The sequence below is a fragment of the Arvicanthis niloticus genome, chromosome 1, assembly GCF_011762505.2.
Source record: "Arvicanthis niloticus isolate mArvNil1 chromosome 1, mArvNil1.pat.X, whole genome shotgun sequence".
Lineage (NCBI taxonomy): Eukaryota > Metazoa > Chordata > Mammalia > Rodentia > Muridae > Arvicanthis > Arvicanthis niloticus.
Genome location: NC_047658.1, coordinates 14452541 through 14523647, shown reverse-complemented (window position 1 = coordinate 14523647; position 71107 = coordinate 14452541). Strand labels below are relative to the sequence as shown.

Below are 71107 nucleotides of genomic sequence, written 5' to 3'. Positions count from 1 at the left end.
CTTAAAGTGCAGTTTCTTGGACCTTGAGAAGACCTCAAAGGGGAAAGGTTTGGAGGAACACCAGATGGTCCGTTACTCATTTGGACATATCTCTGTTCTTCTAAGGATGTTCTTGTATACTTTTTATCTTTCATGGTCAGTCAATTTCTTTGGATGATTTAATAGTCCTTTGTCTTGTAACTCTACATCTTCTGTAACTAATTAACTGGGCCCAAACCTGCTGACTGGCATTTTAAACTATTTAGGTTAGGGAAAAGGAATCACAGGGCCCTGTTATTTTATTAGTTTTTCATGGGACCCATAAAATTTTCTTTCACTGTGAGGTAGTCTGGTAACCAGCTTACTAAGTCCCAGTCTCCATCCCCTAAAGTGTGTTGAAGAAGAGAGTGCAGGCAAAACAGAAGGGTGAACATTTGGTGCTGGTAGTAGCAGCAATACTGGTGTCTAAGAATAAACACCGACCAAAAATAAACATGATTGTCCAGAGGTTCTTTGTGAACAGAGGACAAGATGGAACCACTTGAGGGAGTGGGACAGGGAAGAGAAACAGGACAGGAGCAAGGTTAGCTCGTTAGCGCCCCCTGGAGGAAGGGAAACTGCATCCTAGAGTGGAAGTCTGGGAGGCAAGTTAGTGCCCCATCTGCCTTTAGGTGGAAGCTAGAGAATAGGACCTCACTCAGGAGATAGGTGGTAACTCCCACCTGTCACTGCATCAGGTCACAGGTGAGAACAAGGTGGGTGGGGCCAACATCTTTTCCACTTGCTGTAATCTAAGAGGCTTAGTCAGTCTGGCACAGAATCTAGGTAAGGTGGGGCAGAACAATTGAGAAATTAATGGTGGTTTGCAGGGTGAGAGACAAGCTGGGATCTAACCATCCACTGCACTGATCACACCTTCTGCTGTCAGGTCAGCCAAAGGGGTTTGTCAGAATGAGGTGGGGCTGGGGCCCCTTAGAGCCAAAGAATGTTTCCAGGACCCGATACTGGGAAACCAGGAATTTCAGAGCAGAAGGGACCAGCAAAACAAAGTGCCCAGAGAGCAGTGTGTCTGAGGGAGGTGCACAGCAGGACAGGCTGTGGCTAAATGGAAGTTAGCCTTGGCAGGAGAGGACAGGAGTGTGTTGGGGCAGAGGACACAGGGGGCACTGAGAAGAATCCTGCTCCCTTGGTGCTTCAGAGCCAGCAGCTGCTGTGGTAGTGTGTAGTGGGGGGTGGAGAGGAGCCTTGGAGCACAGCATCTGGTCCCAAGGGAAAGCTGCTCCTTGATGGTCCAGGAACAGATAGCCCTGTACATGGTCACTGCTTCTTTGAGGACTCCTGGAAAATGCCCTCCTCTTCTCTGGTTTTAATACTGGGAACACCATGATTGGAATTATAGCACTCTGGAGGCTAAGGCATGAGGAACTCAGATTTGAGGTACAATTTGGCATATTATAGTTTCAGACCAGCCTGACATCCACAGAGATCATAGCTCAAACAGTAGGTGCGACTTTTGAGTTTGTTCAGTGGTTAAGAGCAGGGCACTGGCTGCACTTGCTGAGGGATAAAGTTTGATTCCCAGAACCCAAGGGGAAAGAGTTCCTGGCATTGGAGGAAAGGTGCCTTCAGGCTCTGAGAGATACAAACACCAAGGCCAAGAGAATCCTGCATTACACAGATGCTCAGAAGCTGTGGTTCTGACAGGACAAACCATAGAGACAGGACTGGGCCTGGTGAACTCTCTGCACAGGCCATGTGGTAGACACCATTCTTACCAGGTCATTCTTCCATGTGTTTCCAAAAACCTCAAGCATGCTGGAGGCCTAAAACATACTATGTAGCCCAGGCTAACCTTGAACTTCCAATGTTCCTGCCTCGCAGGGGCAGAGATGACAGGTCTGAGGCTTGACCTTTCATGATAGCCCCAGGCTGGTTGTACCTGTAAAATCAATCTCACTCACCAACAGCTATTCCTCCTGAGCCAAGAACCAAACCTCCAAAGAAAGCTATTGCCCCCACAACCACAGCACCAATTGCAGAGTGCTTGATGGCCGCCTTCATCTTCTTCTCCTTGCATATGAGGCATAGAAGCTCAATGATGCCCTTTACCAGGTTGGGCATCTCAGCAGATCCTAAAAGATGATTCAAAGAAATAGGTGGTTTTTTGTGTGTGTTTGCTCTTTTTCTATACTTAAAAAAAGAAAAGTGTGTGCATGTGTTCTGCTGTATGTATGTCTGTGCCCTCAGAAGACAGACATCTCCTAAACTGCAGTTACAGATCATTGTGAGATACCATGTGGCTGCTGGAAATTGAACCTAGGTCCTCTGGAATGATAGACAGTTCTCTTAACCTCTGAGTCACCTCTCCAGTCCATTTGTGTGTGTATGTGTGTGTGTGTGTGTGTGTGTGTGTGTGTGTGTGTGTGTGTGTTTATTTGTTGAGATAAAGTCTTGCTACATATTCCAGACCAGTCTCCAGTCTAGACTCATGATTGTTTTCCCTTGGACTTCTGAGTGCTGGGATAATAACACAGATAATACCATCATACCTCATGGCTGAAAGGGAGTTCTAATACACTTATGAATATGTTAACCCAGCGTAACACTTTATAGCATTTTAGGAAGAGCTCCCATCTTCTGGGAAGAGTTGCTTGGCCGTGTGTGCCTGACAGGCACACAGCCCTCTGTGCTTCTCTGAAGCCAAGAGGCTGGGCATGAGCTAACAAGCTACAGAAGCTGCCGAGTGGATGAAAGGTCTTTTCTGCCCTCTGATTAACTTCAGACTTCTGACAAATGAGGAAGCAGCCTCAACCACAGGCTTCACCAGCCCCTAGCAAGCTAAGCCTGACCTCTCTCACACCAACAGCCTTCAAAGTGGCTCACATAACCTCCAATGTATAAAGGCTCTGCCAGCTCTAGAGAGGCTTTCACAGGCCACCACCATCCCAGCTCGGCCCTCCTACCTTTTGGCTTTGCAGGATGTCTGGATGACATAGTTCTGGGTCCTGAAAGTCTGTGTCCTCAAGTTCGGTTCAGGTCCTTGAAAAACTGTCAACACCAGAGGATGAGTGAATTCTGTCCTGTATCAGATAGACTGACAAAGATACCCTGCTTAGGAACCAACACCCTTTTAAGTGGCTCATACAGTTCTAACTTATAAAGGCTGTAGGAAACAGGACACTCAAAACCAGATGGCCCCTTGATGTGACAAGGTATTTGAGCCAAGCCAGAAAGTGGGGAAAGGACAAGACTCTGAGGCCACACTGGCACTTGACTGCTGGGTGACCTGGAGACAAGAGCCAGACACTTAGCATTAAGATGGAGTGAAAATGGGGCTGCAAATACAATTCTATATGGGAGACCATATGTCTGACATGAACAGTGCTATAGAAAAGGAAAGAAAAGATGAAGAGAGACCACTTATAGTCAGGACCCTTGTAAAGGATGAGCAGGGGGATACAGAGTGACTGACTGACCCGACCCACGGGTCCTAGCAATTCGTGGGCACGAGGAGGACCACAAACTGAAAAAAGAACGGGCAAGAGAGGGAAAGGACTCAAGGAAGCAATTGCTTGTCAAGAGCCGAGTATTTAGGCACAAAGCGCTTTTTTATAATACATTTTACAAGGGGAGGGGGTAAGAGGAGCCAGGTGGCAGAAAAGTACAGAATCTTCTTGGCCTGTGCCCTGAAACATTTTGTAGTCTACCTGGTTTTCTCAGAAGATATGGCACACTGCTTTTCCCAGAAGACACGGTACACTGCTTTGAATCTATCTGCAGCTGCCAAGCAGGATCTTGTGGTTGCCAGGCAGGATGAAGCTGCAAGGGACACTGTGCAGGTGGGGAGAGGTAGGGGGTGAGGGTAAGGGACAAGGGTCCTGGCTTCTGACAACTGACTGATGTGACAGAGCTGGTGGTACTGCAGACCCTGCTGGGACATTACAGGCAGAGACAAGAGCAAGGTTTGGTACCACAAGGCAGTACTCTAGTACTTGAGAAGCTAAAGTGGGAGGATTATGAACCCTTGGCCAGCCTTGATAAAAAGAATAATGATTACTTAGTTAATTAATAATAAAGAAAATCAGGAACAGTATGAATTACCAAGATGAAACAATCTCAGAACAAAATAAAGCAAATTTCTCCAGAGGCTTGGCATGGTAGCTCATAGACACAATTTTGGCACTTGGTCATTAGAAGAAAGGTCAGATGACTCTGAGAACAGCCTGGGCTACACAGTGGGATCTGGATTGCCTGCCCTACAAAACAAGGCTCAGTCTCAAAATGATAGCCTTCCAGCGGCTTGCAAGATACAGGAAACAACAGACAGCCCTGAAGAACAATGATCTTGAGAGGAGTTTGCTAGGATCAGGAAGCACTGCCTTGCTAGCTGGGAAGTGACAGACACAAGCATAGCCATAAGTGAGGTGCCCCATGCCCCACAGAGGGGCTAGTGAGTAAGGAGAGCCCACAGACTGACAGGACGCCTCAAAAGGCTGCTGAAAAAAAGCAGCAGAGGTGATACTTCTAAGAGACACTTCCTGCTCCAAGGAGGCTGAGGCATTACTCAGCTGAGGGAACTTCCTGAGGGAGTCCTAGGCTACTGTCAGCAGCCTGACATTCTTCTGGGATTTGGTGGGTTTCTCTTGATACCCAAGAACTATGCAGAATCAGAATCTCTTAATGTAAAATTGTCCCTCAGACTCTGGGAGTTCTGGGCCCTTATAAGGAATCCATGGAGCCACCATACTGCCACAAAGGCTATTTATAAGAACTTCTGGACATTGCATGTTGTGTTCTAGCCCTGGAAATGTCTCGTTTTCTCACCTCCACCCCTTTGAGACTTCTTTACTTGCTATGTAGCCCAGGCTAACCTAGAATTCATGCTCAATCTGTATCAGGCTCCTAATCCCCAGGACCGTAGTTTTGTGCCGTCGTCTCTGGCTTCCTTATCCATTTTGTTAAACTTTAGATGAATACATTTCTTTCAAAAGATTAATACTCCACCTCCCATCTGTAAAGGAGCTAACCACTTCCTAGTTTAGCTTTGATGCACGGCCAGTTTTTGGGGCTTTTTGTTGTTTGTTTGGTTGGTTGGTTGGTTGTTTTTTTTTGTCAGGTGCAGCCCAGGTCTCAGAGGACTGGAGGACACAACAAATAGTCAGAAATGCGGGGCTTGTGTCATTCCTGTTCTGAGGGCCAACTTCACAACAGCACACAGATACCACTCCAAATCACAAAATAAGGATCTGCACTCTCAAAACAGTGTTTTCCTATGAGACAAGGCATGGGAAGGAGTTAGGACAGAGATGCATACAGCAGCCCCATCATCCATAAGGAATACATTCAGACACTCCAGCAGATGCCTGAAAACACGATTAATCAGTCCTTCCAGGTTTTATGCTCTGGTGTCTTTGCAGTGTAACTCCTAAGCTTTGCAGACATTATTAAATAAAATGAGGTTACTTGAGTTCATCTCAGGACTCAGAATGAAATTTCTAACCATATAGAACAGCCCATGATTTAAAACTTACATAGTACTTAAAACTCATGAATTGTTTATTTCTGAAATGTTTTCTCTTACTATCTGGCTGTGGGTATCCAGAACTACAGAATGTAAAACCGTGGACGGGGTGGGGCACTGTACTCACCCATTTCACCCTCAATTACCTACTCAGAGGATTATCTACCTCCAGACTTGCTCTGAATAACTTTAAGTCAAAACCCATGGAGCAGAAAAGGTAGCAACGTGCACATGCCATTCTCAACCTCTACCAAGCCCAGATAAGCCTTTGCCAGGAGACAAACCAGGCTCTTTAGCAGGTGTCAGGGCAAGAGAGCTGAGCAAGAAAGGTTCTACACCAGCTGGTCTTCTGCAGTCTCTGACTGCATGCAGGGCTGCTTAAATTTCCTGAAGAATAATTTCAGATGTTATGTGTTGTGGTAAATCTCCGACCCAAATAAGTCCAGCCAAGGAAAACACAACTCAATATTTATGGATATAAACTGGAGGCCTAGATTGAGCAGATTTACCATTGCACTACTCTATTCCCCAGCTATGAGATCCCTTACAACTTGCAATTTTTCCAGGCCACTTTCTTCTCCTCCATTGTCCTTCCTCCTCTGGTTCCTCCACTGCCTCTCTCTCTCTCTCCTGTGGACTTCCTCTTCCGACTCCTCCCCTAAGCCTTCTTCTCCACCTCCCCTTCTACTGCCCAATCACAGGCTCTAGCATTTATTTTACAAATACAATTGGACAAAAGGTTCACAAGATTCACTCCTCCTCTGCAGCCCCTCCCAGGAGTGGAACTACCATCAAAACATGAGGCTGGGGCTATCCACAACAGTTATGGCAGCAACAGGCTTGTGTTGTAAAAGAAATGTTTGGGACCCTGAGTCTGTGTGAAAGCATATCACTTCGTGTATTTTTCAGGATCAACTGATCAAAAGGGAACATGTCCCATGCTCCTTTTTCCAGGGCCACCTCTGTCTGTGAGGAAGAGATTGGGTTGCAGAAGACAGGACCTTCCCACAGAAGCACAAGTATTTCAATAATGCTGTCCTTGAAACAGGTCCTGGTCCCTGGAAGTCCACCTGCCAGCCACAGGGAAGACTAACTGGGAGCCCTGATGTCTTACAATCACCAAGACTGCTGGGAAGGTGACAGCAGGGCTCTGGGACATACACAGAGGAGGTGAAGACTCAAACCTTTGGACAGCAGCCTGACCTGAGTCCAATCGAGTTGTGACGGACAGAGGAGGCCTCAGAGTAACAGGGGGATCCATGTTGTTTATAGCAATCATGGACAAAGCTGGGCTTCAAATTCCCAGTGTAGAGGAAAGAAGTGTGTCAGAGCCGGGGTGATTGGGGGTGGGGTGGGGGGGAGGAGGTATGGAGCAGGGAGAAAGGAACCAGAAACTGAGTGGAAAACACGTTTTTGGCCAAAAATCACTATCCTGTTCCCCTCTCCGGGGTTCACAGACCTCAAGCTACACTCTGTCCCCTGTAAAGTTCACCACCCTCTTCTTCTACCCCAGAAAGTTATATAATTACTTGACTGCTGGAATTTAAAAATCAGAAGATGTCGAGGTGTGCTGGCTCCCTCCTGTAACCCTAGCATGGGGCAGGCTATGGTAGGACTCCCAGATCAAGACCAGGCAAGGTTATATAGTGAGATCCTGTCTCAAAATAAGAGCAATAATAAAATCTTATGTACATCTTAATCTTCCTGATTTCTCTTGAAAGATCAGAAGTGGTGAGTGGTAGGTTCACTACAGAGCTGGCAGACTGAGCTAACCTGGAGCAGACACCCAACACTCAGCAGCGCGGTGCCCTCTGCACCTAGCTATGCATGCACCGTTAGTCATAGCAGACCGCTTCTCAGCAACAGCTCCAACTAATCTGGCTTTTAGAGCCCCCGAAATCCTTTCCTGGCCTAGAGCCCAGGTTCCCTACTGCTCTGGGCCAAGCACTTTGGTCCCCTAGGAGCTAGGCATAGGCTGGTGCCACTACACTGCGCACATGCACTTCAGAGCACCCAGGCTGCAGCTGGAAGCGCATGGAGCTGCTCAGTTTTCCTACCTTGGCGCTGCAGCTTAGGCCTAGCAGTGTCTAGGCTCCTTTGCACTGAGATGAAAAGCTCCAGCAGTGTGCCTGACACCCTAGGGTCCCCTACCGGCTGCGCAGACCCAGGCTTCTCCTTGTGCAGCTTTACAGTGCTGGAGTCTGGGGCTACCCGGGCACTAAGGCCGGCTCATCTCTGCCAGCTCCAGAGAGACTTATTAAGCTACTGCCACCCTGACTCTGCCCTCTCACCTCCTGAATCCTCCGAATTTCTGCATTGCCTGTAGTAATGGTCCCTAGGGTCCTTCTCATATAGGTAAACAGTTTCATAGCATCGTGGCTACCTTCAAAGGAATCATTTGCAATGGCCCAGTGCTTCACAGGGGACCAACTGGGACAGTTCCTAGGAGGATAGGGAAGCAGGGCAGGGGACATAGATAGGCGAGCCTGCCATTCAGGAAGGCAGCACAACAGAGGTGCTAGAGGGGCCTGGGCAGAAAGGGGGAGTGGAAGGCAGCCAGAAAGCAGCCCTGGCTGAGGCAGACCACTCTTCACCACACCAGCCCCATCTTTTGCACTCTGTTCCTACTGAGCATGCGTGGACTGAGGCAGCGCCTATACAAGGAGGATGTGGGCTTTCACAAGTGGGGACCTCTGTAGACAGGGGCAAAGGCTGAGGCTTAAGCTTGGGGACTGTCAGAACCTGATGTTCTACCCTATGGAAAGGTCCACACCCAGCCATAGCTCTTCCCCTTCCCTAGCCCCTGCCTGGGGAGCCCACTTCCTAGAGGCCTCAGTCACCAGCAGGCCAAGGGGAAGTGGCTACCCTTGTTTGTACCTGTCCCAAGACTTCAGATTCTGACTGAGAACTGGGTCAGCCTTTGAGTCACTCTTTTGGGGTCCCAATCCCAGTGGGTGATCAGACTTCCTCCAGCAGACTTGTTGCTGCTGTGTTTAAAGGAAAGGCAGAGAGGCAGAAGTCCCCAGGTGGCCACCTAGATAACAGCTCCAAGCAAGTCCTTGAGCCTCCGCCTATCAGAGAAACAGATGCAATCTGTCCAGAAACTCCTGTCTGCTATGTGTATTTAGGACTATAATGGTCCCGGGGTGACAGAGAAAGGGAGAAAGGGTAGAGAGAGCTTCAACCCCAATACCTCAAAAATGATGAGGACTGCAGGAGTTGGCTACCTTGAAGTAAGCACCACTGACCGAGGGTCTTACAGCTTCACTCCTTGTTTTACCTTATGAGGTAGCCCTCACCCCTGCAGCCCCTGAGTATGTAGATGAAGCATCTTCCAACACCCCTGCCCTGGCCAGTGGTACTTGCCACACAAATCTTTTGCCAGAGAACCTGGCCAACCTCCCCAAGGGGATAAATACCACCATCACCACTACCACCACCACCACCACCACCACCATCCCCAGTAAACGAATCAGTTCTCCAAAGCTGTTGCCTGGCTATGTTCATTGACTGCAATAGCCCATCTGTGATCCCTACAAGTCCAGGACCCTGTAACACACCAGTAAACATAGAAACATGTACAGGAATGGAGTCTGTACATTTTGACACCAAAGGAACTTTTTTAAGGCAGTGTGGAAGACTTTCCATCAAGACCAATGGGGTGAACACTGACCAGGCTGTGTAGCACCCTGTTAGGTGAAGTCCCTGCCCTGAAGGAGAGAATGTCTGTATGTACACACACCATATTCCCTCTCAGCTCCAGCCCTGACCTCTAGACTCGCCTGTTTATCTGCCTTCCTGCTCCCAAACTGTTTCACAGTATCTGACCTTGGTTCATTCTGAAAGAAATATTATAGACGGCTCTAGGAGATCTTCAGTTGTGGGGTTTGAACTTAAGGCCTCATGCATGCTAGGCAAGTACCCTCTACTCCAGAAGAGTCTCTTACCTCCTAGACCATCACTGGAGGTTTCTAGGCAGGAGTTCTGCCACTGAACCACACCTCCAACCCCCTCACTAGTGGCTTTTAGGCAAGCATCCTACCACTGACCCATGGACCCTCCCTCTCATTCTATGCAAATGGTCTGCTTCTAAGCATACCTCAGCTCCTCACTGCTAGATTCTAGGCAAGGCCCTTCACCAAGTAGTGTCACTAGTCCCTTGTTGATGCAAGCTGTACTGCTGAGTCACACCCCCAAATTCTTCACTACTGAACACTAAGGCTTTTAAACTGACTGACACCCACAGTCACTCACTCACTGGTGGATTCTAGGCAGGTATCCTGTCACCTGAGTCCCCACCCACCCCTCTTCACCTGAGTTCCCCCACACCTCTCCAGGGAGGTTTTTCCTAGGAAAGGAAAGAATATACCAGTGCCTTTGAGGCCTCCCTTCACCCCTGCATCTTTAGGGTTAGGAAGCCCAGGCCTAGGGAGCAGACACTCAACCCCTTCCTGACACTTGGGATCAAAAGAGAATAAGCTGAGACCAGGACTGTCTTCTGTCCTACCAAGACTTTCCTGTCTACTGCTCTCTCCCACTTAAGCGTCCCAGACCAACCTGAGCCAAGTGTTCCAAGCTGAGAGGCAGCACTGGGTGGAGGTGGGGAATGGCAGGGGCAGGACCACAAACAGAGCCAGACAGTTATGTGCAAGAACAAGAGGGAATTTCAATCATTGGAGTTTCATGGAGAGTCTGGAAGATGTCTGATTCCAAGCAGCAAGCCTCCCAGAGTGTCCTGCCTTCACAGCGTGGCTCCCAAGCTGACAGAGAGCTGATCCTGGCATCTGAGCCAGTCAACACACACACACACACACACACACACACACACACACACACACACACACACACACAGAGAGAGAGAGAGAGAGAGAGAGAGAGAGAGAGAGAGAGAGAGAGAGTAACCCCTGGTGTGGAAACCTATGGAAACTTAAAGCAGCTTACAAATCACCAAAATCCTGAGCACAGTCAAATGGCTGCTTCTGGATTCCAAACAGCAGCAAAGACTTCTAGGGAGCTGGGGGAACCTCACTCCCACTCCCAAGAAGCAAAGCTTTTGATCTTCTCCAGCTATGAGCCAGTCACCTTCTTGCTGGCCTGGGGGAGTTCATGGATCTCTCCTGAGCCAGTCCAGTGAGGGAATGAGATTTAGATGAGGAGAGAGGCCAGTTCTCCAGAGTTCTCAGGGAAGGCAGCTGTGTAAGAGCCCTGTCCTCCATGGCACTTGGACTGCTGACAAGGTACTTTCCAGGAGATAAAGGGTACAGGTTGCACAGTCCTTTCCTGGAATCCACCTCCTTTCCTTGCCTTCATTTATGAGCAGCAAGTCCTTCCATGGAAATTTGCTCAGAAAATGCTTCCTGGACCCGTGTATTAGTTACTTTCTGTTGCTCTCAAAACTACCATGCCCAAGTCAACTTATAAAACAGTTTATCAGAGTTTATGGTTCCAGTGTTCTAAGAAGTTGTCATGGTGGGCAAGCAGCAGCCATGGCAGCTGAAATATCTGTGAGAACTCACATCCTGAACCACAAGTAAGAAGCAGGGAGAGGGGCTAGGTGTGGTGGCACATGACTTAAATCTCAGCACTAGGGAGGCAGAGATAAGTAGACCTCTGAGAGTTCAAGGACAGCCTGGTCTACATAGAAAGTTTCAGGACATCCAGGGCCACTAGACCCCATCTTAGTGGGAAAAAAGCAGAGGAAGTGTCCAGAAGCCAGGTAATTACAGCAGCATCAGTGTGCACCATGCTACCCACTGGGACAAGGAAGATGGAGTGGAGACCTAGCCCAGGTTTAGTAACATGGAGGCCAGAGATGGAAGTCTTCAGTAAGATGACTGCTGGAGGACAACAGAAACTCCATTTTAGGACCAGGCTTGACTTCACAAGGAAAGTCATCTGCTCCAGGAACTGACCATAAAACCCCCAAAGTCATCAGTCCCATCAACTAGGCCATAAGTCACCAGCTCTGGAACAGACCATGAATTCCAGAAACAGGGCCATAGAATCCCCCACCCAATGAACAGCCTGGAGGCAACCACAAGGAGGCAGAAATATCTCAGGATGGGCCATCTGTGCTGGGGCACCAAGGACACTGTATGTGGCCACCTGAAGGTCGTGGTTCAGGAAGGAACAAATGTAGTGTGGGCAACTCTGGCTTGGTTTGGCTGTGGATGGAAGGCATGGGCTCAAGGCTGGGCAGCCTTATATGGTTTGGGCATCTCATCCTGTGGTTAAACAATCACGACACAAGAATGCAGTCCACATTTTGTCCAGAATGCTTCTGGACAAAAGCCAATCACAAACTGACCCATGTGACATCTACAGTATCTACCAATGAAGTTTTAGATTACCTAACCCTAGTTCACTATAAAGGCCTGTGTGTCTTCGTCTGGGGTCGTTTCCATTTTTGTAAGTGGCTGACCCCTGCATACAGTCTTCTTGTTTCCTGGAATAAAACACTCTTGACAATTGCACATGTGAGTGGTGGTCTCCATGTGACACTTCCAGACTAAACAGTAGGACTATGGAATGGAGGAGACAGGCTGGGCACAGTGAGCCCTGGAAATCTCCCTGAGGAGTCCTCTCACAAAGGAAGAGAGATAAGCAGTGAGGGGCTGGAGAGCAGAGAGCCAGAGTGGGCTGTGCTGTGTTTTAACAGACTTATTTTTTCATTTAAACATGTTTATTTTTATTTTATGTCTTTGGGTGTTTGGCCTGCACTGTCTGTCTGCTCATTATATGTGTACCTTGTCCCCATGGAGTTCAGAAGAGGGTGCTGGATCCCTAGGAAGTAGAGTTACAGACACTTATGAGCCATCATGTGAGTGCTGAGAACCCAGTCCTCAGGAACAGCTGCCATCTCTCTGTCTCTTTTTAAGACTTATTTATTCATTATTTGTTTTTATGTGAGTACACTGTAGCTGTCCTCAGACACACCAGAAGAGGGCATCAGATCCCATTACAGATGGTTGTGAGCCACCATGTAGTTGCTGGGAATTGAACTCAAGACCTTTGGAAGACAGTCAGTGCTCTTAGCCACTGAGCCATCTCTCCAGCCCTTAACGCTCTCATTGAGATGTAAATCACATCTCTGAAAATACACCCACTTCCATACTGAGACAAAAGATGCAACTAACACTAGTTAGGGGCAAAGGAGTTTGGTTCCAGTTTCAGAGGAGCAGTCAGACATGATCCCAGTGGAGAACAGAGAAACAGGAGTGGCTCTGTGCAGCCTGCAGGGGTCCTTCCTCTGCTTGTCACATTAGCAAAGGAGGAAATCAAGAATACTGACTGGAATCAGAGGAGAGTGAAATCTTCAAGGCCAGTCCCTAGGGATCTACTTGTGCCAGCTCTGCCCACCTCAGCTCCTAAAGGTTCCATCACCTCCCACATGGCACCACCAGCTGAGGATCAAAGAGTTCCAAAGGCTTTAAAGAAGCATGCCACTTGGTGGCTTCTAGAAGAGTCCTAAGATGTGCAGACCAATTCCCAGGGAAGGGGACTCTGTTCTTAGAGAGCTGAGGGTACAGATTAAGTAGTGAGCATTCACTTCTGTTCACTTCCCTTTTTTTGCTGGAAAAAAAAAAAAGAAGAATCAGAGAGAGGAGATGACAGAAGTCAAGACAGAGCCAAAGTTGAGAAGAGGGTGGTTTAAGAATGGATGCTAGTGCCAGGCAGTGGTGGTGCACGCCTTTAATCCCAGTTAAAGACCCCAAAAGGGGACCCTCACCCAAGTTCGGACCTGCAGGAACCCAAGGACACACGAGAAAGCATCTTGATGCAATTGCAGAGGAGGTTTAATGACTAGGGCCCTCGGGCCGGAACATATCTCACTCAGGAGATAGAGATTCCGACCCTGGACCCAGGAAACTTGGGATTGGGGTTGGGGAGAGCAGAAAAATTTGGCGCGGTTTCATATGATTGGTTGCACTTTCGAGCGGCTACACATGATTGGATATTTCAAACATCAGCAACTTGCAGAACTGGCAGAACTTGCAGAACCTGGGACCTCCCAGAAAGGGAGGGAGAGAGAAGTAAACACCAGATAGCCCATTACTCACTTGGGCTTGTTTGGACTTGTCTGGGCACGCCCTTGCATGCCTTTATTTTTGGACACCCTGCCAAGAAAAACCAGAAAAAAAAAAAAAAGAATGGATGCTAGCCAGGCATTGTGGTGCACACCTTTAAGCCCAGCACTCTAGGCTGAGACAGGGGATTTCTGAATTTGAAGCCAGCCTGGTCTACAGTGTGAGTTCTAAGACAGCTAGAGCTATACAGAGAGAGGCCCTGTCTCAAAACAAACAAACTAAAAACAAAAACAAAAAACACAACAACAACAACAACAAAAAAAAAAAACCAAGAATGTGTTGCTAGAACCCAGCCTCTGCTCAGATATCTGGTTTTTCAAGACAGGGTTTCTCTGTGTAGCCCTGGCTGTCCTGGAGCTCACTCTGTAGACCAGGCCGGCCTCTAACTCAGAAATCCACCTGCCTCTGCCTCCCAAGTGCTGGTGTGAAAATAAAATTTGAAAGCAGCGTTGAAACAATAACAAAAAAATTCATGGTCAGCTCAAACCATTTGTAACTCCAGCTCCAGGAGATCTGATGCCCTCTCATCTGGCCTTCCTGAGGGTGCCTGCACTTATGTACAGACATAAATAAATAGACATAACTAAAAATGAAATAAAACCTTAAATATGTACATTTATATTATATTATATTATATTATATTATATTATATTATATTATGTCTGTTACAGGACATCATCATATATCCCTGGCTGGTCTGAAACTTGCTATGTAGACCAGGCTGGCCTCAAACTCAGAGATCATTTGCCACCACTCCCAACAAAACTAAATCTTTTTTTTTTTTTTTTTTAAGTAAAACTTAAGGGGGCTGGAGAGATGGCTCAGCAGTTAAAAGTACTTGTTTTTTTGTGAAAAACCTAGGTTCAATTCCTAGCATGAATACTTAGCCATGCATAACTCCAATTCCAGAATGCACAAGAACCAGACATCCATGTGAGCAAAATACTTATACACATAAAAAAAGTCTTAAAACTTAATAAAAAATCTAAACATCCAAAATAATAAAGTGAATGGCTATCACAACAATCATAGAAAAATACCCCTTTTCCCCATTCATCTGCTGAGACTGGGATAGCCAGAGCTAACCCCAAGGCTGTGATTCAGCTACCCAGGGCAGAACTCAGCCTTCTAAATCACCATTATCATAACGGCCTCAGAAGCCTTTTCCAGCTAATGAAGCCACTTATCTCCTCCCAACAAACTGTAGACACCAGACGGACCCAGGTATTTCTTAATTGCCATATGTTGATTGCTCAGAATGGAGAAACATCCAGTTTTCTATGGGGGGAAAAAAGGCTGCAGGAGATCCAGCCGATGTTTTACTCAAGGCATATTAAAACCTCAGGAAATGCTCAAGCCTAGCTCATAAACCAGACCCCGCTGTGGCGGCATCCAAGGTTTAGCATGGTGATCAGTAGAGGGCGCTGCGGCCCGAGCTGCAGAGCAGAACAGCGAGTACGCAGTTCGCCGCTAGATGGCGCATTATACGCGTCCCTGAATGGTCGTCGACAGCTCTAGCCTCCTGCATCCTTCCTTGGCCATGGGGGTCTTAATCTTGCATTCTTGGCCATGGGTACTCTGCCCTGCATCCTTAGCCATAATGCCTTCGCCCAGCAGCCCTCCTGCCCCCTTCCTTCCAGGCCCCGGCTCCATCTCCAAACACAGAGTCAAAGTCGAGTCTGGCTGAAAATACACCATCTGCCTGTGGGGGGAAAAAAAATCTCGCTGGCGCTGTCATGTCAGCACCCGATGCAGGTTAATAACCGGCTTCAGAGCAGATGGCTGCTTTTTATAATTACCGGGTCCCCGTCTTGCCTTACTCCCCTCTGCTTCCTCCCCAGCAGGAGCAGGTGTGTGTCACAGCACCGTGTGTGCCCTGCCACCTGCTGCCACAAGCCACTGGTGGGGACCCAGCTCTGTTAGGAGCTCCTTCTCAGGGAGGCCTGGACCTAGATTAAACAGGAGAGTTTACTGGAGAGGACAGAACGAGACCAGCATGCCAAAACTTGGAGGGTAAATTAATGAGAGATTTTGATTGAACAACACATACTTTTAAATCCAGCCATTTCGCTCCGGAGGAATCTGTCAAATCCAAAGACTATCAAAACCCAGATTACGAAGATACACAAGCAGGTTCACCACAGTGCTTTGATGACAAGAACTTGCCTATGTGCAATCCCAACCATGTGCAATCCCAAATGCTGTAGTATAAAGGATACTGTGTAACCATTGCCAGGGTTTCCACGGAGTTTGATAATACCTTTAAAAGTATGAAGACGGGCTGGAGAGATGGTTAAGAGCATTGGCTTTCTTCCAGAGGACTCAGGTTCGATTATAGAACCTGCGGGCATGGTGGTTCACAACTGGCTGTAAATCCAGTTCCAGGGAATCTGACGCCCTCTCCTGGCCTATATGGACATTAGTCACACCTGTGGTGCACAGACATACATGTAAGCCTAACTCCCATACACATACAAATAAATACATACATTTTTTTTAAAAAAATATGAAGTTGGTTGTGCTTGCTGCAGAGACAGACAGATTACACTTTTCTGGATTTTTCTGTTTTCAGCAAGAAAAATCAGTAACAAATAACAGGAAGTGAACAGTTTCTAAAAGTTGTTCTAAAATACAGAGTTAATGGTAGGCATGGTGGCACATGCCTGCGATCTCAGAATTTAGGTGGCTGAAGCAGAAGCATCATAGTGCTTGGAGACAAGCCTCTAACTACACAATGAGGCCTATCTCAGAAATCACTCCAACCTAAACAAATCAAACCAGTTAAGCCAAGACCAACCCTCCAGACCTAACCACAGATGGAGCTGTCAAGAGTTGCTGGCTCTGAGGGGATCCAGTCAAGTTCCCTTTACAGGTCACATCCTCTGGCTCCCGAGAAGGTTCCTACCAGGCCTAACAAAGAGGATTCTGTTTCAGCTCTTGACTTTTCTAAAGGCTCTGGTGTAAGCAACTGCAGAATTTGATTCTGTTCAAAATGGGACACACACCTCTACTCACAGCACTTGGGAGGTTGAGGCAGGAGGATCCTTGATTTCCACAGCCTACACTGTACAGTGATACAGTGAGGCCCAGACTCAAAATGACAAAACAAAATTAAAAAAAAAAAAAAAGAAAAGAAATATCCCCTAACTTGAAACACTGAGCTAAAAATCTTAATTGTGATCTCTTTGCCACCAATCTGCCAACCAGTATCTACACCTCTATACTAAAGGTGGACAACTTCAGAGCTATAGCAACTGGAGGTAGAGTCCTGATTTTAGACTTTTAGCTCAAAGGGCTGTGAACAAGGGGTTGTGAGGGTCACTTACTCTTTAGTTGAAAAAACAGAGAATGTCAGGTTGAACCAGAAGAGCCAGTTTACAAAGACAGCATCTGCTCCCAGCCCTGCCCCAACCCCTTCCACTGACATCATGAGTTCCTGGTGTCACCTAGGCTACCCAGGGAAGCCCACTGAGGCATACTCTGAAACACAGGCTCCACCCACTCCAGCCCTAACCCCATGGAGTAAGGTCCACAGGAGGCTTCCTTTACTCACAGAGATACCTGCCCTGCAAAGATGCTAGCTTTCTCAGCTGGCCCTTAGACCAGCACCTCCCTCTGACTGCAGAAAGTCTGGGCTGCTGCCATGCACAGAACCCAGGTCCCAGCACTGCCTACACAGGACTTGGGCACAGAGGGCTGCAGGAGGCTAAGCATGGCATACAGCAACATGGTCGAAGCTAGCCAGAAATGGCCGTAGGGAACCGGGCCAGGGAGCTTTCACCTGTCCTGTCAAGCCACAGATGGAGTAATCTTCCTTTTTATGGTAGGGCTTCAGAAGTGGTTTCCACAAAATACACAGAAAGTGACAATTCAGGGAAAAGTAATTTATTAGTAATTTGATTATAGTCAGGTTGTAGTTTTGAAAGGATACAGCATCAGGGGAGACCTTGGGGTAAAAATGTCTGAGGTTGGGATACCCCACTTCAGAGATAACATACATTTGACTAAAACTATTTCACGTGAAAACATGTCTCAAATTTGTGTGTGAAAACTTGGGACTATCACACAGTGCTCCAGCAAAAGCTCTGGGTTAGAGAAACACCAGGCTAAACTCAGCTTCTGTGGCTAGCAGCTTAGTGGCTTCAAAAAGCTTGAAGTTGGATCCTAGGTCTCTTTTGTCACAAGTTCCTTCCTGGAGGAATTCCATCAGAAATGATTTCAAAACAATAACTTTAAAAAGAATTTACTGAAGCCTGACATAAAGGTATATCTCTGTAATCCCAACACTTGGCAGTGATGGAGGCTGGAGAATCAAGAGTTCAAGGTCTTCTTTGGCTACATAGAGTTGGAGGCCAGCCTGGGCTACATGAAATACTGTCTCAAAACAAAAACAAACAAATAAAAAAAAAACCCAAAAAACTAAACAAACAAAAAACAGAAACAATAAAAATTTAAAGACTTCTAACAACAACAACAAAAAAATGCATTTGGCTTGGCTTGGTAATACCTGCCTGTAATCTCAGAGTTCAAGGGGCTCAGGCAGGAAGGCCATGAGTTCGAAGCCAACCAGAATCACATAGCGAAACCCAGGTTTAAAGACATAAACCTAGAGGAGGGAAGTTTGTTTAGCCATTGATGCTCTTGCAGAGGGCTTGGGTTCAGTTCCCAGAACCCACGTGGGGGCTCACAACTGTCAGTTCATCAGTTCTAGGAGGCCCAATGCCCCGTTACAGTCTCTGTGGGAACCAGACACATACACCATATATATTTTCACGCACATATATATATTTATTAAGTGTCTACCACATAAAAGCCATGGTGCCAGGCAGGAGCATGCTGGTGATAGGAGAGGTAACCAAAATACACAGTTCCTGCCTTCCATAAGTGAGCTTCTCCAATAAGGGATAAAAAGAAGTATCAAATACTTAATCAAATGAATACGATGTTACTGGTTGAACCACAGCACTAGGACCAACCAATCAAACCAAAGTTGAGTCACTACGGCTGGAACCAGGCTCGGTGGTAATCAGAGATTCCCAGATTACTCAGAGAACTTGCCAAGGATCTACCAAGAGAGGAGGACTAGGAACAGAGCACAGTGGTAGCACTTAGCTTAGGCAAGACCCTGGGTTTCATCCACAACACCACAAGGAAAACAAACAAACAAACAAACAAACCAGGTACTTGTCCAATTTGAGCCATTGTCACTAGGGAAATGGAGAGGGCTAGCCCCATCTGTCAACAGCCAGTTTCACGGGAGGTTCACTAGTGCTCTCGTTTCTGCTTTCCCTTGGTCTCTCCTGTCTACCTTCTCTTTCCACCTCATCAGAACACTCACTGCCTCTTGATTCTGTGACTGCAAATAAAAACCAACTAAGAAGGTGGGTAGTGTCCCCCACCTATCTCCCTGCTTTTGCAATGTGCAGGTTGGTCTTGAATTCCTGGGCCCAAGGATGCCCCCCCACCCCCCCCCCACCCCCACCCCCGTGGCCTTTCAATTATCTGGGGCTGTGGGTATGCATCACAGCACCTAGCTCAGTTAGGATCTTTGAACTCGAGCCACTGTTAGGTTTGTCTTTTCACACAAGTGAACTGTAGATTGCAGCCAGCAGAGAGGAGAGCATGGGAGAACTTAAGAAAAGTGGAGTGGAGGAGAACAGTCTTTGAGGTAAAGCGAGGTATGGCGGCACAAGCCTACGGTCCCAGCTATGTAGCAAGATCACTTGAGCCCAGGACTTAGCCCAGGAAACATAGTAAGAAGAAAAAGAAAATGGAACTAAATTAACTTAGGCTATGTAAGTGTAGAGAACAAAAGGGGTCCAGAATTGACATTAAAAATAAAAGATATAAAGTGCCATGATTTTGCATAAGGAAGTAGAAGATCCCAGAAGCTTAACTAAAGTTACTCAAGAGAGCCTGGAGCATAGCCTGCAGCAGAGCACACAGCCTGCCTGGCACCTGTGGCTTCACTCAAAGCAGGGACTGTTGTCATCATGAGATACTGGGCAGTCCCTGGCCAAGGAAGGGAAACACTCAGCAGGTAAGCACAATCCTGACAAGAGCTGGCTCTGAACCCCAAGATCCCAGAGCTTAAGGGGATCTAATCCTGTAACAGGTAACCTGGAGGTACACTCTTCACAGAAAGAGGAGCACCTGGTACAGTCGGACAGGCAACAACAGGAGAACTTCTTTCAGACCCACGTGGTCGGGAGGACTCCAGGCTGTTTGTGAATTCCTACACTTTCCACAGCACACACAGCCCAAGATGCATGGCCGAGGCCTCTCCAGCAGGACAGTCCAACAGGATGGACTAGCACAGCAGCTTACAGTCAATGCTGGTAATATACAAGTTTCTCAGAAGTACCTGTCAGGCTTCCCCCCTTCCCTGGTCACCTTCTGAGAGCCATAGAATCATCTAAAATGAAAGCCCCATTCCCCAAGGGGAGTGACTTAGTCGTCATAGCGGATCTCAGCCTGTAGCTCCTTGGTGACATAGGTTGTTAGCATAGCCAAGAGCTTCTGCTGCATGGCCTGGTTGCTCATGACCAGGGCAGTCAGCTGCACAGCGTCTGTCCAGTCCAAGTTCCTGATGATGGCAGCGGCTTCATTAACAAGTTTCTGCTGTTCAGCAGGGGGCAGCTCCATTAAGATCTGAGGAACGGGCTTAAACTGTCCACTCGTCATCCAGGCACCTAGCAGGCCCCCAACGGTCCCCCCTGGAAAACAAGAAAGGGCTCAATTAGTCAGTCTTATTCTCTAACAATGGCCTTTGTTTCATGCCAAGAATGGAGCCACTGTCATGACAAGTGGGCACATTCAGGAGCAGGTCACAGCAAGCTCAGCTTCTGCCAGGCACTCAGCAGGGCAAAGGTTGATGTGGTCTCTGGTCCATTTGGTCCAGATAATTGATACTCAAATTTGTTTCTCCCAATGCCCCCCACTTACACCCTCCCTACCTCTGAACTATGCCAAATAAGATCCCCTTCATGGCTGAAGAACACCCCCACTCCTGTGACTCCCAGAACAATCTGTCTCCACAAAGGAGAAGCCAAGAGAGAAATGCATCTTCTAGGGAAACCCCTTTTCCTGGAAAGGCTGGGAGGCCGGGATGTTCCCATAGTGTGGCTGTCTTAGGGGTTCCATCACTGTGATAAAACACCATGACAATAAACAACTTGGGGAAGGAATGGGTTGACTTCATCTTAGAACTCAGATCCCACTCCATAACTGAGGGAAGTCCGGGTAGGAACCTGGAGGCAGCAGCTGGTGCAGAGGCCACGGAGGAGCGCTGCTCACTGGCTTGCTCAGCCTGCTTTCCTATAGCACCCAGAACCACCAGCTTAGGAATAGCAGAGCCCACAGTGAGCCAAGCGCTTCCACATCAATCATCAATCCAGAAAATGTACCACAGGCTTGCCCACAGGCTCATCTAGTGGGGCCATTTTCTCAGTTGAGATTTCCCCTTCCAAAATAACTCAAGCTTGTGTCAAGTTGATCAGTTCAGTGGGTGACAGGAAACATGGCCTTGAGTTTAGGAAATTCCCAGAGAACTCACAAGGGAAATGACCACAGAAGCTAGTCAAGTTTTTCTCTTGGAGATTCTGTCATTCATTTCCTCCAAACAAGCCTAACAGAATTTACCAGTTCTCTTTCCAAAAGGGGCTTTGCTGTACTTTTTCTTACTTCTGTTTTTTTTTTAATTATGGAGCCAGAGGCAGTCTAGAACTCTTGATCCCCCTGCCTCAGCATCTCAGCTGTGTATCATAAGTGTATGCCAGTGACCTATCCCAGTCAGAAAACATTATTTTTAGATTCTGCTTTCATTGTTTTTCCAGGTGCTTGGTATTGTGGGGTAAGGGTGGGAGAGCAGCTCGAGTGCCAGCCAAGCTCTTAACAGACATGCATCCTGTCTGTCTGTCTGTCTGCCTTTCCTTATTTATATTTTAAACTCCCTCCTGATTCCCCTCAACAGAGCCCCTTCCTCCGTGAAACATTGTTTTTATTTTTTAATTTTTTTTTTTTGTTGTTGTTTGTTTACCAAGACAGGGTTTCTCTGTGTGCCAGACAACTGCTGCCAGTGGGCACATTAGATCTGTATCTTTAAAGCCTCCCATGAATTGTACATTATCAGCAATCAGACAGTGACAGATGCAGCCTGGATAGACCTAGTGAGTCATTCTCAAGGGACAGAATATGGGATGAGAAATTGAAAGCTTAAGAGTGGAAAAACCCAGCACACATGACCTTGACCAACTTACCAAGGTCAGCATCACTGGAGATGCCACAGGATGTCATGTACCCCTGGACTGATGCAGAAGATACTTCACTCAGGACTTGTGAGAAGCTCATCATACAACTGAGAATTTTATAAAACACCTGCCAGCACCCGCCTCCCTCATTACCAGGAAAACAAGGAAAGGCTAAGAAACTGTCATGAGCAAGAAGAGACTAAGGAAAATAAGGTTATAAAAACAAAGTGTTGGGTTGGAGAGATGGCTCAGCGGTTAAGAGCACTGACTGCTCTTCCAGAGGTCCTGAGTTCAATTCCCAGCAACCACATGGTGGCTCACAGCCATCTGTAAAGGGATCTGATGCCCTCTTCTGGTGTGTCTGAGGACAGCTACAGTGTACTCATATAAATAAAATAACCAAGTCTCATCGAAGGGTGGTGGTTACCCACACCTTTAATCCCAGCACTCAGGAGGCACTTGGAAACAGAAACAGGCAGATCTCTGAGTTTGGTACCAGCCTGGTATACAGAGAGAGTTCCAGGACAGCCATGGCTACACAGAGAAACCTTGTCTCAAAAAAACAAACAAACAAGCTGGGCGTTGGTGGCGCACGCCTTTAATCCTAGCACTTGGGAGGCAGAGGTAGGTGGAATTCTGAGTTCGAGGCCAGCCTGGTCTACAGAGTGAGTTCCAGGACAGCCAGGGCTACACAGAGAAACCCTGTCTCCAGAAACAAACAAAGTGTTAGCTGGGCATAGTGGTCCACACTATGTGTGTGCAAGGTTATCTATCTCTGTGAGTTCAAAGCCAGCCTAGTCTACATAGTCAAGTCCAGGACAGCCAGAGCTACATAGTAAGACCCTGTCTGCCCCACCCCCCACCCAAAAGTGGCAAAAAAAAAAAAAAAAAAAAAAAAAAAAAGGCCACTGTGCACTGGTTAGTCAGAGATCTCACAGCACTGCATTAGTGCTGGCTGCTCAGTCCCCTCAGCCTATGGGGAACACATTCCCACTAAAACTAAACCTGGGTGATGGAAACACAGGGGTTTTCTGTACAATATACAACTTCTACATCTAGCTAATATTACTCCAAAGTGAAATGGGAAAAGGCTTTTTTAAAAAAATCAAGTAACTGCAAACAGAAACATGGAGAGTGCTAGGCTGAATCAATACTGGCTACTCCTTCCCTAAAGAACAAGGGAAAAAGGTGTCCCTGCACACTTTTCCCATCAAAGTGGGCACCCCTCCTTACTCTGCTACAGCATCCAAGGGCCCCATCTTCCCTGGTGTGAGGTAGTCTGATAACCAGCTTACTAAGTCCCAGACTCCATCTCCCTAAAGTGGGTTGAAGAAGAGAGTGCAGGCAAAACAGAAGGGTGAACATTTGGTGCAGAGCCTTGAGGGAGTGGGGCAGGGAGGAGAAACAGAACAGGAGCAAGGCTAGCTCGTTAGCGCCCCCTGGAGGAAGAGAAACGGCCTAGAGTGGAAGTCTGGGAGGCAAGTTAGTGCCCCATCTGCCTTTAGGTGGAAGCCAGAGAATAGGACCTCACTCAGGAGATAGGTGGTAACTCCCACCTGTCACTGCATCAGGTCACAGGTGAGAACAAGGTGGTCGGGGCCAACATCTTCCTACTTGCTGTAATTCAAGAGGTCTAACCAACCTAACACAGGATCCAGATAAGGTGGGGCAGAACGACTAAGAAACACATCTACTGATGGTTTGCAGGGTGAGAGACAACCTGGGATCTAAGCATCCACTGCACTGATCACACCTTCTGCTGTCAGGTCAGCCAATGGGGTTTATCAGAATGAGGTGGGGCTGGGCCCCTTAGGGTCAAAGAATGTTCCCAGGACCCTCTAAGAAGCCAGGAAGAGCAGAGCAGAAGGGACCAGCAAAACAAAGTGCCCAGAGAGCAGTGTGTCTGAGGGAGAGGCACAGCAGGACAGGCTGTGGCTAAATGGAAGTTAGCCTTGACAGGAGAGGACAGGAGTGTGTTGGGGCAGAGGACACAGGGGGCACTGAGAAGAGCCCTGCTCCCTTAGTGCTTCAGAGCCAGCAGCTGGTGTGGTAGTGTGTAGTGGGGGGTGGGGAGGAGCCTCGGAGCACAGCTTCTGGTCCCAAGGGAAAGCTGCTCCCTGATGGTCCAGGAACAGATAGCCCTGCTCATGGTCACTGCTTCTTTGAGGACTCCTGGTTGTTTTAATACAGGTGACACTATGATTGGAATTCTAGCACTCTGGAGGCTGAGGCATGAGGAACTCAGATTTGTCCTCCTGACACCAGTGAACCTCTTGATCTTACTACACTGCAAGCATCTGTACTACCTTGCTACAGAACGTCAATCTGGGATACATAGTTTCAGACCAGCCTGAAATACATAGAGATCATAGTTCAAAAAAGTAGCTGGGACTGGAGAGTTGGCTCAGTGGTTAAGAGCAGGGCACTGGCTGCTCTTGCTGAGGGCTAACATTTGATTCCCAGCACCCACATGGTGGCTCATGACCATCCTTAACTCCAGTTCCAAATAAACTGACGCCCCCTTCTGGCCTTTGTGGATATTGCATGCATATAGTTCATGGACATTCAGGTAAAACACCCATACACATAAAATAAAAATAATCACTTTATAAATGTTTAATTAACTAAACAGACCACCCAGCTTATGACAGGGAAAACCCACTTGTAGGCTGGACCCAGAAGACAGAGACTGACACCCATGATCTCTGAATCCAAGCAGTGTGGCTAAGGAAGCAGACAGATTCTCTGGCTCCCAACATAAGGGGGCAGCCAGATTTAGTCTCTAAAGAGGCATCCACAGAAAGGAAAGCAGTTCATACACAAGTTTGACTGAACTTGTTCTCCTGACACCAGTGAACCTCTTGATCTGACTGTCCCGTAAGTATTTGCAATACCTCATTAGAGAACATCAATGTTTGATTTATAAGAGCACTTAATGCAGTGGGGATATCAGGACATCAATACACAAATTGCTACTAGGTTTTGGAGAAAAGAGAATCCCTGTGTTTTTCGAAGATAATGAAGCATCCACCATGACCAGGGGCCAGAAGCAGCAAGTCCAGATAGACTCTGCTCTTGCCAGCTTTATTCAATCTGAATAAAATATAGGCTGCCACAACAGAGACAGGACACAGCTATATGATAAAATAGCCCCAGCCAAGCGTCCCCAGGACACTTAGGTAGGAGTGGAGGGTGAGGGCACCTCTAGGGAAATAAGAAGTGGGCTGTCTTTTCCTGTCGTGGGAAGAAGTTGATGTCTGGACTCCCGAATTCACAGAATTTGAAAACACAAAACAAGAAGGTCTGGGCCACCCGTGTGTGTGCTTCTGTTTCAATGAAATGTAGCTTTTTTTAATACAATGTTCTCAGATGTCAACCCTGTCACTGAAGGGAAGAACAGAGCATGCTGGGAAACCAAAACCAGCCTCAGCACAAAAGAGCTCCCCTCTGCCCAGCCTACTAGGATGCAAAGACTGTAAACCATCTAGCAAGAGCTTCTGGAAGACTGGGGTCAAGGAAGGAACCCCCGACCTAGGCTCTCAGCACACAGCAGTAGTCGGTAGAGAGCCACCCAGCTGCACATGGCAGGTGTCCAGCCTGTGTGGGGATGCTAGTCACACCTCACTGAATGGTCCATCACAGGTGAAAGCAAGCAGAGTGAGGCAAGAGAAACAGGAAGCAGCATTACATGGCTTCTGCTTCAGCTCCTGCCTTGAGTTCCTGCCCTGGCTTTCCTTCATGCTGAAATGAAGCCTTCCGACCCCAAGTTGCTTTTGGTCATGGTGTTTTCTCACAGCAGGAGAAACCACACAAAGACACAGCCACACTCAAGGAAGGAACTTGGCGAGCTTAGTTTCTTCTCTGGCTTCAGACACCCCAGTACTTTTAGACTCAAGGATACATATCTAGAGAAAGGGCAGAGGAATACCAGAAAACAGTTCCTGGCATTGGAGGAAAGGTGCCTTCAGGCTCTGAGAGATACAAACACCAAGGCCAAGAGAATCCTGCATTACACAGATGCTCAGAAGCTGTGGTTCTGACAGGAGAAACCATAGAGACAGGACTGGGCCTCGTGAACTCTCTGCACAGGCCATGTGGTAGACACCATTCTTTTTTTTTTTTTTTTTTTTTTTTTGGTTTTTCGAGACAGGGTTTCTCTGTGTAGTCCTGGCTGTCCTGGAACTCACTCTGTAGACCAGGCTGGCCTCGAACTCAGAAATCCGCCTGCCTCTGCCTCCCAAGTGCTGGGATCAAAGGCGTGCGCCACCACGACGGGCCCGGTAGACACCATTCTTACCAGGTCATTCTTCCATGTGGTTCTAAAAACCTCAAGCATGCTAGAGGCCTGAAACATACTATGTAGCCCAGGCTATCTGTGAACTTCCCATGTTCCTGCCTCCCAAGGGCAGGGATGACAGGCCTGAGGCTTGACCTTTTATGATAGCCCCAAGGCTGGCTGTACCTGTAAAATCAATGTCACTCACCAACAGCTATTCCTGGTGGGCCACCAACCAAGCCACCGACGAAGGCCATAGTCCCAGCAACCACAGCACCCCTTCCAGAGTGCTTGAAGGCCGCCTTCATCTTCCTCTCCTGGGAAATGGAGCATAGAAGCTTCATGATGTCATCTACCATGATGGGCATCTCAGCAGATCCTAAAAGATAATTCAAAGAGATACGTGTTTTTTTTTTTATTTTGCTCATTTTGTGTACTTAAAAAAACAAGTGTATACATGAGTTCTGCTCTACGTATGTCTGTGCCCTCAAAAGGCAGAGATCCCCTGAACTGGAGTTACAGATCATTGTAAGATACCATGTGGGTGCTGGGAATTGAACCTAGGTTATCTGGAAGGATAGCCAGTTCTCTCAACCTCTCAGTCATCTCTCCGGTCCCTGTTTTTGTGTTTATTTGTTTGATTTTGAGATAAAATCTTGCTACATATTCCAGACCAGTCTAGACTCATGATTGTTTTCCCTTGGACTTCTGAGTACTGGGATAATAGCAGAGATAATACCATCATACCTCATGGCTGAAAGGGAGTTTTAATACACTTATGCGTATTTTAACCCAGTGTGACACTTTGTAGCATCTTAGGATCTTCTGGGAAGAGTTGCTTGGCCATGTGCGTGCCTGACAGGGACACAGCCCTCTGTGTTTCTCTGAAGCCAAGAGGCTGGGCATGAGCTAACAAGCTACAGAAGCTGCCTAGTAGATGAAAGGTCTTTTCTGCCCTCTGATTAACTTCAGACTTCTGACAAATGAGGAAGCGGCCTCAGCCACAGGCTTCACCAGCCCCTAGCAAGCTAAGCCTGACCTCTCACACCAACAGCCTTCAAAGTGGCTCACACAACCTCCAACATATAAAGGCTGTTAGGAACAGGGCATTCTGATCCAAGCCAGAAAATGAAAAAAGGACAAGATTCTGAGGCCACACTGGCACTTGCCTGCTGGGTAACCTGGAGACAAGAGTCAGATACTTAGCTTTAAGATAGAGTGAAAATGGGGCGGAAAATACAATTCTATATGGGAGACCATATGTCTGACATGAACAATGCTAAAGAAAATGAAAGAAAAGAAGGGAAAAAAAAGAAAAAGATGAAGAGAGACCACTTATAGGCTGGGACCATGTAAAGGATGAGGAAGGACTGATGAGACAGAGCTGGTGACACTACAGACCCTGTTGGGACATTACAGGCAGAAACAAGAGCAAGGTTTGGTACCACAAGGCAGTACTCTCAGTACATGGGAAGATAAAGCAGGAGGATTATGAACCCTTGGCCAGCCTTGATTAGATAGCTAGACTGTCTATCAAGATAAAAAGAATAATGATTACTTAGTTAATTAATAAGAAAGAAAATAAGGAACAGTATGAATGATGAAACAATCACAGAACAAAATATATTTCCAAAGGCTTGGCATGGTGGCTCATAGATGTAATTTTGGCACTTGGGAAGTAGAAGAAGAAAGGTCAGATGAGTCTGAGACCAGCCTGGGCTACACAGTGGGATCTGGATTGCCTGTCCCACAGAGCAATGTCCCGTCTCAAAATGAGAGCCTTCCAGGGGCTTGCAAGATACAAGAAACAACAGACAGCCCTGAAGAACAATGATCCTGAGAGCAGTTTGCTAGGATCAGGATGCACTGCCTTGCTAGCTGGGAAGTGACAGACACAAGCATAGCCATAAGTGAGGTGCCCCATGCCTCACAGAGGGGCTGGTGGGTAAGGAGAGCCCACAGACTGACAGGCCGCCTCAAAATGCTGCTGAGAAAAAGCAGCAGAGGTGATACTTCTAAGAGACACTTCCTGCTCCAAGGAGGCTGAGGCATTACTCAGCTGAGGGAACCTCCTAAGGGAGTCCTAGGCTACTGTCAGCAGCTTGACATTCTTCTGGGCTTTGGTGGGTTTCTCTTGATACCCAAGAACTATGCAGAATCAGAATCTCTTAATGTAAAATTGTCCCTCAGACTCTGGGAGTTTTGGGCCCTTATAAGAAACCCATGGAGCCACCATACTGCCACAAAGGCTATTTATAAGAACTTCTGGACATTGTATGTTGTGCTCTGGCCCTGGAAATGTCCAGTTTCTTTCACCCCCACCCCTTTTTTGAGACTACTTCTATGTAGCCCAGGCTAACCTAGAATTCAGGCTCCATCTGTATCAGGCTCCTAATCCCCAGTACTGTAGGTTTGTGCTGTAGTCTCTGGCTTCCTTATCCATTTTGATAAACTTTAGATGAATTCATTCCTTTCAAAAGACTAATACTCCAACCACAATCTGTAAAGTAGCTAACCACTTCCTAGTTTAGCTGGTGCACAGCCAGCCTTTTGGGCTTTTTTTTTTTTTTTTTTTTTTTTTTTTTTTAATGTGTGTCAGGTGCAGCTCAGGTCTCAGAGGACTGGAGGACACCACCCATAGTCAGAAGCACAAGGTTTGTGGAGATCTGGTTCTGAGGGCCAGCTTCACACCAGCACACAGGTATCACTCCAAAAACGAAGAATAAGGATCTTCACTGTCAAAACAGTGTTTTCCTATGAGACAAGGCGTGGGAAGGAGTTAGGACAGACATGCATACAGCAGCCCCATCATCCATAAGGAATACATTCGGAGACTCCAGCAGGTGCCTGAAATCATGGTTAATCAGTCCTTCCAGACTTTATTCTGGTGTCTTTGCATTGTAACTCCTAAGCTCTGGGGCCATTATTAAATAAAACCAGGTTACCTGAGCTCATCACAGGACTCAGAATGAAATTCTAACCATATAGAACAGCCCGTGATTTAAAACTTATATAGTATTTAAAAGTCATGAATTGTTTATTTCTGAAATGTTTTCTCTTACTATCTGGCTGTGGGTATCCAGAACTACAGAATGTAAAACCGTGGACGGGGGTGTGGTACCGTACTCACCCATTTCACCCTCGATTACCTACTCAGAAGATTATCTAACTCCAGACTTGCTCTGACTAACTTTAAGTCAAAACCCATAGAGCAGACAATGAGGCAACGTGCACATGCCATTCTCAACCTCTACCAAGCCCAGACAAGCTTTGCCAGGAGACAAACCAGGCTCTTTAGCAGGTGTCAGGGCAGGAGAGCTGAGCAAGAAAGGTTCCACTCCAGCTGGACTTCTGCAGTCTCTGACTGCATGCAAGGCTGCTTAGATTTCTTGAAGAATATTTCAGAAGTTATGGCAGCAACAGGCTTTTGTTGTGAAAGAAAGGTTTGGGACCCTGAGTCTGTGTGAAAGCATTTCACTTCCTGTATTCTTCAGGCTCAAGAGACTGCAAGGTAACATGTCCCATTCTCCTCTTCCCAGGGCCACCTCTGTCTGTGAAGAAGAGATTGGGGTGCAGAAGACAGGACCTTCCCACAGAAGCACAACTATTTCAATAATGCTGTCCTTGAAACAGGTCCTGGTCCCTGGAAGTCCACCTGCCAGCCACAGGGAAGACAAATGCTAACTGGGAGCCCTGATGTCTTACAATCACCAAGACTGCTGGGAAGATGACAGCAGGGCTCTGGGACATACACAGAGGAGGTGAAGACTCAAACCTTTGGACAGCAGCCTGATCTGAGTCCAATTGAGTTGTGAGGGACAGAGGAGGCCTCAGAGTAACATGGGGCTCCATGTTCTTTATAGCAATCATAGACAAAGCTGGGATTCAAATTCCCAGTGTAGAGGAAGGAAGTTGGGGAGGAGGAGTGGGGGAGGGCTTGGGGTTGGAGGGAGCCGGGGAAATGAAACAGAAACTGAATGGAAAACAGGTCTTTGGTCAAAAATCACTATCCTGCTCCCCTCTCCGGGGTGTACACACTCCAAGCTGCACTCTGTCCCCTGTAAAGTTCACCATCTTCTTCTCCCACCCCACAAAGTTGTATAATTACTTGACTTGGTATTTAAAAATAAGAAGATATTGAGGTGTGCTGGCTCCCTCCTGTAACCCCAGCATGGGGCAGGCTAAGGTAGGACTCCCAGATCAAGACCAGGCAAAGTTACATAATGAGATTCTGGCTCAAAATAACAGCAATAATAAAAGCTTGCATCATACATCTTAATCTTCCTGATTTCTATTGACAGATCAGAAGTGGTCAGTGGTGGGTTCACCTGGCATACTGAGCTAACACCCAAGACTCAGCAGCGCCGGGCCCTCTGCACCGGGCTATGCATGCACCTTATCTACGTAGTCATAGAAGACCGCTTCTCAGCAACAGCTCCAACTAATCTGGCCTTTTAAGCCCCTGACGTCCCTTCCAGATCATCCCTAAGCTAGAGCCCAGATTCCCTCCTGCTCCGGGCCAAGCACTGCAGTCCGCTAGGCGCTAGGTGTAGGCTGTGGGGGAGTCACCGCACCGCGCACGCACACGCGCACTCCGGAGCACCCAGACTGCAGCTGGAAACACTAGGAGCTGCTCACTGCTCCAACCTCCGCGCTGCAGCGTGGGCCTGGCAGCGTCTCGGCTCGTTTGCACTGAGATGAACAGCGCCAGCAGTGTGCCTGACACCCTAGGGTCCCCGACCTGCTCCAAAGATCCCGGCTTCCCCGTGCGCACCTTTACCGTGCTGGAGTCTGGGACCGCCCGGGCTATGAGGCCGGCTCTGCTCTGCCGGCTCCGCTCTGTCAGCTCCAGCGAAGCGTTCGCTGCCCACCGCCGCCCTGGCTCCGCCCTCCCACCTTCCGGCTCCGCCGGCCTTCCGGGTCGCGCGCTCTGGGTCCCCTGGGTCCGAGTCCTCTTGTTGGGCCAGGCCTGGGGGAAGATCTTCGCGGCGGGGCCCTTCCGCGCCCTAGCGTCTGATTGACGGACACCAAGACCCCGCCTAGGAAGCATATCCCTGCGGGAATGGGGAGCATCTGGAGGGGACTTTGTGTCGCCAGGACCCGCTGCTCCCCCCTCGACCCCGCCTGACCACCCCACTCAATGCCCAACCTCACAGGGTCCTGGGCGTAGGGGATGCTACAGGAGGCTGAGCTGTCAGGAGCTGTGTGGGGCTCTCAGGGGCTGATGTAGCTTTCAGACCTCCTAGGGTCAGAAAGGAGCCCACTCCACTTGCAGGGCAAAGGAAGCCACTCGGGAGGAAAACAAAGAAAAAATTCAGAGAGCCCCAGGGAGCAGTCCTCGACCCCTGGCCCCAAGGACTCTAAGGCTGGCCTGGAACTATGCCAAACCCGAAAAAGGCTTCTGGAAACTCTCCCAGTGTTGTGAACTTTAACCCTGAGCAAAGTCTTGCTGAGTAGGCACGGCTGTCCTTGACAAACTAGATGCAGAGGGGCTGGACTAGCCAATGCCACCCAAATAAAAAGTGTAGCGAGTGAACTCCAGCCTAGGTCCAAGTGGTCCCTAGCGCGATCTGCCGGGTGGGGGAGGTGAAGACCGGCTGCGAACATACAGATGATTTCCTATGCAAAGTCCTATTATTTGTTTTCTGTCATCTTAGAAAGCTTCGAAACCCTTTTAATATCAAGATTCTTCTGGCTGGAGTGGAAAATTCAGTGCGTTTTCGAGTAGGAGCTTCTGCCCGAGTTTGAGTGACTTTCAAGAGCCAAAGTTAACTGAAGCTAAGAATAGATTAGGTCTCTGCTCTTAGTCTAAGTGAGGTGCTTCAGTGTCCTCCGCGAGCAGCGCCCTCTGGTGGCACGTTCGAGAACTGGACTTGCCTGTTGTCTCCTTTGCTTAAGTACAGTAAGAAGTGTAAAGAGATGATGGAAATGAGAAAGTGCAGTGGAAAATAGAGGCTAGGCTATAAGACATTCAGACATTCACAACGACCGTGAATAAAGTCATAGAATGATCACCCTGACAGCTATAAATGCCCTAGACAGTCCACTAGCGGCTGAGGCAGTCTGTGAAAGAGGTGCATGGTACGCGCGCGCGCGCGCGCGCGCGCGCGCGTGTGTGTGTGTGTGTGTGTGTGTGTGTGTGTGTGTGTACATTAACAATCCCATTACTCAGAAGGAGATCCTTCTGAGGCAGAAGTCTCAACAGTTTGAGGCTAGCTACCAGGTGCGGTGGTGTCTACCTTTAATAGAAGCACTTGGGAAACAAAAGCAAGCAAATCTCTTGAGTTTGGGGCCAGCCTGGTCTACAAAGACAGTTCTTGATGGCCCGGGCTACATAGTGAAACTCTGTCTCAAACAAACAAACAAAAAACCCATAAGAGTTTAAGGCCAACCTAGGCTGCATATGGAGACCCTCCCTCAACTTTCTTCCTTCCTAACCCCAAGTTCACACATTAAACACTTTTGGTAGTGGACCTTTGGGAGGTGACTAGTGGCCTCATATAAAAAGCCTAAGGGAGCTTGCTGTCCCCTTCCTCCATCTATGAGGTGCTTGGCCACACTAGACAAGAAACCTATCTTAATCTTAGACGTCCTTGTCTCCAAAGAAATCAGTTCAGCTGCTCAAATTCCATATCCTTGCTATTTTGTTACAGCAGCTTGAAGGGACTAAGACACTCCCATGAGCCTGTAGGAAAGATTCCTTTCTGTCTCTCTTAGCTTCTGGTAAAGTTACCAGTCGTCCATGCCCCTTGGCTTGCAGTGTTAATCTTTTCTATTGCTGTGTGGCATTCTCCTTTATGTGTGGGATGGGTGGGGGTGGGGGAGACAGTCTTCTAGCTACAGTGAAACCCTAACTAAGACATTTATATACACAGTGACAGAGTTGGGACTCCATGTCTTTTCCAGACAATAACATTTCAACCTGGTGGTTGAATGAGATTGGCCCACATAGACTCATATGTTTGAATATCTGGTCCCCAGTTGGTAGAGCTGTTTTGAGAAGTGACCTTGTTGATGGAGGTGTGTCACTGGGGGTAGGTAGGCTTTAAGGTTTCAAAAGACTGATGACATACCCAGTGTGCTCTCTGCTTCCTGTTTGTGGACCAAAATATAAGCTCTCTGAGGCTGGAGAAAGGGCTCAGTGGTTAGGAGTACTTCCTTCTTTCCCAGAGGACCTGAGTTCAGTTTCCAGGACCCACGTTCCATTCACTACCACGTTTATCTCCTGCTTCAAGGGGGCTCTGAAGTCTCTGACCTCCACTGACAAACACATTTGTGTGCACAAACACACTTAAAAATTAAAAAAAAATAAGTGTCTTAGTTAGGGTTTTACTGCTGTGAGCAGACACCATGACCAAGGCAAGTCTTATAAAGGATAACATTTAATTGGGGCTGGCTTACAGGTTCAGAGGTTCATTCCATTATCATCAAGGCAGGAACATGGCAGCATCCAGGCAGACATGGTGCAGGAGGAGCTGAGAGTTCAACATCTTCATCTGAAGGCTGCTAGCAGAATACCAACTTCCAGGTAGCTAGGACTAGGGTGCAAAAGCCCACATCCACAGTAACACACCTACTCTGACAAGGCTACCCCTCCAAATTGTGCCACTCCCTGGGCCAAGCATATTCAAACTATGACAATAAGTAAATTAAAAAAAAAAAAAACAAAAAACCCACAAACGTGAGCCTGTAGCTGCTGCTCCAGTCACCCACCCACCCCCGACTCCCATTCTGCCATCATAAACTTTAACCTCAGGACTGTAAGCCCAATTAAACCCTCTCTTTTATTAGTCATGCATGATGTTTTATCAAAGCATCAGAAAAAGCAGCTAGGACAAACCTATAACATCAGGCACTCGCTAAACGCCAGCTGTGCACTACCTCTGAGCACCCGCCTGAGAGATGCATGTCCACTCCATGGTATAACACACACAGAATCCTCAGGCCAGGCCCAAGTTAAGCTTGATGTGAGCGTGAGGACCACCAACTCTTCAGTCTTGAGAGATCTCTACTCTGAAAGTGCTGTCAGAGCCAAGATGTTTGGAGACTGACGACAACCTTGGAGACTGATGACAACCTCACGTTGGGCTCTGTCACTCTGCCGAAGGGTTAGTTCATTCTTCGGATTTCCATAGACAGTTACCACATCTTCCAGTCTGTGTGTTTGCTGTGACATTCCATACACCGTCATCACTGCGAGGATTATTGTCATTCCTGCCCTGTAGAGCCCCGACTCCCTCAGGCTTCCTCACTGCTGAATCCCCTACAGGTCCCCAGCCTTTTAAGTGCCAACTCACTCAAGGTGGGACATTAAAAATCACTGGTGGAGACAGGAGATGTCTTGAAAGCTCTATAATGCCTTATCCCTCTCTAGTTCATATCGCCTTCCCTAAGGTCACATTTAAAAAGAATCGGCAAAGCTCAACACAAATGCAAATAAATACAGCTTCCAGACAAAGCCCTTGGCTGGCTCCCAACCCTCCCTGACTGTCCTCATACAAAATGAAGACAATAACCCAGGCTCTCAACAACCTGGGCATAGTATTGTAAAGATTAAAGAAGAAAGAGACAAAAGATGTGCTGTCCACTAAGAACAGGACACGGGCTGAACTAGCGCTCTGGCGGTGACCAGTGTCTACAGGGCATCCAGAGGATCCCAAGGGAGAATTTACAAATGAACTGGACAGAGCTCTGTTGCACCCTAAATCTACCTGCTGAAGGAATATGCACTGCCAGGCAGTGGTGGCATTTGAGAGGCTGAGGCAAGAGGATCATTACAACTTTGAGGCCATTGTGAGCTACGTAGCAAGATCCTGTCCTGGCTCACGGAGATGACACACACAGGCATGAAGAGATGGCTCAGCAGCTAAGAGCACTAGTTGCTCTTCCAAAGGACCTGGCTTAGGCTTCCAGCACCCACACAGCAACTTCCCACACAGCAACTTCCCACACAGCAACTCACTATAACTCTAGCTCCAGGGAAATCCGATGCCCTCTTCTGATCTCTGTGGACACCAGGAGCACATTCAGGCAAAATGCCCATTTACATAAAATTAAATTTAAATTTAAAATAAGAACCATATTCTGTGAAAGTAGAACGGACACTCACTATTTGGGACAAGGAACCAGAACACCAAGGGCATCGGAGAGGATATCGTGGTGAATACGGTCCAAGTATATGATATATTTACACAAAATATCATGAAACCTAGCTCGCCATACAATACATATATGCTAGTAAGTTTGTTTTGGTTTGGTGGGGTTGTGAAAGGGTCTCACTATGTAGCCTTGGCTGGTCTAGAACTCACTACATAGACCACAGTGGCTTTGAATTTGTGGCAATCCTTCTGCCTCTTCCTCCCAAGTAGTGGGATTAAAATTATGTAAATTTTTTTTTTAAAGAATGGAAAAAGAATTAGACCCTACTTCAAACCCCACTGATGAACTTCAGATTTCCAAATATGGTGTAGAGCTGACTTCTGAATGAGCCCTGGGGAACGTGTCACAGATGGCCCTGAGGGGCCGTTGGAAGATTATAATGCCATAAAAGATTGAAAAATAAATCCACGTTGCCTTCCTCTCAGGGTGGGGAGAGTCTCACACTGGAAGACTTATCTAGTGTGAAAACAATGGGTTTCAGTGGTTCTGTTGACCATGCAATTCCCACTCAGGTACTTCTATAATCCTCCTGTTTCAGTTCTGACACAGTCTCTGGAACAATGGGACTTTTACTGTGTTGCTATACCTGTTATAATTGATGTTTATTACAGAAAATTAAGGTAGAGTCACTCTTACGATTCTTTAGTTTTTATTTCAAATTTCTCATAGAATGGAAATCCTTTTTTTCCAAGTAGTTTTACTTTACTGCTGCATTGGATGAATTCTTTAAAAAACCCTGGTTGGCTTGCAAGTTTCTTCAACAGCAGAACGTGTTGTTTTGCTTCACACACACACCGTGAGGTCACTGCATTTACTTGTGAGTTGTCCCGGCCAATGTGCTTGGAACCTTTTTTTACCTAGTGGATGCTGGACAGTTAGATTAGCAATCAAGAACACTTACTGCGTTCATACAGTACCTGGGCTCAGTTCCTGGTACCCAGATGGCAGCTCACAGTCACCTGTCGCCCCAGTTTCCAGGGATCTGATTCTGTTCTCACATCCCGGGGCACCAGGCGTGAAGGTGATGTACACACATACATGCAGATGAAACATACACACACATGAGATAAATAATGTAAGCTTTTGAATTCACACGGACAGGTGTATAATCTGCACTGTGTGAGGAGGGGGTGATCTGAACATGCTTGGCTCATGGGAAGTGGCACTATTAGGAGCCATGGCCTCATTGGAGGAAGTGTGTCACTGTGTGGGCAGGCTTTGAGCTCTCCTAGTGTTCAAGCTCTGCCCAGTGCAGAAGAGAGCCTCCCCCTGGCTGCTTTTGGAATGAGTTGTGGAAATCTCAGCTCCTCCTGCACCATGTCTGCCTAGATGCTGCCATGCTTCCCACCATGATGATAGTGGTCAGAACCTCTGAAACTGTAATCCAGCCCCAATTAAATGTTTGCCTTTATAAGAGTTGCCTTGGTCATTGGATCTCTTTGCAGCAATGAAACCCTACCTAAGATGGGAGCAGGAGGGTGTGTGTGTGTGTGTGTGTGTGTGTGTGTGTGTGTGCTTTTATATTAAGATTTATCTTTGTTATTTTAAAATTATATGTAGGCATGTCTGTCTGCATGTGAATATGTACACATGACTGAAGGTTCCTGAGCCAAGAAGAAGGTGTCATATCACATAGAACTAGAGTTACAAATCATTGTAAGCTGGCATGTAAGTACTAGAAATTGAACCTGGGTCCTCTGGAAGAGCAGTCAGTGCTATTAGCCAGTGAGCCATCTCTCCCTGTGTATGGTATTCTTTGAGACATAAACTCTATATGTAACCCAAGCTGGCCTTGAACTTATGATCTTTCTGTCTCTACCTCCCAAATGCTAGAATCATACCCAACACTCTGCATACTTTCAAAAGTATTGCTATATCTCCACCACCCTGGTAATAAATGAAGGCAAACCACTATATTTGAGAAAGAGAACGTAATTCTAGTGACGGCAGATCAACTGAAACATCAAAGGTGCTTTCAGACTAGGGAGTGTCCTTTTCAGAGGGTGGCCTAGCTTGGAGAGGAGTTGGGGCTGGGGATTTAAGCTGGGATCTGGAGGTATCTCCTTGCCTGGATGAACATGCCAGTCCATCTTTCTGGTCATTGTGAAAAGAACATAAAGAAAGACCTGTTCATGTTCACAGTTTCAGAGGGTTCAGTCTATGTCACTTGGCCTCCTGTCCTTGGACAACACACCATGGTGGAGAGTAGAGAGAGCAGATCTTCAGGGCAGAGGGAATGGTGATAGAGCCCCCAGGATAGAATACCCTCAGGACACTTCCTCCATCTGTGCTGTGCTTTTCCCATATCTTACTGATGCCACTGTGGGACTGGTCCACTGATTATGTCAGTGCTGAGTCCTGCATGGTCACACAGAAGGGACAGTGTGACGCAGTTTCGGCCCCTGGAGTAGAGCTAGCAGGTGTGGGCCTCCTCGAGGGCTGACAGCAGTGAGGCATAAGGTGTAGTGAGCCGCTGTTAGCAGTGGCTATACATTTGCATTTCCAAGATGGCACTGGCCGCGTGTCTTCTCCAGATGTAAACATTTATCTGCGCAGTTGCTAGGCAGATAGGCGTGCTTAGTCACTGCCAATCCCGAGGCATGTGGTGAGCGAACAGCCAACCAGAAGTGAATACGTCACTCTAGACTGTACTTAAGCCGGACCCTTTCCTCAGCCCTTCCCTTCCGCGTCTCTCCGCGTTTCTCCACGTGGGTGATAAAGATTAAAAAGCCTCGTTTTGCAGTAACTACCTGATCTCTGCATCTCGTGATTTCTCCGCGGATGCAAAGCTCAAAGGGGGGCGCGTTAGATCTGGTGCCGAAACCCGGGTTAAATTCCAGGCGCGGGAAGTTCCAGGTACGCGGAACTCCCACGTGCGCAAAACCCACGCGCGGTTTTCCCAGGCGGCAGAAATCTCTACGCATTAGCGGAAGGACCCTGAGCTTCGAGGATGGTTAAAAGATTGTGGCGGTATGGGGTCACCTTTGGAAGGTATGCTTGGGGTAGAAACCTTCGTTGCGGGTGGATATTCACCCATTGACACCGCAACAATAGCTAGCCTCCTGTTTGCGTTGCTTTCAGCTATTAGGGCAAGTCAAGAGGTTTCAAGAGAGGTCCACTCCAGGCTATCAGAACCAGAGTGTGTTAGTGTTAGCCAGCGGCGTCAGGCCAAGGAGCCTGGAGGTCAGGCCAAGGAGCCTGGAGAGATAGAGTACTCAAAAGGAACAAGGGCTACTGCAGAGTCCATGGAACCACCGACAGGTGGGAGAAAGTGGGTGGAAAAGGGAATCCGCCTTGGTAAAAGGATCCGGCGGACAGAGGAAGCCGGGCGGTGGCGGCGCACGCCCTTAATCCCAGCACTTGGGAGGCACAACTTAGAGCAGAAAATGCCAGTGATGGAACAAGGGATTTTTGCAAAACTGCGCGCGGCGGCAGCCGCCTCTCGTGGGAACGGGAGGCTACGAAATTGCCTAGGAATATGCTGCGGGCCGGGAGAGGGGCTTTTTTGTGTTTCCTTCACAGGTGAAAACAATTTAATTTGGGCCCGTGGCACATGGCAGCGCGAGCGTGGTCGCGATGGCAGAGCGCGGCCTGGAGTCGCTGGCCCCCCGTGGTGCAGGCGCGGCTGCAGGAGCGGGAGCCGTCGGAAGATTGTAAAAGAAGGAAGCTGGATTACAAGATTTCGGCTCTGACTCTCCTGCCATTTTTGGCTGAGTATATCGATGTGGGATTTGGTAAAATCTTAAACTGTTCCAGAGGTTTTTAGTTCAAATTTAAGGTTTTAAATAAAGGCAAAATCTCTCAGTTCGAGACTGCACTTGAACTGGCAGGCAGGCAGGCAGGCAGGCAGAGGGAGGTTAAGTGCATTTACATTCGAATTAAGACACGCAGGCTGCGGCCAAAAGCAGTTTTTGTTCTGAGTCTAAAGACCAGATCCTAAAAATGTGCTTATATTCAAAGTTGTTAAAAATAAGATGCCTTAGATTCCTTTATTATGTGTAACAATTATTAGAAAATAAAATTGGCTTTTATCCGATATTCTCATGAGACAAAAAAGATTGGTTATTAAATTAATCCAAAATAAAGTTCAAATTTAAGTTTTATACAGCCTAACTTGTCTTCTCCAGCTACCATTTCAATAAATGTTTACATAAAAAATATTTTTATACCATTCCTTTACATTTTTGGTAGAGGTAAAAGGTTTATAGGTAATAAATTTATTCATAATGTTTAAGAGCCCATGGAGCGATATTTGTTAAAAAATAATTGCTTCAGACAATGGGTAATGTTTTATATTTTACATATATATACAAATTTTGTTGCCTTAATACAAAAAGGGTAAGAGGTTAAATCTTTTGGTGTGTATTATTCATTGTGTGATATTTGATTAGTGGATTTCTCTAAAGAAAATTTTTCTACAAGCTATTGCTTCAAATAGCAAGCTCTTAAAATTTTTAAAATACTTGTTACTCCAAAAAAGTATTCAAAGACAGTGTCTTTCTATGTTTGAGTCAATTTGGCTCTAGAAATAGCTCAGCCATTAAAGGCTGGACTTAATTTAAAATATAAAGGCTAAACTCCCAGCGGCCACGTGGTGTCTCACAACCATTTGTGGTGAGGATCTAACGCCATCTTCTGGCTTGTGAGTGTACATACAAAGGAAAATAGTTTACTTTTAATCTTGATTTACTCTTAGTAATTTTAAGAGTTGTTAAGAGATATTATTTGACTAAAACCTCATATTAAGCCTAACATAGGAGGATTTTAAAACCTCTGTTTAATGTTTTCAAAGGGATGTAAGTCCTAAATTAAATCATATGTATATTTTCTTGAGTTTATCTTGCTTCAACACAATTAAATTATGTGTTGTAGCCACTGTTAAAATGTTTAAAAGGGGTATATCTGCCTTTGTCTTGTTAAATATGTTTCATAAAGTGCAGAATGTTTTGGCTACAAGATTTAATATCTCTAGCCATTTAAATAACATTAAAAATTAATAAGGTGTTTAAAAATACATCTGCACAACCGGTGTTGGTGTGTGTAGACCCTTCATTTTTCTTTGTTATCCAACTTTCAGAATAATTCTGATATCTTGGATCGTAAAAAGGTTATATGCCTTTTAACACAAGGCTAGAATGGATCACTAGACCTAGCCTTGGTTATACATGTGCCTACCTTTGTGCCCATCTCAGTACATCGTTATGGAGACTTAAAATAGACTTTGGTCAATCAGAGAGTTGATTGGCTCTAGCCCATGTGAAGCGGCTCACAGATGTGGCTCAAATAAGCTGTGTGTCTCAGCGACCCCACATCCAGGTATTTCACCTCTAAGATTTGTGAATGATGCATTTACTTAAAGCCATAATCTTTCTGCTTATTTAAAAGGAAAGTGGAATGAGAAGTTGGACCAGGTACAACAGCCATTGCAAATCCGGATTTCCAGCCTTGATGGAGTGCAGATGGAACCTGTTCCCCGTGGAGATTTTACTTCTTAAATGTCTTCTGCCTTTTCTTTCTTTCTTTCTTTCTAAAGAGCGGGAATAGGCTTGATTGGTACAGCTCTATGAAGTGAATTAGTATTCATAGATGGTTGGTTTGTAAGCTCAGAGCCCAACAAAATAAGTGACAAGGTAGCTTAAAGCCTAAGCACTCGCAAGCCTTGGAGCAAGCATCCCTCCCTGAAATTTGACGATCTAGGCTAGAAAATAGCCTATGACAGAGACCCTCTCAGTCTATGCACCCCAGGAGCTCAGCTCATTGCACTGGGATAGATGAGAGGTCTAGTCCAGTCAGCTCTTGCCTAAATAATTGTGGTACCTAATAATAGGTTGACAGCCTTTGCACTCCTGGGAGCTATATATACTTCATTGCACAGGGATGGGTGTCAATCCTCTTTATATTTCCTTAGCCCGTGCACCCAGAGGACTGGTCTCCATTGCACCTGGAAGGGTAAGGAAAAATTCTTCGGGCTATAAGCTCTTGATCGCTTATTCCCCCAAGAAGGAGTTTGCTTGATCGGGTTTGAGTTCGAATCTTATTTGGTACTACATTTAATCGGCAAAAGGCTGTTTCATATTAATAATTTAAACAGGGGGAGATGTAGTGAGCCGCTGTTAGCAGTGGCTATACATTTGCATTTCCAAGATGGCACTGGCCGCGTGTCTTCTCCAGATGTAAACATTTATTTGCGCAGTTGCTAGGCAGATAGGCGTGCTTAGTCACTGCCAATCCCGAGGCATGTGGTGAGCGAACAGCCAACCAGAAGTGAATACGTCACTCTAGACTGTACTTAAGCCGGACCCTTTCCTCAGCCCTTCCCTTCCGCGTCTCTCCGTGTTTCTCCATGTGGGTGATAAAGATTAAAAAGCCTCGTTTTGCAGTAACTACCTGATCTCTGCGTCTCGTGATTTCTCCGCGGATGCAAAGCTCAAATAAGGCTTGTTTGTACATTTTACTTTATGTTCCTCCTTCGGAGGAATGTCCCGTCTGCCAAGGTTAATGACTCCATGATAATCAGAGACAGCACAAGTCTAGGAGGTAAGGGTGTATCTAATGTCCTTAGCAAAATGGAAAATGCTGTGACCTTTAGGACAGCCCTTAAGGCTGTGGCAAAGAACTCTGAAAACATGAGTTCAAGAAGGTATAATTTCTCAACTATGCAAAATATGAGGATGCAATATGAATGACATGAGGGGCTTCATAGACCTAAAAGAAGAGAGGCCCTGCACTAAAGAGCCAGCTCATGAGAAAGAAACTAAGGAGGGAGATAAAGAGATTTAGGAAGTGCTGATCACAGAGCAGGATCCCACTCAGCTAAGCTTACTGTTTGAGCTTACAAAGGCAGGCAGATATCTGAATTCATTTGCCATGTTTAAAAAAATGTACTTACTGTCCCTTCCTAGAAGTCACGGGCCTAAAGTCATAAAATGCTAATTTGTGACATAATTAAAAGGGAACCTGGAGTAAATGATTTATATATAAAATTATATATGTACTATTTATTTATAAATATATTTTTTATATAAGATATGAAAGACTGGGCTTTGGTGTGTGAGAGAGAGCCACCCACGGAGAACTGCTTGGAGAGCAAACAGCTCTTTTAGAATTTTTCTAGCAGGATGTCTGACTTTGGTTGGAAAACCGTGAGCTATCCAGAGAGCTTTTAGGATTTTTTTTTTTTTTCTAGCAAGAGTCTGGAGAGCTATCTCGAGCAGAACACAAGGCTGTCAGCTTCTAACCACTGCTGACTTCAAATTGCTCTTCTGCTCTGCCAGCTGCTACCACACACCCCTTCCTCAGAACCCCTCTTCAAGCTGAGGCTGGACCTTGGGAGGTCTGAGCCCTCAGAATACAGTTATTTCTGAGAAGATCATCACAGCCGCTCCCAGAAGTGTTTCTCATTAACACTAATCCCACAAGTCCTCAGCCTGCCTGCCCCTCCCTCTCTCCTCTCCCCTTCTCCTTCTCCTTTTCTTCTTCCTCTCCCTCTTCAGAGTCTCACTATGAAGCCCAGGCCTAGAACTCACTATGTAAACTAAACCATCCTCAAACTCACAGCCATCCTCCTGCCTCTGCCTTCCTAGTATGGGGACTAAAGGTGTGTGCCATGGCAGAGCCTAAACTGTCTTTGAGCTCATTATCTCCTTCCTCCGCCTCTCCGGGGCTAAGAATACCAGTATGAACCACCAGGCCCTGCTTGGTAGGATAGTCTGAATAAATAATAAAAGTCTGGTTGTGTTAAGATTGAGGTGCTGGCCGGGCAGTGGTGGTGCACGCCTTTAATCCCAGCACTTGGGAAGCAGAGGCAGGCGGATTTCTGAGTTCGAGGCCAGCCTGGTCTACTGAGTGAGTTCCAGAACAGCCAAGGCTATACAGAGAAACCCTGTCTCGAAAAACCAAAAAAAAAAAAAAAAAAAAAAAAAAAAAAAAAAAAAGATTGAGGTGTTGTATACTGCCACATATGAGCCTCTCATGTCATTAATAACAGAGAAACCAGAGGCTTAAATTATACTATGGATAGGCACCATGTCCACCTCACTAGATGCTTCTTAGTCCAGTCAAACTGACAGGTAAATAAGCCATCACAGATGGCAATGGCTTCGGATCATCATTGAGAATGAAAAACAAAATGTCTTGGACTGCACACCCAGCTTTTAGGCCATTCATCCTTCCCACAAGAGAATGAAGTCTATGGAAAGTCCCAGAAGATACACCCACACCAGTACTACACTCTGGGAAGATGGCTCTTACCTCATGCCATTCAAGCCCTGTCCCCTGCAGAACCCACTGCAGGCTAAGTCAACAGATGCTGATGGAGGGCCAGGTCCCAGGTCCTGAGAAGCATGGAGGCCCCCACTGCAAATAACATTACTGTGTGTTGTCTGTGTATGTTGGTGGGTGGGGAGGGTACAGGTATGGGATGTGTGTGCACATGAATGCATGTGCCCCTGAGGCCAGAGACTTCCAACACCACAGGAACTGAAATTAAGGTGATTGTGAACTACCCTGTGTGAGTGCTAGAAATCAGGCTGAGGTCACCTGATTTCTGTGTTCTTGACTTTTACAAACAATGTATTCAGGCCCGGGCAGGTGAATTTTTAGGCTGTTCAAGGAATAGAAGAAAGGGCACTCCATGTCAGGCTGCTGAGAACAGAGTCAAAGCAGAGGCTGGGTCTCCTGGACCTCTGAGCTTCTCACCACACCAACTGTGGAAGCTGAGACACACTGGGCACAGAAGTGCTGAAAACACACACACACACACACACACACACACACACACACATTATCCAGCATTGAAGATCTGCTGTTTGAACCTTCCAAATGAAAGCACTTTGGAATTTGCAAGTGGATCTTCTGAGTCTGCCTCTGGAGCTGGGTCTCTGGGGATGGATGCATAAGTGAACCCACACCTGTTAAGGTCATCTTGATGTAACTGACAGGGACATTTTCTCCCCACCTTACTCCATCTCTCCCTCGCCTATAGCCTCCTGACTGTAACATGTCAGCTACCTTACAGTGGGCAGGCTTCCAGTGCCATTCCTTCCCCAATCCCATGCTGGAAGTCCTCTCATGGCAAAGCCCAGAGTTCTGTCCCGTGATCCCACCCCTCTGGAACAGGGTGAGTTTAGTGTGGAAGATCATCTTTGGGTCTGGAATTCAGGGACATACTGAGATCTTTTTTGCGGGGGACGGGTACCTCCTTGTTGTGTGCCAGGCCTAAACCCACTGACTTCTCTGAGGCCTAAATCCTCTCCTCAGGCTCACATTGTTCCGAAGACCAGAGGAACACACTTTGCATTTGCACTGCTGGTGCAGGGTTTGTGGAGACAGATCTCGGCAAGCCAAGTGATGTCTGTAAAGCAGCTCTGCGGAATAGTTGCAGAAACCTACCATTTGCAAAGCGACTTGCCACTAGGCAGTAGACAATGGGGCCCGCAGGAAGGAGGGGGGACTGTGCCCAGGGAAGCCCGACACACGTGCGCCCGGCTCTCTGTGTCTCGGCCTCTAAAACAAAAGCAGGGCGGCATCTGTGCGGGGGTGGGGTGGGGGGGGTGCTACACGCAAGGCACCCGCTCCACCCGGCGGAGCCAGGGAAACAAAGGGCCCAGCCTCGCTGTCGGGGGGCGGGGGGACAATTATACACCCAGGAAATCATGTCTGTGGATTTGAAACGAATGAGGACCAGGCTCCCAAACAATGTCTGTTGTTTGCACCAAACTGCTTTCTGCTAAGTTCCATCCAGTCATTTGCATGCCGTTTCAATCACATTAATGAATCACGGTCGGGTTTTTGTTTTGTTTACACGAAATAAAAATTTTCCTGTTCTTTATTATTGAGATAATCACCCCACCAGGATGCACAGGAGAGCCAGACACCAGCTTCCTTTCTGCTGGGCTGGATGGAGAGAGTCCATTGCCCCCACCAGCCACGCTGACTTCAGCCCTGTCACATTCTTAGGGCCCCATTGTTTGCTGTGGGGATGGACAGTCAACAAAACAATTAAAGGGCCAGGGAGGAGGATGAGGCGACCAGGAAAGCAGCAGGACAGGGGTCTTTCTTAAAGTTATAGTTGTAAAACAGTTACAACAGATTCACCTTGTAAGTTTCTTAAAAGTCAGGATTTTCAGAGGAAAATGCCCAAACTCTAAAATATTCCCTAGCCTCTCAAAATTTTTAGGGGGGCCAGCTAAAGAACTGGACTGAAATTACCGGGAGACCAAGGCCTTACCTTGGCCCAGGAACAGAGCAGACCAGCTTGTCCTGACAACCTTCCCCTCTCCCTCCTCAGCTCTGATATTCTCCCTCTGCTCAGTGTCTGACTTGAAGGATCAGGTACCCTGGATCTACCTGGTAGGTTGGTGCATTCCCAAGGGAGTTCTTATAAAAGTGCTTACTGAGACAGACCTTCAAAAAACCTTTACCTGGAGTAGGTTAGAGGGCAGAAGCTCACAGTAGACCCAGGAACTGCCGGATAGGAAATGTCAAGGCTGCTTCTGCTACTGCCTCCTCCTCCCTCCTTTTCTTTCCTTCTCCTCCCTCCCCCTCCTCCTCCCTTTTCCCCCTCCTCCTTCTTCCTCCTCCCCCCTCTTTCCCCTTCCTTCTCCCTCCTTTTCCTCCCTTCTCCCCTCTTCCCCCTCCTCCCTCCTTTCTCCCTCCTCCTTCCTCCTCCTTCTTCTTCCTCCTTCCTCTCTTCCTTCTCTTCTTTTTTCTCCTCCTTCTCTTCTTCTTCTACAAATTTTTTTTTTCGGTTTTTCGAGACAGGGTTTTTCTGTGTAGCCCTGGCTGTCCTGGAACTCACTCTGTAGACCAGGCTGGCCTCGAACTCAGAAATCCGCCTGCCTCTGCCTCCTAAGTGCTGGGATTAAAGGCATGCGCCACCACCGCCCAGCCTTCTACAAGTTTTATATTAGTTTGTTTTATGTGTATATGTTTGTGAAAGAGTGTGTAAGTTTATGCACACCATGTGCATGCCTGCCCGGTATCCTTGAAGGCTAAAAGAGGCCATTGAATTCCTTGGAACTGGAAAGACAGGTGGTAGTGAGTCACCTGATGTGGGTCCTGGAATGTTCTGCAAGAACAGCAAGTGCTCTCACTCTGAGTCCCTCTTTTCAGCTCCCAGGTCTTATTAAAAGCCACTTGGTCCTATTGGGGCTAGAGCTTAGTGATAGACGCCCACACATTATTCATAAGCTTTAGGGTAACCCCTGGGGGGGAAGGGGGGACAAAAAAGCAAAGGAAGGTCACTTGGTGAACCAGACTCTCTACCTCACTAGACCTCCAACTAAGCTCTGCTGAATGGTCCAAACTCCAGCTCAGCTCCACTGTCACCCAGGGTTCCCATTTCCCATAGCCAGTATCAGCAAGATGGTTATCTACTATTGGCCTCCAGTGGGGCTTGATGGCTAGAACTGTGTCCTATATTCTACAAGGATGAGTCAGCGGGAACAAAGGTTTGCTCTACCCAAGCAAGTCATGCCTTCCTCTCTACAAGTCAAGTCTCTCTGGTCAAAGTGGAAATTTTTATATAGCAAGTACTCTACCCTAGAAAAACTCCCAGCCTCACACTGTGGGGTTCTTGGTAGTGTTGTACCACTAAACTCTAAGTGGTAGGCAAGGCTCTACCACTGAGTCATGCTCCCAGACTCCCGCTGATGGGTTTTAAGCAAGCACTCTGCCGTGAAGCTACATCCCCAGACTTCTTTGCACCTTTCGTTCTGAGACGAGGTCTAAGCTACCCAGGCTAACCTTGAGTCCATCATATTATCTAGACATTCCTTGAACCCCGAATCCTGCCTTCTGAGTAGCTGGACAACCAAGCTCGCAAACTGTCTAACTTTGACAATCTCTTTCACCCCAGCTACACATAGGCATTTGCTCATCTCTTCATGGCTGGTAGATGAAACAAAAACATGATCTTGAAAATGTAAACCATTCTTGTTTTGAGACAGTGTATTTGGACTCTCCAGAGAACACAACTGATTGAATCTAAACATACAGAAGGAAAATTCTGAAAGAATGGCTTAGAGGCTGTAGTTCAGCTTGTACAACAATGGCTGTCTTCCATAGGAAAGTCCAAGCATCTAATAGATGTTCAGTCCGTGAGGCTGGACGTCTCGGCAGGTTTACAGTATACATTGGAATCCCAAAGAAGTAGGCTCCAACGCCATTGAATCAAGAGTAAGGACAAACAGGCAAAGAGCAAGTGCTTCCTTCCATGTCCTTTGTAGAGGCCGCCATGAGAATGTGTGGTCTAGATTTAAGGTGGGTCTTCCCACCTCAAATATCCGTATCTAAGTTGAGTCTTCCGTGTGGTTTGAATACGCTTGGCCAGGGGAGTGGAACTATTAGAAGGTGTGGCCATGTTGGAGTAGATGTGACCTTGTTGGAGGAAGTGTGTCACTGTGGGGGTGGGCTTTGAGACCCTCCTCCTAGCCATGTGAGAGCAATCTTCTCCTGTCTGCCTTTGGATCAAGATGTAGAACTTTTGGCTCCTCCAGCCTGGATACTACCATGATACTACCATGCTCCATGCTCCTGCCTTGATGATAATGAACTGAACCTCTGAATCTATAAGCCAGTCCCAATTAAATGTTGTCTTTTATAAGAGTTGCCTTGGCTATGGTGTTTCTCCACAGCAATGGAAACCCTAACTAAGATGTCTTCCTACTTCAAATGTTCCAATTACCTAAAAATCTCTCACAAGTGTGGGGTTTTAGTTAATTCCAGATGCAGTCAAGTTGATAACCAAGAAGAGCAATCACAGACAGGGTCTCAATGAGTCACACAGGCTGGCCTCAAATGAAGATTCTTCTACCTTAGTCTCAGGACCACAGCTGTGAGCTACCATGCCCAGCTGGAAAAGAGATCTCTTTTTTTGTTATGTTTATTTGTCTTATTTTCTGTATATGAGTGCTTACCTGTGTCTTTGGTTCCTATGGCTGTGATGAGTACCATGACCAAACACAAGTTGGGGAAAGAAGGGCTTAACTCATCTTAGAGCTTATAGTCCACAGTACATGAAGTCAGGGGAGGAACTCAAGGCAGGAACCTGGAGGCAGGAACTGAAGCTGAGACCATGGAGGGGTGCTGCTTACTGACTTGCTCCTCATGGCTTGCTCAGTCTGTTTTCTTTCTTTTTTTAATTTAAGTTTTAATGAAATTTTTTTTTTTGTATTTATTTACATGACTGGGCAGTAGCTGTCTTCAGACACTCCAGAAGAGGGCATCCGATCCCATTACAGATGATTGCGAGGCACCATGTGGTTGCTGGGAATTGAACTCAGGACCTCTGGAAGAGAGGTCAGTGCTCTTAACCTCTGAGCCATTTCTCCAGCCATCAATCTGCTTTCTTATACAACACAAGACCACCTGTCCAGGGGTGACACTGCCCACAGTGCTCTGGGTCCTCCTACATTAATCAATCATTAATCAAGAATATGCCTAATGGGAGGAAGAAGCAGATGGGTCTCTGTGAGTTCAGGGTCCATCCAGCATGGTCTATAGGCCAGCCAGGGTTACATAGTGAAACTATATCTAAAAAAAAAAAAAAAAAAAAGAAAAGAAAAGAAAAGAAAAGAAAAGAAAAGAAAAAGAAAAGAAGGAAATGTCCCCACATATTTGCCTACAGGCCAATCTGATGCAGGCAAGTCCTCAGTTGAGTGGTCCTCTTCCCAGGTATATTGAAATTTGCATCAAGTTGATAAAAAAAAAAAAATAGTGAAGTGTGCAAGCACATGTGTGCATATCCAGAGCCCAGGGAGGTCAAAAGAGGGTGTTTGATCCCATGGAACTGGAATTTCAGATGATTGTGAGCTACCATATGGACACTGTAAGCTACCAATTCTGGGCACTGAACCTGTGTCCTCTGCAAGAGTAAGGGGAGGTATTGATTTCCAAATTGGTTCTTGATTGTGTCAATAAATGAAGCAGAAGTCAAATGCTGGGTGGAGGGGAAAAGGTGGGATTTCTGGGTCCCAGGGGGAAGAGAGGGGAATGAGAGAGAGGAGTTAGAGCAGGTGGAGGAGCGGAGGAAGCAGCAGACACTAGTTCTTGGAACACCAATAGTTAGTAGCCTCTGCAGAGGGTAGAGGCCAAGGAGGATGGGGAAGGATATTCTTCACCCAGCCATTGAGTTGTCTGACTAGTTTTAAAATATTAAGGATGTCTGGTATTTTCTATCTGTGGCAACTAAGGTGGGCAGGAGAAAGGGCACAGCCAGGCTGGTCGTTGGCAGCTTGGCCAAAGGTTGAGGGAGCTGGGGCAGAGCTCTTGAGAAAGAGTAAGCATGTTTTAAAAGTTACACACTACAGAAACAAGGGTTTTTATGTTGTTGCTGGGGTTTTTTGTTTTGTTTTGGTTTGGTTTTTTTTGACTCTATATAGCCTTCTCTGAGTGTCCTGAAATTCACTATGTAAATCAGTCCAGCCATAAACTCATAGAGATCCTCCCGCCTCTGCCTCCTGAATGCTGGGATTAAAGGGATATACAGCCACTCCTGGCTAGCAACAAGTACTGTTCATTGCTAAGAAATCTCTCCAGCCTCAGGAGAATTTGTTTTCTTTAAGATAGTTTGAAGGGCAAGGCAGTGGTAGCACACACCATAAATCCCAGCACTCCGGAGGCAGAGGCAGGTGGATCTCTGTGAGTTTGAGGACATCCTGGTCTACAGGGTGAGTTCCAGGACAGCCAGGGCTACACAGAGAAACCCTGTCTCAAATAAATAAATAAATAAATAAATAAATAAATAGCCGGGCGGTGGTGGCACACGCCTTTAATCCCAGCACTTGGGAGGCAGAGGCAGGCGGATTTCTGAGTTTGAGGCCAGCCTGGTCTACAGAGTGAGTTCCAGGACAGCCAGGGCTACACAGAGAAACCCTGTCTCGAAAAACCAATAAATAAATAAATAAATAAATAAATAAATAAATAAATACACAACAACAAAACCATGGAACAAATATGTGTGTGTGTGTGTTTTGTTTTTTTTGTTTTGTTTTGTTTTATGGAGCTAGAGAAATGGCTCAGCAGTTGAGAACATATATTGTTCTTACAAAGGATCAGGATCTGGTCCCCTAAGTGGTCATCCCATAGCTCACGACTGTCTGTAACTCCAGTTCCAGGGCATCTGATGCCCTCTTCTAGCCTTTGAGGAGTCCTGTACACACATAGTGCACATAAACAAACACAAGCACACACCACACACATGTAAAAATAACAAATAAATAAAATCAACCTCTAGGGTGGTTTGGTGTACCCCAACAATTTGCACCATTTTTTATCCACACGGGGGCCTGACCGAATTTCTGAGATTTTTTTTTTTTTTGTCCTCAGGAGTCTGATCATACTGGAGGAGTTATTGCCATTTTGTGAACAGGTGGGCATGGCAAGATGTTTGTGGGCCATCCTAGACTGGTTTGCAATGTCTCAGACGGGAATATAACATCTTCTTTCCTCTTGTCTAGAGTCTGGAACTAAATTCACACCTTTTTTTTTTTCTTTCCCGTCAGTTAAAATCATATTCTTGCCCTTAATACTTCCTTTGAAAAACTACCCAAAATGATGCAGCCATCACATGCATACAAATTACCCAAAGTATAGAAGAGCAGGCCTCATGCTGGAGTGTGCCTTTAAACCACATCAGTGTAGAATTTCTGAGCTCCAACTGTGGCAAAGGTGTCTTTATTTTGGAAAATGATTAAGGCAGCGTTTGCCACCCTACACAGATGCACTGAAGTAGATTGTGGGGCAAACTATCCGGAGAGCAGATGCTCTCTGGATCTGCTTCCAAACCAGGTGGAATGACGGGATCCAGATGGAACATGTGTATCCCTCACACACTGGGAGACGACTTCTCCATTAGACTTTGTCTAGCCGCCTCCTGCTGTGAAAACGTGGGCGATTTCATTTGGAACCACATGCAAAGCCTTCTCTATTTTAAACATAAGGGTGACGCAGGTTTAGTTTCCAAAGACTCAAACAGCGGAAGTTTTCTTGGAGAACAAGCAATTGAAAGGAGCTGTGAGCCATAGTTTTTGCTGGGATTGAATTCCAGACTTCACTCAGAACCGGCGGTTATGAGTCAAAGGCAACACTAGGGGGCGCAATAGATCAGGAAATCCATGAATCATTGCTACTGCACCGGGCACAAGATCCTGCTTCTGGTCTTTGCCACATGGTGAAAAAGACAGCAAAAGACTTGTGTTTTTCCTAAATTTTGTGTGATGGAACTATTCTAGATAGGTCAAATTTGAAATTTTCACATCATACAGGATGCCCAGACTGTCCTAGGGCCATGTGTTATATATATTCTTTGTGTTGTTGTCTCAGCCAGTCCATAGTCATATGACTGGGGCCACCCCAGTCAGCTATGTCTCCAGCGCAGGTGGAGCTGGGAGGCAATCTCTGGAGATAAGCAGGATTAACAAGGCTGCTCACTGCTGTGTGTAGCCAGGGCCTCTGCTGCAGGCATCTAAGGAGTCCATAGAAAGTCTCTCGGAATTTCCTGCATGCTCCCGACTCCCAGGGCACATTGACTGCCTGTCTGTATGTGTGCTCAGCCATGCCATGCCATGCCACAGCATTAGGAAAACCACAGGGCCAAAGCAAACATGTTCCCCTGGCAAAGTGCAGCAGGGTTCAGTGAGCTGACTTTGCACAAACCATCCACAGCCAGCTGCCGCCTGGTGATAGACAAACAGTGTTTATCTTTCCAACCCCTCAGATCCCCGGGGTTGTTCTGCCACAAGCCTTCAAGATGGAAGCCACACAAAACCCTACCGTAGATGGTCTTGAAACCATCATCCGTGTCACAACAATTCTATCTATATTGGCAGTGGGAGTGGTTTGGACACTGTCCAGGCTTCGCTGGGTCCTTAGGATGCAGCTGTTGGGAGGTGGTGAAGCACTTGGTAGACAGGAAGTCTTCCTTCAGACCCATTTACTACTTATTTGGTGAGAACTTCCGTTCAAGATATGATTCTTGCGGGCTGGAGAGATGGCTCAGCGGTTAAGAGCACTTGACCTCTTGGAGAAGACCTGGCTTTAGTTCCTGGCACCCGAATGGTGGCTCACAACTATCCATAACTCCAGTTCTAGGAGATCATGATGCCTTCTTCTGACCTCTGTGGGTACCAGACACATGATACAGACATACATTCAGCCAAAACACTCATACGCATAAAATAAAATAGACCCCCTGGGAAAACAATTTAAACATATGATCCCGGCCAGGTAGTGATGGTGGCGCATATGTATATATGTGTGTGTGTGTGTATGTGTGTGTGTATGTATGTATATTATACACCAATTATATACATATATATGCATACCAATTATATATATACTATATATACTTTGTGTGTCTGTGTGTATCTCTCTGTCTGTGTATGTGGGGGTATGTGTGTGTATATATATGTGTGTGTATGCATATGAATATTATACACCAATTATATACATATATATACATATCAATTACATATATACTTTGTGTGTCTGTGTATGTCTCTCTCTGTCTCTCTGTCTGTGTGTGTGTGTGTGTGTGTGTGTGTGATTAATTGGGCTTGGAGAGATGGTTCAATGGTTAAGAACAGGGATCCAAGTTTGGGTCCCAGCACCACACCAGCTGGCTTACCACTGACTGTAACACCAGCTCGAGAGGATCTGACTCACTCTTCTGGCCTTCGCAAGCAGACACACACACACACACACACACAGCATAAACACACAAATGCACCCATGTATACATAAAAATTAAACTAAAAAGTTTAAATGGATACAATTATTTAAGACAAGTATATTGTCAAACATCTGTCATAACAGTATGTGAGAGGCTGAGGCAGAATGATCCCAAGTTCAAGGCCCACTTGGGCTACAGAGCAGTGCCTGTCTCAACAAACACAGCAATCTCTGGGCCCTCATCCTTCCTGCTGTGCTAAGCTATCCTGCATCGGCTCCAGAAACCGAGCCAGTGACGCTTCCTGATCTTGAATGTTAAAGATTTTATTTTAATTGTGTGCCTGTGTACATGAGCAGCAAGTGCTCTTCACTGCTGAGCCATCTCCCCAGCGCATAGTCTTGACCTTTAAGCCTCTCCAAACCCTGAGCTGAGTAAACCTTTCATCTCAGTCATGTTAGTTGCCTCAGACATTTCATTGCAGTCTTGCAAAGCTGACTGACGCACACCAATCACCCCAGATGTTTCCCACTGAAGGCCACCACCCTGACTTGTCTAGGTTGTACAACAGTGATTAGAGTGCTCTTTCACTCTACTGGGGTCTGAGTCCTTTTGCTTTGTCACCATTGGCCCATGATGCTGAGGCTGCTCATTTATTATTACTGCAAGTCATCAACTCACAGAGGGCTGTATCAGTGAATCCCACATCCTAAGCCCCAGACTTCCTCAGCTCTCACTGACAGAGCCACGGCTGTTTAACCTCACGGTCATCATTCATTTCCTCTGCCAGGATTACTGCTGCCTTCTTTGTTATTTTGGTAAAGCGTGTCAAGCCCAAAAATCTCCACTTGGATCATTTTAAGTCCTAAATTAAGTAGCATCATTTATATTAACAACACTACATAAGACTGGTAACTACTTTCAAAACTTTGAGACTTAGAGAGCTAGCTCAGCGTTTAAAGGCTTAAACTGCTCTTGAAGATAACCTGAGTTGTTCCCAGTGCCCACAATAGGCAGCTCACAACCTCTTGTAACTCAAGTTCCAGTGGATCCAACACTGTCCTTTCTGGCCTCCTTAGTTAGGTTCCTACACATGTGTGGTACAACACACACACAAGTTAAATACAAAAACTTGTTCATTACTTCAAAGAGAAATATTATATCCATTGAGCAACTGCTCGCCACTTCCCAGTCCCTCACCCCGACCCTACTCCACTTACCTGCCAATTAGCTCTGTCCCATCGGATCTGCCTATTTTGCCAGTTTCAGTATCAGTAGAATTATGTGTGCATCCTATTGAAGTCAGCTTCTGCACCCACGTGATGCCTTCAGAGTTCCTCCTAGTGGTGGCTTGAATCAGAAGTGCTGGCCAGGCAGTAGTGGCGCACACCTTTAATCCCAGCACTTGGGAGGCAGAGGCAGGCAGATTTCTGAGTTCGAGGCCAGCCTGGTCTACAGAGTGAGTTCCAGGACAGCCAGGGCTACACAGAGAAACCCTGTCTTGAAAAAACAAAAAACAAAAAAAAAAAAAGAAGAAGAAGAAGAAGAAGAAGTGCTGTTCTTCTGTCTGGATGATGCTCCATTTGATGTGTCAACCTTCTGTATCTGCCCATCAGCTGATGGACACAGGTTGCTCCTGCCTTCCAGCCGTTGCAAACCGAGCTGAGAAGAACATGTGTGCAAATATCCTTCTCAGTCCCTGCTTTAAATTCTTTTGACTTCAATCTTACAGTGGCATTTCTGGGCTGTGTGGAAACTCTATTTTTAAATTAAGAACAGTGGCTTCATCATTTTAAAGTCTCACCAACAGTATTTGAAGACTCTGGCCTCTGGTCCCAAGAAGGCATTTTCTGTCTCGTTTTGTCCTTTAGCTCACAGTAGGCGTTCTAACGGATGTGCAACAATGTCTCATTTGGAGTTGATTTGTGTCTCCCTAATTAGTGAGGCTGAGAATATTTTCGTGCGATCATTATGTATTTTTGTTGGAGGTGTAACTATTCTAGCCCTTCATTCACTGTTCATTCCAATCGTTGAGATAGTGTTTGTTTGCTTTGAGGTTTGGGTGGTGGTGCTGGGCATTGAGCTGAAGGTCAAGTGCACCCAGGCAGGCACTATACACAATCACTGCAAGTAGGTAGGCGCTGCTCCTAAGTGGACACTGTACACAGACAACACTGAACACACAGGCAGGCACGCACTGCATACAGGCAGGCACTGCATCTAGACAGGCACTGCACCTAGGGTGACACTGAACACAGGCAAGCACTGCACACAGGCAGGCACTGCACATAGGCAGGCACTGCACATAGGCAGGCACTGCACACAGGCAGGCACTGCATCTAGACAGGCACTGCACCTAGATAGGCACTGCACCTAGGGTGACACTGAACACAGGCAAGCACTGCACACAGGCAGGCACTGCACATAGGCAGGCACTGCACACAGGCAGGCACTGCATCTAGACAGGCACTGCACCTAGATAGGCATTGCACCTAGGGTGACACTGCACACAGGCAAGCACTGCACACAGGCAGGCACTGCACACAGGCAGGCACTGCACACAGGCAGGCACTGCACACAGGTAGGCACTGCACCACTAAGTTACATCCCAGCCTTGTTTCTACTTTTTACTTTGTGCCCAGTTCATATAGTTTGCTCAGGCTGAACTTGAATTCATTCTATAGCTCAAGGAGCCTTGAATGTGCAATTCCCCTGCCTCATTTTCCCTAGTAGCCGGAGTTACAGATTGGTATTACAAGGCCGGTTTGCATTTATAGCTGTGTCGAGTTTTGGTCATTCTTTATGTATTTTACATCTGGAATTCTTGTCCAATAAATGATTTACAAATACTTCCCCTTTTCCATAGCATTGCATTTTCATGGGTTTGTTTTATTTTGTTCTTTTGAGACAAGATCTTTCTATGTAGCCCATGCTGGCCTTGAACCTGCAATCCTCCTATCTCAGTCGTGCCTCAGCCTCCCAAATACCAGGATTGCAGACCTGTACAGTTTCCTTTTTCTTCTCCTTTTCTTTCTCCTTCTTTTCCTCTTTCCCCCTCCTCACCTCTCCTCCCCCATCCTCCTCCTTTTGCATCTTCGTATTCTTCCCCGCCCTCTTCCTTTTCCTCCTCACTGTCCCTGCTCACTGGAATGTGTGGCATTCTCTAACAGAACAACCCACCTCAGTCTCTCAAGGGCAAGGGTGTGGGCCTGCAGCTGTGGAGACAGGAAGCACAGGTTTTGCTTGAAAGACTCTGAAGGTGGTAGGGAGGGGGCAGGGTAGCTCCCAGTTTGTGTCTCTGAAGTTGAAGCACAAGGCCTCTGGCATATCCACTGTGGGTGAGGTTCATACACTACAGTTTAGAAGACAGCACCCTAGCTTTACATAGTGTGGTCCCCGTCCCTTCCACCATAGCACAGCAACGTTAAGACTTAAGTGGACACTTCTAATGTTCTGTGTAAGTCTGTGGTTGTGAGTCCTCCTCACCACAAAACAGATCCCGCGGCTTGCGGCAGCATTGCTCACATCCCTTGCCAATCAATCACAGTTGTCATCCCTGGTGCCAGGAAGGCAGGGATAGCAATGAGCTCACACCTAGTATAACTGTCAGTCCGCGGAAGGACTGGCCATGTGTGGAGGGAGGAGTCTGAAGTAGTGGTCTTTCTGTCAGGGGCTGCCCGGTCTTTGTGGAAACAGCATCACTAAGGAAAGTCGCCAGGCCCACCCTGTTAAAGTGGTTGCCCATACACAGATCACTCTTCCACCCCGCGCTCAGAGCTGATTGGCCTCACATGAATCCTGGGTAGCGCACAAGGTCCCCTTCTGATACCCAACACTACTGCCCCCTCTGTGCTTCTTGCTAATCCTGCCTCAGTTTGAAATCTTGATATTTTGTTTCTTGTGAACTTTCGCCCTTAACTTTAACAGTATGGAATAATACTTCTGGTGTGTCTGAAGAGAGCAACGGTGTACTCACATACATACATAAATAAATCTTAAAAAAATTAAAAAATGAATACACAAAAACTCAAGTCAGAATCCATTTAAAATGGATGACATGGTTAGGTCATTTATTCAGCCTTTCCCCCATCCCCCAATTGTTCCTGGAAATCAGTTTATTCTCAGTTTTCTGACTGGATTAAGGTAAAACATAGGTGATAATTGCTACCTTTGTGAAGACAGTGTGATGTCGTCCTGTGTGTCCTATCTCGGTTATTGGTGACCTCCGTGTTCTATCAAGTACATACTCGGCTTTGGGCTAAGATGGCGCTTTTGTAAAGTCCCTGTTGCTGGCCTCTACTCCTCTCCTGCCCTGGTTACCAGGCCTCAGTCAGACCCAAGTTTCCTCTGCTCCTCTCTCAGCATTGTTATCTGGCCTCAGCCAGCCAGATGTTCAATGGCTTCACACTAGGTGTGGGCAGCTCTGGCTATCAAGTCCCGTCACCTCCACTCCGGCCTTCACTGTGAGGGCCACGTCTGGGTGTGCCTAGGAGGGGTCTGACCTGACCAATGGAGTAACCCTTTGATGGACACAGCTTGTTAGGAGGTGAAAGGGAGGGGCTTACTGGAAGAGGAAGGTTACAGAGGAAGTGCCCCTGAGGCTAGATCTTGTCCTGAAATCGAGTCTGTTTCCTGGCCTGCTGCTCTGCCTCAAGGTGCCCTGTCCACCATGATGGACTGACGCCTCTGAAACCACGCTTTGTCTAGCTTGGTCTGACATCCCATCACAGCTGTACAAATGCAATAAACCTAGACAGTAGGAAGTGCTGTGTAACTATGGGCCTCAAGGGACCTGCGCTTTCTCTGAGTAGTCCTGACCCCCCACAATACACCCCCCACCCCAGTGTGAAATAACTGAGCCCTGGCTAAGGGAGACTTTCCTCCCCAGGAACCAGAAGGAAGCTTTCAGCCACCTGGCCTATCAGGTCTTTCTGGAATCAGGTCTCCCTGAGGTCTGGGGCCTGTGCTGTGGTCAGAGGGTGGTAGGGACGAGCTGGAGACACTTGTAAAAAGCCAGCCTGTTCTTTGATCTAAGCGCTCCAGTTTTGTAGCAGGAGCTTCGTGTCTACCTCCTGGGAAATCTTTGATTTTTAAATTTTAGAGTTCAGGACAGTGAGTGTTAAGTGAAGGTCAGAGACTTTTAAAAAGAGATGTCGGTGTTTGAAATCAGAGAAAATAATCGTAGCCTCTACTTCCCTGTGAGTTTGCACGCTCTGGGCAATGAACTCTGCCTCTGTGGCAGCCTCTTATCTGTACTGAAAACAAAAAAAAAGTCAAATTTCTTACTTCACTAAGTATGGCTAGCTCAGTCCAGTGGTATTCAGGAAGTTTCTTTCTTTTTTTCTTTTCTTTTCTTTTCTTTCTTTCTTTCTTTCTTTTTTTTTTTTTTTTTTTGTTTTTCAAGACAGGGTTTCACTGTATAGCCTTGGCTGTCCTGGAACTCACTCTGTAGAACAGACTGGCCTGGAACTCAGAAATCCGCCTGCCTCTGCCTCTCAAGTGCTGGGATTAAAGGCGTGCGCCACCACTGTCCGGCCAGGAAGTTTCTTTAGAGGGTAGTGTATCACCACACTCTGGTCCCTTCTGTCCCTAAAGTCTCGTCTTTGGGAGCAATCTGGGCTCACTGTGAACACACCACAGGTCCACATCTTGTTTTCTTTTATCCACTTATCCTACCCCTGGGGCCCTGCCCTCTGCCTTCCCTGTTCTGTCCCTGGTGTCTCAGGACCTGCTGTTCTCCAGGTGATCCCTCTGAAGGGCTGAGGGAGGAGGGGTAAGGATGCGCCTGGCTATTCCTCCCCCAGACGGCACCATGTAATCCTATCCACCCTCCCAACATGGTAGCTACAGTGTCTTCCACCTTCAGACCCAAGAGCATGCCTCTGTCACCATGCCCAGTGTGCATGGCTCCCTGGAACATGCGCCAAGCCCTCTGAAGAGGTCTATACAAAGCTCTGAGGTCACAAGCGCCTAGGCAGAGTGAGACAAGGGATGCTGCTTCCCAGGGGCACTGTGGTCTCCATGACTCATTATGATATATTTGGGGGTGGAGTGGAGAAAGGTCACTTCAGCCATCATAGCAGGCCAGTGACCCTGAGGGAAGGATCCCACGACAGTCTATGCTTACTGAGCACAGTCAAGCTGCCCACAGTGGTGAGGAAGGAAAGGCTTGTTGGACAAACCTTGCTGTCTAAATAAATGCCTTAGATCCTTTCTCCTAGATACAGACCTGCCTGAGAGACCGACTCACCCTTGCCTGATGAGCCAAGAGGCTTCCAGATCAACATCTGCTTTGCCACAGTCCCCAATAGATCCAGAAAATTCTATGAAGCCAAGAAACACAGCACCCTGGTCTATCCTAGGTGTGCCCTCTGCAGTGTCTTTTACCCATGGCTGGTTGAGCCTTGACCATCCTCTCTTATATAACATTGTTAATCTCATACAGCCACACAGGAGCTAGGAAGACACTTCCCCCAGAAGCCAAGGGTTGCTGAACCCACTAAGGCACCTGCCACAGATGTACTCTCTGGGGTTTGAACCCAGGACTCTGCACAAGCTAGGTAGGTGCTCTGCTATTGGCCCAAGTCTACGAGCAGGCCTCGAATTCTTCTGTAACTCGGACTAGCCTTGAGCTTTTGATCCTCCTGCTTTAGCCTTCCAAGTAGCTGGTGTGGCAGGCCTGCGCTGCAATGTGCTACTAGCTCGCTTTGAGAATTCAGAGGTTGGGGCTGGAAAGACAGCTCTGTAGTCAAGAGCTCCTGTTGCTTTTCTAGAGGACCTGAGTTCAGTTCCCAGCAACCATGTCATTTGGCTCCTAACGACATGTAACTCCAACTCCAGGGGATCCAATGCCTTTTTCTTACCTCCTCAGGCATCTATAAACACATGGTGCATGCACATGCATGTGTGAGTACAGGCATGCATAGGAACATGCACACACACACACACACACACACACACACACACACACAACTTGGCAGTTACTTTTCAATACCCTTGAGAATGTTGAACCTATTCTCTGCTTTCCTCCTCCCCAGTCCCATGCTGAACTGTTTGGTTGGTTTTCTGCTTGCCTGTTTGTTTTAATTTTTGCAGCGACTGGGATGGAACCCAGGACCTAGTTTATGCTCAGCAAACATTCCACCATTGAGTCACACACCTGGTTCTAATCCCTTGCATTGAGAGAAAAAAACAAAAACAAAAACAAAAACAACAAAAAACAAAAAAAAACAAAAAAACAAACAAACAAAAAAAAACAACCCTGAACAACCCTGAAATTTAGACAAAGTGAAGAGTCACATGGCAGGGTCAATGGCTAGCTAAATTGCTGGTTTAAAGTTCAAGCTAGATACAGTTTGACCTCTGACCTGCCACCTGTCCCCACCCACTCCATCTTAGCAGGAAACTGGCCAAACCATGGCCTCAGGCTCAGAAGATCCAGCTGGGCCCAGGCAGGCATGCTGGGCTTGGGCAGTACAAGGCAGCTGGTCTGCTCTGGGGCTCAGAGCACCCCAGGCCAGCCTTGCCTCTCACCATCCCCTGAGGCTTGGGTGTGCTGAAACAAAAGACAGCAATTGCCACCAAGCCACCTTTCCTCGAAGCTATGATCCTTTGGGGATGGAGATTTCCTTTCTTTGCATTATTACACAGCAGAAAAACCAAGTTCAGGTGGACAGTAAGGTGCTGCCAGACGGGCTGGAGAGATGGCTCAGTGGTTAAGAGCACTTGATTGCTCTTCCAGAGGTTCTGAGTTCAATTCCCAGCAACCACATGGTGGCTCACAACCATCTGTAATGGGATCTGATGCCCTCTTCTGCTGTCTCTGAAGAGAACAATGGTGTACTCATACATAAAATAAATAAATAAATCTTAAAAAAAAAAGAAAAAAAAAAAAAAGTGCTGCCAGACAAATACCTTTGAGTCAGAAGACTCTCTGACCAGCCTGGGCTAAGGTGAAACCCATTGGTGCTGGGGAGGCTGAGGCAGAAGAACTGAGAGTTAGAGGCCAGCCTGGGACTGTCTCAAAATAAACATGCACACTAGCCCCCTCCCTCAAAACTTCACTGCTTTCATAGACATAGATATATAATTTTTTTTCTAAAGCAGGAATGCTTGCTGAGATGAAGAATATGTCTAATGCAGGGATAAGATGAAGAAACAAGAATAAAAGGACCTACTGTGTGACTAGGGACAAGCTGAACTTCACCATCTACAATGAGAGACGGCAACCACTACACATGCACTTAGAAAGTCAGCCCAGGCAGCTCAGGCTTGTAACGTAACTATTATTCATCTGATGTAATTATCATCTCCAAGGCTTACTGCTTCTGTCTGCTAACCTAGGCCTAGTTCTGGAAGCCTCTAGCCTCCATACAATCTATCTAGGTCTAGAATGTTTTCAGCCTCTGAGACTTGCTGCAGAATAAGCTCACCCTTTCTAGTTCTTTGTGAACTCTGGCTGGCTGGTTCAACTCAGCTGTTCTGGCTCAGAACTCCTCTCCAGGCTGACTGCTTCTCTCTCAGCCTCTCTGCGTTGCTCTGCTTGGCCTCACACTAACTCCATCCATCGTCTGGCTCCTCTCATTCTCTGACTGGTTCTATCTTCACCTGTGGCTAGCTTGTTCTCTCTTCAACCTGTCTCTGTAAAACTCTCCCAGGAAAGCAGCTTTCTTCTTTCTTCTGCACTGTCCTCTAAGTAGCTTCCTTTCTTCTCTCTTCTCATGAGAACTGGGCATATCCTAGTCTGCCAAATCTTTTTCTGATTCATCCCTTTTTCCACCACGCAAGTAGAAATCACTTGCAAACATGGCTGCTTCCTTCTACAAACTAACTTTACCTTTGCTGTCTAGGATTAAAGGTATGTGTGCCCTAAGGGCTGAGCCATACCACAGCTAGTACCAGATTATTATTATTTTAGTAAATAACAATCTCTGGGTTCACAGTGTAGCCAAATATCCCGCAACACAGTCCTGACCAGGGCAGCTAAGGAAACTGGAGATGAAGGCTCCTGCAGTAGTGTTTATTTGCTTAAGACAGGGCCTGGTTATGTAGCTGATATGTTACTGCCTTCAGCTTTACTATCTTCCTGCCGCAGGCTCCCAAATCTAGAATTATATGCTTGTACCACCACACCTAGGTTACAATTTTTTTAAAAAATATATTCATGGGAGCAGGCTGCAGCTATGCACTACTGTAATCCCAGAATTCAGGATGCTAAGGTAGGAAAATCATGAATTCCAGGCCAGCCTGGGCTACATCGTCAGACAATGTCCTCAAATAACAATGACATGATGTTCATTGCACTTGTGGGAAAAGGGCATGGTTCAGTGACACAGCACATGGTTACAATGTATAGGACCCAGAGTTCAAGGCCCAGAACCAACAGGTGCTTAGCTTTAGTGATCTAGAATGTTTTTAAAGTATTTTTAAAAAATTTTTATGTACATGAGTGTTTTGCCTACAACATAAGTGTACCACATGTATGCCTGATACCAACAGAGGCCAGTGGAGGGCATCGGATCCCCTGAAGTGGGAGTTACAGATGATTGTGATCCACCATGTGGGTGCTGGGAACAGAACCAGGGTCTTCTGCAAGAGTAGACAATGCTTTTTTTTTTTTTTTTTTTTGGTTTTTTTGAGACAAGGTTTCTCTGTGTAGTCCTGGCTGTCCTGGAACTCACTCTGTAGACCAGGCTGGCCTCGAACTCAGAAATCCACCTGCCTCTGCCTCCCAAGTGCTGGGATTAAAGGCGTGCGCCACCAACACCCGGCTAGACAATGCTCTTAACTGCTCTCTGAGCCATTGCTCCAGCCCACATCGAGATTTGTTAGGGCCAGACTTCTTCAGATCATTTAGGGAAAGGATCTCTTGGGCATGAGAACCAAAGAGGACAGTCATTTGTTTAGCTGCCAGAGGAGTCTGTCTCCTGCCTAGGGCAGGCACTGAGCAAGACCTCGTGACTGACCTCTCCTTCATTCTCCTGCTCTTCACAGGTAGGTGTGGGTGCCAGACTGTTATCCCCAGCACTGTGGCTGTACATGGGGACAGTAGCTGACAAGAAGGAAGGTTGGTGACACAGATCCTGCCTGGCATATACTCTCTGGAAAGTAGGAAGGTGAGGTGAGGAGGGTCAGGAGAAGACTTGAACATTGACATAGAGCACACAGAAGATGGAGAGCTGATACAGTGGGCACCTGGGAGCCTACCTGGGGCTCCTGAGCACATGGTTCATGGTGACCAGAAGAGGCTGGACTGCCTCATCTGAGCTTTCCAGAAAACTCAACCCACCTCAAAAATAGAAATTTCACAGTCACCCCACAAACAGCGGAGTTGACTTTTTTGGAGTTTTTGCTTGTTTGATTTTGGAGACTATTTATATAGGGCAGGCTGGCCTTGAGCTTGTTGTCCTTCTGCCTCAGCCTCCTGAGTTCTGAGGTTACCGTAGGTTCCCCCACATGACTCAGAAAGTGGAATTTATTTATTTCTTGGTTCTTTTTGTTTGGATTTGGGCGTTCGTTTGCTTGTTTTTGGACACCATGGTCCTAAGTATCCTGGAACTTACTGTGTAGCCTAAGAAGCTGCAAAACTCACAGCAATCCTCCTGCTTCAGCCTCCAAAGTGTGCGCTGTGCACCTCAAGCCAAGCCCCCTTCAAATGGAGCTGGAAGTGGTCAAACAATAAACCAGTTAGGAATCTGGCTAAGTTTAATGTTCTAGAACATTGCATAGGGCAGGACTGATGGTGTCTGGTCCATTCTCTCTGTGTGACTTAAGTGAAGGGAAGGGAAGGGTCTGGCAGAGCCAGGCTCCTAGTGAGAGGCAAGTGGGAGGTAATTAGCCCCTGCCTTGGTGGTCACTCTCAACTGTGGAGACAGAGGTTTAAGAATTCGTAAGAGGTAGACCGAATGAATGGACAGGAGATAGGTTGTGTGACAGCTATTCTTGCACTACATCTGGAATTACGCAAAAGCAGAGACTGTGTAACACCCTGTTAGTATTCTGTCTAAACTCCACCTCCACAGTTACCTGGCAACCGCCAGGTAGGCCTGGTCCACTATAAAAGGGGCTACTTGCCCCCTCCTCTCTCTCTTAATCTCTTACTCTCTTACCCTCTTGCCTCTCTGTCCCCTCCCCCCCTCTTCCTCTCTCTCCACGGGGTCATGGCCAGCCTCTGTTTCTCTACTCCTCTGCTTCTCTCTCTTCTCCTCTCCTCTCCTCTCCTCTCCTCTCCTCTCCTCTCCTCTCCTCTCCTCTCCTCTCCTCTCCTCTCCTCTCCTCTCCTCCTCTCTCTCTCTCTCTTTCTCTCTCTCTCTTTCTCTCTCTCTCTCTACCTCTACTACCCTTCTGGCTCTCCTCCCCATGCCCTCAATAAAAACTATTCTGTACTATACCAGTGTGTAGCTGGTCCCTCACGGGAAGAGATGCCTCTGCATGGGCCCACTGAGACATCCCCTTCCCCATACCTCTCCACACACCCAGAGAACATACTCTCTTTATCTCTTTATCTTTTGATAAACACTTCACACTCAGTGAGGGATTTTCCTTGATTGAATTATTTGAAGTGGGAAGACTCATCCTACCAAAGTGGATCTTTCATTTGTTTTGTTTTGTTTTGGTTTTTTGTTTGTTTGTTTGCGGGGTAGTGGGTGTTGTTTGTTTTTGTTTTGTTTGTTTGTTTGTTTTTGTGTGTTTGTTTGTTTTTTGAGACAGGGTTTCTGTATGGCCCTGGCTATTCAGGAGCTCACTCTGTAAACCAGACTGGTTTAGAACTAAGAGATCTGTCTGCCACCATTTTCCTGTTGTGGTAAATCTCCACCCCCAATAGGTCCATGCAATGAAAACACGACTCAATTAATATGAGTACAAACTGGGTGCCTAGATTAGGCAGATAGATCAACCACTTCATTACTCTACTCCCCAGCTATGAGATCCCTTATAACTTGTGGTTTCTCCAGACCACGTGCTTCTGCTCCAGTTTCCACCTCCTCTTCAGTCTTCCTCTTTCTCTTTCCTCTCCTGGTCTTCCCCTTCTCCTTTCTCTCCCTCTTTCTCTAAAACTTTTTTGTTGTTGTTGTTTTGTTTTGTTTTTTTTCGAGACAGGGTTTCTCTGTGTAGTCCTGGCTGTCCTGGAACTCACTCTGTAGACCAGTCTGGCCTCAAACTCAGAAATCCACCTGCCTCTGCCTCCCAAGTGCTGGGATTAAAGGTGTGCGCCACCACCGCCCGGCTCTCTAAAACTTTTTGCTCCACCTTCCCTTCCACTGGCTCTAGCCTTTATTTTACAAGTTAAAAAGGTGAGACGGTTCACTTGAAGTCACCTGAGTACAGGATTCACTCCTAGTCCGAAGCCCCTCTTGGGGAAGCGGGATTAGCATCAAAATACAGCACCTGGGCAATCCACAATTCCCAGCTCCAAATCCAGTAACTTTTGAGGTGGGAAGATCCTCTTTTAGTCTGGGCCACGCCTCTGGTGGCAGTCTGTATAAAGGATATGGAAGAAGGAAGCTAGATCTGTCTTTGGCTGCCTGTTTGCTCTCGCTCTCACTAGCAAGTCTGTTCCTTCACTGGCATTAGGTAGAATCTCTTTGAGATTCCAGCACATACTCAAGACCATTTGGACATCCAGCCTCATGGACTGAACAACTACTGGATTCCTAGACGTTTCTTTGGTGGATAACTAGTGTTGGGACTAGCTGGACCACACCTGTAAGCCACTCTAATAAATCTCCCATCACTTGATATCTAGATAGATGATAGATAGATAGATAGATAGATAGATAGATAGATAGATAGATAAATGATATATAGATAGGTTCTATTAGTTCTGTTTTCCAGAAAACTCTAATACATACATACATACGATGGATGGACAGAAGGACAGCAGGTAAGTCAGGAACTAGCTTCTGAAAGCAGAGCCTCCACCACTATCCAGAATGACACAGTCCTCAGGACAGAGTCTTGAACAAAGCAGGTAGGCTGGGAGAGCCAGGAACCCTCTGCAAGCCTCTGGCTTCTCCTCTCCAGTGAGGGGCTGGGGGCGTGGCTCAGTGGTAGGGCCTCTACCTAGCTTAGGAGAAGCCCTAGGCTGATCTAGAAGGGGGAGGGGGAGGGAAAAGAGGAGGACTGGAGAAGAGGGGTTGGGAAAAGCACCTCCCAAGCCAGCCCAAAGACTGACAGCAATCTTCTGAATATTGATCTTGTTTCTAAAGGACTTGCCAGTGTTACAGACATGTGAACGGAGAGCATGTATCTGTTGTGACTCGCAGGAGATAGCAGTACAGCATGCCCGAGCCCTCCTGGGAGGCTCCAAAATTGGTACAGGCCACACGTCACTTGCTAAGCCAACCTCAGAGGTCTTGATGGCGTCCAAGAGTAACCAAGACCACTTCTTCCTTCTAAACAGGCCAAGTCCTCACTGCCCAGCTCTGTTGTCTCAGGCAGCCCTCTTCCTACCCAATATCTAATATCCCAAATCCCAGGTCACTGCTTCAATCTAGGCTCACTGCCCCGCCCCCCCCGGGGGCGGTGGGGGGGCGGGGCAGACCTGACCCACCCTGGAGCCAGGAAGGAGAGAAAGAGAAGACTTGTGCAGCTAGATGGCAGACCTGATGCTTGGCGGCTGTGAGCCCAGGCCCCTGTGTCCCTCTCAAGATGGATGCAGGTAGCCTGGCCTACAGGGTATCAGGAGCTTCCGGCGACCATCTGTGCCAGGCAGGAGGAGCCCATCACCACAGTGTGGTCCTGGGGTGCCTCAGGTTCTGTCCTGTATTTTTACATTCTAATGATTTCACATGTGGTCTTCTGATGGGCTCATTTACTGGGAAGCTAAAGATACCGTTAAATGCCTAAAAATAAACACGAACTGCTAAAAATTCAGCATTTCTCTCCCTCGCCTCCACCAGCTGGGCCTGTCTGCTTTCACTCCAACACCATCAGGAGTTACAAACAAGATGACATAAAGCGAAAAGCTCTACAGGGTCCGACCGACCGTCCGGCAGGTTTACTTCCAACTCGAATAACCCAAACACCGTGAAGTAGATCCTAAATCAGCTCTCTCTCCTGCCTCCTCCACGTTTTCTTTCCTTCTTTTTCTCTCATCTCTCTTCCCTCCTCCCTCTTTTTTCTGTAGTCTAGGGTTTTACTTACATTCCTTTATTTTTGTTTTATAGTAAAAAGGGAGAGGAAGAGCAACGGAAGAAAGTTTCACCCAAAGGCTACCCAAATGCTGTTGCCCACATTTCCTCCAGGTAGCCCCCACACCGCCCTTCCTTCAGTTAAGACACTCCCCTGATCCCTGGGAGCACCAAGTGGCTCCCCCGAAAGGACACTGACAAGATCAATGTGCTGAGCCAGTAAATTACACTTACCCTCATTTCCAGGGAAATATTTTACATAAATACTTGCCAGGCAAATACATTGAATAAATTAATACAGACTCCCTCCACCCCTCAAACCAAACAGTGAGCAGTAATGGTTATCAGACCAGTTAAAAGAATAAACCTGTTAAATAAATAAATTTGCTCTACACCCGTTTAATGTCACCGATGTACTTCAGGGGAACCTTTTAAAGAAGTGGATTTTCCGTGCACAGATCTCCACTGGGTCTGAGTGATTATGCATAAGAAAGACATTACTTTTAAAGTGGATGAATGGGCAATAGTTTTTTTTTTTTTTTTTTTAATTTACTGTTCAAAGCAGAAAAATGGTAATGGTGTGAAATAGGCTCTCACAAACTCATTTTGGGAGACAGGAAATGCTTGATTTACCCGGGGGATGGGGGGGCTTGCCCTCCATGTTCTGATCAAAGGAGATAAATGATGAGGGAACTAGGTATCGGGGTCATCTACAGCGCTGCCCGTGAGCTGTACGGAATGAAGGTGCAGAGTCCACGGTGGGCTGGTGGAAGGATGCTCAGAGGTCCAGCCAAAAGAGGCCAGCGAGGAGCCTCAGGTGGAAGCCTGGCTTGGCCATAGCTCTTGGTGGCTTTGAAGTCACTCTTCCGGCCACCCCCACAAAAGCTTTCTCCAATGCCCTTCCTTGAACTTAAAATCTTTGCTCGAAACCTCCATAGTAGCTCAAATGATCTTCTGAGGCTGTGGGCACTGTTGACTGATCCCTGCCCTGGCAAGCCTTTACCCAAGCGCACTGTGTGCGTGGACCTTGCCAGCAGTGGATCTGTTTGCAGTAGGATGTCTCAGAATGCTTGGTGGGCACACAGCTGCACTCATAAGGTTGGAACAAGAAAATTTAAGTTCACAGCCAACCTGGGCAGTATAGAGAGACCCTATCAGGCAGTGGTAGGTAGTGCCACTCACCGGGAAGTATTGACCAGTGGTAGATTGTCTGAATTTTTTTTTTTTTAATGTATATGAGTATTCTATCTACACACACACCTGCAGGCCAGAAGAGGGAATCGGATCCCATTACAGATGGTTGTGAGCCACCATGTGGTTGCTGGGAATTGAACTCAGGACCTCTGGAAGAGCAGTCAGTGCTCTTAATCACTGAGCCATCTCTCCAGGCCCCTCAGTGGGCAGATTTGTATGCTCAGCTATGCTGTGGGTGTGTCAAGACCTGGGGGAGCTGAATCCAGGCTCCACTGCAAGGTGGTTACTTCTGCTCTTCCTCAAATATAAAGAGGAAACGGCGTGTGGTGCCCGTGCTCGCCACGCACATGAGCTGAGTCCTAGTTGTGAACAATCAGGATGGAGCAGAGCAAAGGAGAACATTTCAACAGCCCAAATCAGCCAGGAGCCCACAGGCGGCAATGCGCACAGACTCGGTGTTAGCTTTCTGTGACAAAAATGCATGTGAGAGTTAGCTCAGAGAAAAAAGGTTCATTGTGCTGCATGGTCTTAGAGAAGCTAGAAGCTGATGGGGCTGCTGGTGGGGAGCCTGGCAATGTTGGGGACCTAGGAGGGGATCACACTGCTTTCCATAGTGCCCTCCTGGGGCCACAGCTAAGACAAAACAGCTAATCTACAGTAGTCGGTGACCAGGAAAAGGAAGGTGGCGAGGGGAAGGAGAGTTCTCCCTTATTGAAAGGTAAAGGGCAGGAACAGGAGCATGGTCTTCTGGGAACCAGGGGTCGGCTTCCCAGAATGTGCTGCAATAAAAGCCAAGTTTGGGGTCCATTCAGCCTTGGGGTGGGGGTGGGGTGTCAGATATTGCTGGGCTCCTGCAGCTCTCTCCATGAGAAAGGTTTTCTTTACTGTAGCTGAGACCTGTCTACCCCTCTGTGGTTTCAGCTCCAGGCCCACATTTAGCCTCAGGGTGGGGAACACCAGGCCAGCTTGTCTGGGCATCCTGTTTCCTCATGCATAGGCAAGAGGGCACGCTGGGAGCACTGGGGAACTCGGGAACTGGCAGATTTATCCAGTCTCAATGTGCTAATATCGTTTGACCGGCTTCAGAATAAATATGGCCCAACAAATTGTCGTTTTTATGGGTATTTACAGCCGAGGCACTTTGTAAACCTAAGGACTAATATTTCCCAGAGGAAATCTGGCTCTTGATCCTTGATAAATTATTGGAAACTTGTGGCAGCCCCGATCCAGGAACTCCCACTCCATCTTGGCTCCAGAATCGTGCCTCAGGCTTGTGTGGATGGGATGAGCAGGCTTTTATGGTGATGCACACAAGGTCTGCAGCCCTTCCTGCACCCCCTGCCCCTAAAACAGAACAGCAGCCCCTGCAGAGGCCTGTCATCATCCCTGTCTTACAGATTAGAAACCAAGGCTGGGTTCCAGCATGAGGGAGGCTTCTAAGGTCATGACCCAGCCTGGCTCACAATGCTTTCATGAGCTAGAACATCCAAATGACACTGACATTCAAGTAACGTAGAAATCATACTGGCGACACACACCTGTCATCCCAGCACTTCAGAGGCAGAGGTAGGAAGACAGCAGGTTCAACACCGAATTGGGTGACATAGCGAAACTCTTCCTCAAAAACTGAAACAAAACGCCAAAATAATGTCAGTTCTTTAAGACAAAAAAGAACTGAGGAGGGGTGTGGGGTGGAAGCTTCCTTTCTTACATCACCACCCATTCTGATGTGGATTCCCTTTGGTTTCTCCCAGCCATTACCAGCTCACCTCTCAGTGATGTGAAGGTTGCAATAGCCCCAGACTTCAAAGCCTCATTCCACTCAAATCAAGCACCACAGCCAAGATCGCAGAAACTAATTTTTTATTTAAACTCTGGCTTTTGTTGGTCAGATAAGCTCACATGTTCTCTGATGAAAGCTACTGGTTGCTGAGTGTGCTATGGGTAACCTGCAAGTGGCCACTTCAGCAGCTGAGTGTTGCAGTATGGTGGGCCCAGGAAGTAAGGGTCCTCAGCTGTAGATTCAGGATGATCTTGAGCAGGGAGACCATGTCTATGCTGGACTTTCCTTTACAGTAGTGTATACCTGACCTCGTTTCACTTAGTCTCCCAAATCAGATATTGTTGCACATCTAGGTGACACAGAGTATTTCTTAAACCCGGTTGCCTCATAAAAGGTCCTGGGTGTTGATGCCACTGGAATTTCCAAGAAGCTGGGTGTGGTGTCATACGCTAGCCCAGAACTCAAGAAGCTAAGAGGGCTAGGAGTTTGAGCCTTGCCTGGAAAACTCACAGGAGACCCTGTTTCCAAAAGGGGGTGGGAGTAAACGGGAAAATAAAACAAGAATAAGTAAGCTGGAGAGTAGGCCCATTGGTTAAGAACACTTGAGGCTCCTGCAGAAGACGTAGGTCCAGTTCTGTGGTCTGTAACTCCAGCTCCAGTGGATCCGGCGCCCTCTTCTGGCCTCCAAGGACACTGCACTCACATGCACATACACACAGACAGACAAATAAAGTAAAATAAAACAGATAAAGAGTGGCACTCCTCTGCCGGGCGGTGGTGGCACACGCCTTTAATCCCAGCACTTGGGAGGCAGAGGCAGGCGGATTTCTGAGTTCGAGGCCAGCCTGGTCTACAGAGTGAGTTCCAGGACAGCCCGGGCTACACAGAGAAACCCTGTCTCGAAAAACCAAAAAAATAAAATAAAATAAAATAAAATAAAAAAGAGTGGCACTTCTCAATCCCCATTTGTCCCAACATAGGGCTTTTCCTGCGGGCTGGGTTGTGGGTCTTATAGGAATGGTGTGTGGCCATTCTGTACCCTGTCTACCTCACCTTGGT

General features: G+C 47.1%; 1 protein-coding gene, 2 long non-coding RNA genes and 1 other non-coding gene across 7 annotated transcripts in view; 1 reads left to right on the top strand and 3 right to left on the bottom strand.

Annotated features, from left to right (window-relative positions):
* LOC117722536 (uncharacterized) overlaps nucleotides 1-6411 on the bottom strand; it is an 11827-nt gene extending 5416 nt beyond the window's left edge. The window contains exons 1-3 of one of the 2 annotated variants that reach the window (XR_013109846.1): nucleotides 6049-6411; nucleotides 2943-3027; nucleotides 1941-2111 (exon numbers count right to left, since the gene is read on the bottom strand). This is a non-coding gene — a long non-coding RNA (uncharacterized LOC117722536). Of the gene's footprint in view, nucleotides 1-1940; nucleotides 2112-2942; nucleotides 3170-6048 lie in introns of those variants that run through there. The other variant, XR_013109841.1, reaches the window with a different exon arrangement.
* Nucleotides 6412-17456: 11045 nt separating this feature from the next.
* On the bottom strand, nucleotides 17457-31041 carry LOC117721688 (protein C19orf12 homolog). The gene is made up of 3 exons (XM_034520492.2): nucleotides 30887-31041; nucleotides 26321-26491; nucleotides 17457-20303 (listed from the first exon to the last, which is right to left on the bottom strand). Exons 2-3 carry the CDS (start codon nucleotides 26478-26480, stop codon nucleotides 20038-20040), a joined length of 426 nt encoding a protein of 141 aa, XP_034376383.1. The 5' UTR covers nucleotides 26481-26491; nucleotides 30887-31041; the 3' UTR covers nucleotides 17457-20037.
* Nucleotides 31042-42353: 11312 nt separating this feature from the next.
* Nucleotides 42354-42416, top strand: LOC117699557 (U7 small nuclear RNA). Its single transcript, XR_004605202.1, has one exon. It is a non-coding gene; the product is annotated as a U7 small nuclear RNA (small nuclear RNA).
* A 27658-nt stretch (nucleotides 42417-70074) lies between these two features.
* Nucleotides 70075-71107, bottom strand: part of LOC143441989 (uncharacterized) — a 23133-nt gene continuing 22100 nt past the window's right edge. The window contains exon 6 of one of the 3 annotated variants that reach the window (XR_013109832.1): nucleotides 70075-70741. This is a non-coding gene — a long non-coding RNA (uncharacterized LOC143441989). The remainder of the gene's footprint in view (nucleotides 70742-71107) is intronic. The other 2 variants (XR_013109829.1, XR_013109831.1) reach the window with 2 other exon arrangements.

Coding starts and splice junctions, on each gene's coding strand:
- LOC117721688 (XM_034520492.2), bottom strand. CDS start 26,480: ATGCCCATCATGGTAGATGACATCATGAAGCTTCTATGCTCCATTTCC. Junction 20,304..26,320: donor CCCACCAGGAATAGCTGTTG/GTGAGTGACATT, acceptor CTTGTTTTCCAG/GGGGGACCGTTGGGGGCCTG.